This window comes from Cornus florida, unplaced genomic scaffold (genome assembly GCF_030987335.1).
Source record: "Cornus florida cultivar Cherokee Brave unplaced genomic scaffold, ASM3098733v1 CherokeeBrave_3.0.0_Hap2_Chr05, whole genome shotgun sequence".
NCBI classification, from domain to species: Eukaryota; Viridiplantae; Streptophyta; class Magnoliopsida; order Cornales; family Cornaceae; genus Cornus; species Cornus florida.
In genome coordinates this window covers 89,273,225-89,345,313 of record NW_026775575.1, presented here as the reverse complement: position 1 = coordinate 89,345,313, position 72,089 = coordinate 89,273,225, and the positions used below count along the sequence as shown (strand labels likewise).

At 35.8% G+C, this 72,089-nt stretch overlaps 5 protein-coding genes across 6 annotated transcripts; 3 read left to right on the top strand and 2 right to left on the bottom strand.

Annotated features, from left to right (window-relative positions):
* Positions 1 to 40,898: 40,898 nt before the first annotated feature.
* LOC132310339 (olee1-like protein) lies at positions 40,899 to 42,065 on the bottom strand. Its single transcript, XM_059808525.1, has 2 exons — positions 41,897 to 42,065; positions 40,899 to 41,300 (listed from the first exon to the last, which is right to left on the bottom strand). The coding sequence occupies exons 1-2, from the start codon at positions 42,063 to 42,065 to the stop codon at positions 40,915 to 40,917; spliced, it is 555 nt and encodes a 184-aa protein (XP_059664508.1). The 3' UTR covers positions 40,899 to 40,914.
* Positions 42,066 to 45,474: 3,409 nt separating this feature from the next.
* Positions 45,475 to 48,009, top strand: LOC132307492 (polygalacturonase-like). 2 transcript variants are annotated; one of them, XR_009482248.1, is made up of 3 exons: positions 45,475 to 46,021; positions 47,374 to 47,432; positions 47,532 to 48,009. XR_009482248.1 is itself a non-coding variant. In XM_059805277.1 (2 exons), exons 1-2 carry the CDS (start codon positions 47,313 to 47,315, stop codon positions 47,724 to 47,726), a joined length of 315 nt encoding a protein of 104 aa, XP_059661260.1. In that variant the 5' UTR covers positions 46,028 to 47,312; the 3' UTR covers positions 47,727 to 48,009. The 2 variants fall into 2 exon arrangements, 1 of the variants encoding a protein (XP_059661260.1); XM_059805277.1 differs by lacking the exon at positions 45,475 to 46,021 and having other exon boundaries at positions 46,028 to 47,432.
* Positions 48,010 to 51,335: 3,326 nt separating this feature from the next.
* On the top strand, positions 51,336 to 52,320 carry LOC132309668 (exopolygalacturonase clone GBGA483-like). The gene is made up of 3 exons (XM_059807956.1): positions 51,336 to 51,390; positions 51,475 to 51,827; positions 51,949 to 52,320. The coding sequence occupies exons 1-3, from the start codon at positions 51,336 to 51,338 to the stop codon at positions 52,171 to 52,173; spliced, it is 633 nt and encodes a 210-aa protein (XP_059663939.1). The 3' UTR covers positions 52,174 to 52,320.
* A 2,591-nt stretch (positions 52,321 to 54,911) lies between these two features.
* On the bottom strand, positions 54,912 to 56,081 carry LOC132309667 (olee1-like protein). The gene is made up of 2 exons (XM_059807955.1): positions 55,913 to 56,081; positions 54,912 to 55,297 (listed from the first exon to the last, which is right to left on the bottom strand). The coding sequence occupies exons 1-2, from the start codon at positions 56,079 to 56,081 to the stop codon at positions 54,912 to 54,914; spliced, it is 555 nt and encodes a 184-aa protein (XP_059663938.1).
* A 4,270-nt stretch (positions 56,082 to 60,351) lies between these two features.
* LOC132309666 (uncharacterized) lies at positions 60,352 to 60,870 on the top strand. The gene has a single exon (XM_059807954.1). It carries the CDS (start codon positions 60,352 to 60,354, stop codon positions 60,868 to 60,870), a length of 519 nt encoding a protein of 172 aa, XP_059663937.1.
* The last annotated feature ends 11,219 nt before the right edge of the window (positions 60,871 to 72,089 follow it).

Sequence of the window (72,089 nt, the reverse complement as noted above, 5' to 3'; positions counted from 1 at the left end):
CCCGTTCAGGATTTGTTGAACCGCTTTAAGCTAGCCAGAGTGAATTTTAAAATTCCTTTTTGACTCTTGAACCAGTTCATCTTTCCTTGAACCGGTTCAAGATGATCAGTCTTGAATATTCATAACCCTGCAGATGTTGAACCTGTTCCCTTAATTCTCGAATCTGTTTCCTCAGATTTTTGAACCTATTCCCTTAATTATTGAACCAGTTCAACTTGGGCTGAAAGTATTTTCTCCCTAAAAATACTTTAAAAACTTCCTAAGTGTTCTCACACACCCACAAAACATTCCTAAAGCATTGTTCTCATCATCTCGGAGTGTAGTAAACCATGAATACTTGAACTTCTTTAAATCCGCATTTGATCTTCAATCTTGAATTTTTGAACTAAAATATTACAACTTGATCGGAGATGTTTTGATATCAAAATTAGCCAATTACAAAATATATATCTCACAATGTTATGAAGCTTGCCGGAAATGCAATTTGAAGCTTACCAGAAATGTTGTCTTTGTGAAGCTCGCAGAATTTTGACATTGAAGCTTCTGGGTCTCAATGGTTATCACATTGATGGAGCTTTTGGACTTTATATCTTTAGCTCATTGAAGTTTTTCAGTATGGGTTGTTTAAAGCAGAAGCTCTCACCAGTCTGCCATGGATGCCAATGCTCTTTGCTCTTTGCCATTTGGTTCGTTGACACTTTAATCCAATTAGGTCAATTAGTTGAAGCCTTACGCCAGAATGATTTGGTCGGTTGGGATTTGGTCATTGAAGCTCAGAATATTAATGAACCATATATACATATATAGGTGTGTATGCGCAGTTGATCCTCTTTGTTATCTTTTTGCCTTGGTCCCTCTTATTCAGAGTAATTTATATATATGTGTGTTGTTATTATTTTTCTTTATATATGTGTGTTATTTGACTTAATTCTAAATAAAAAAACAGAAATGATTAATGCTTAATTCGAATATTGTCAATAACTCTTCCAAAAACTACTACTTTTGTTCTACTTTTATTTTGCTTTTTCTCTCCCATTGTCTGCATATGATCAAGAACTATATAATGTATATATATCTTAGTTATTAGTGAATGATTTTTTTTGATAATGTCTCTTTATTTTATTAAAATAAAAACCAATATAGAAAATATTATTTATGGGTAATACCTTTGTATCCGAGTTTCTGGAAACAACATGAGAATTCTGCAACTTCTTTTTCTCTTCAGAGGAATAGGCATAACCTTGGCAGATGAAGTGACCGATATATTTTTCTATACAAGTGGGGTGAAACTTGAATTGAAAGTATCATTTTAAAAGATTGCACCAGTTTAAAATATGTAATTCAAATTTTCACAATGTACAAGATTCAGTTCCATTTTCCAGGAAAGAATAGCATGATGGTAAGGTTTTTAGGTGAGGTAGCTGTAGGGATGGATTTAGGAATTCATTAGGGCTGCAAGTTGGGTTGGCCCAACCTAGCCCAGTCCCAACCCAACCTCAACCCGAATCGGGTTAGGTTGGGCCGGCCCGAATTGTACCCAATATGGGTTGTAGTCATAACCCGGATTGAATATTTTCAGATGAGTTGGGTCGGGTTGAAGGGTTGAATTTTTTTTTTTTTTTTTTTATATAATTTTTTTCCAAAAATTTATATATATTATACATATATGTATATTATATATATTTGATTATATTATTATTAAAAATATATATATTTTTAGGGCAAATCATTTCAGCCTCCCCAATCGCCTCCATCTCTATTCTCGTTTTCAACTCTTAAATTGCCCCCCTCTCTCTTTGTGCAACTGCAAACTACAAAATTAACAAGAATCAGAAGTACAAAAAGTTTGACTGGGTATTTTATCATCTCGATCAATCCACAATACTCAACACAGACAAGACAGAATAACCAACAAAGAACCTTCTCCCTCTTTCTATCTCTAACCCTATTCCTCCACCCTTGGATACTTGTAATAGATCCCCTTTTTCTCTAAATCCATAAGAACCAAAAATCACAAAGAAATTTACAACAGAGATAGAAACATTAGCTTGATTTATTGTTTCTCTCTACTTTCTCACTCTAACCCCCTCCTCCGCCGTCTGCAAATCTAAAAAACCATGTTTGATACTAGTAATAGATACCCTTTTCATTTAAATCCATAAGAATAAAAAAAGAATCACATAATTTACTTAGAAAGAGAGAGAAAGAAGAGAGAGGAGAGAGAAAGGAGAAAAAAAAAAAAAAAAATTTCTTTATTTTTTATTTTGGGTTTTGGGTTGGGTTTGGGTTGAGCTTGAGCCCAACCTGAATATGTCTGAGTTTTGACAAAACCCAACCCGAACATGAACCCGATTTGTGAATATAAGCCCCAATTTCAAAAATTTTGGGTTGGACTGGGTTAGCCTGCCCAAGTTGCAGCCCTATAATTCATATGAGGGGTGGGTTGGGGGGGGGGGGGGGGGGGAATTTATATAGTGGGGTTTTTCATAATTTTAGTGGGGGCAATTTCAAAATTTTATGAGTATAAATGCAAAAAAATATAAATTTAAAGGTGTAAAATACAATAATAAAAATTTTCAATGGGGGCACATATGCGTTATTTTAAATTTCTACAAATTATTTAGTCACATTCATTTATATATGCATTTCTATTATGAACCCTTAATTTGTCCATCAAAGGAAAGGAAAATGGTAAACATATTTACTTTCAAGCTTGATTAATAATTTCCTGTAATTATTATATTGGTGTTGGCACATAAAAGTGGTAGGCCAATCTTTGGCCACTTCAATGATGACATGGTCTAATAAAATAGTACAAGTGGACTAAATCATGGTCTGAATAATAAGTTGACATATGTCAAACTTGGAAAGGAAAGAGATTCCAATACGCTGGAGACATTTGGCAGATCAGGAAAGGTAAATATGGAAGGATAATGGCAGCTAGCTATCAAGACGTGGTTTGAATCATCTCCTGAAAACAAAGAGGACGTGGGCTAGAGAAATTTGTAATATTCTAAACTTCTATAAACTGATAGAAGTCCCAACCTTTAAGGAGTGTAAGTCAATACACGGTTCAAGAAGGTAGTTCCTAAAAATTAGGGATGAGAAGATCGTGGATTATATCAAATCTATTTCAAAAGGGAATAAGCTGAAGTGGTTAAAATCACGTAATATATATATATATATATATATATATATATATATATATATATATATATTCAGATAAATAGTTTAAAGAATGTGGGACACATGGCGACAATAGAGGAAACTCATAGATCGTGGGTATGGAAGTTGATATTTGGCAGCCGAGTATGAGACAAGTGTTTTGTAAGGAAGGAGTGGGCAGTTACAAAATATGACATGGGTCCTTCTTGTAGGGCTTTAATGCTTATAAATAGTTTATTTAGGACTATGTTTCAAACTCTCTCAACGACATTAATCAACATTCAATACTTTGTATTTCAATTCAAGCAATTTCAATACAAGTTTATTTTAATTCCTTTACATTCATGCACTTACTTTCAGTATTGCATTTCAATTCACTAGATAGATTTGTAGTCTTAACTAAAAGTCTTTTCATCGAAGACAAATCCGAACCTCACAATCGCTTGATCATTCCAAAAGGATCTTCCTTTTCGTTTGACCCTCTGAATCTTCTGAGATTCTGGCACACCTGCATATTCCAAGTGTCCCAAATTTGTGGAAACATTAATTGGCACGCCCGGCTGAACACCCAGTAGAGATTACAATGCCGCCAAGATTAAAGTCGACTCGTCAAACTACAACTAGTGATGAAGAACCAAAAGAAGAAGTTCAGCCGGCTTAGGTTGGAAGTTCTGATCCTGTTCCTGAAGAATTAGGAGTACGTGCCGAGATGCAATCATTGGTTGCACCATTGGCCGAGGCTGTAGGTAGATTGTTTGCCCGCTTGGATGACATGGATCATAGGTCCATCCAGAGCTCTTAGAATCTTGCATAGAGTATCGCTTAGCTATTAACCGTCATTTATAATCAATCGCTTAGGCTGGAAGTTCAAATGCTCAAGAATCGGTACCTCAGTCGATTCCTCATCCTCCACCAGTAGTGACAATTCAGCCAGTTCTTGTAGTGAGTTTTCCACAAAATCCAATAGTAACTTGACCAGAACTTTCACTATTTCCTCAGCCACAGGTACAACAACCATTTCCACAGCAGTAATTCCAGCCACCTCCAAGGCCACAAGTATATCCTCTAAATTTCCCCAGAAGAGATTATCTTGACCTGGGGGGCAATTATGGAAGATGGAGGAATAACCCACCATTCCCACCAGTGCCACCACTTGTGGTGCCCGGGGGGCAACCAATGGCCAATCAACTAGGTTGGCCAGAGAATAATCAACCACCAGCGGCTAACCAGCCTCCAGGAATTCATCAACTAGCCCAACCAGTTTTTCTAGATAGAGGCCAATTGACGGAGTTGATAGACCTGGAATTTGGTTTAGCTGCCAGAAGAGTAAGCCGACCGACTTATAGGAAGCCATACCCAGAAATAGTTAATGAATTTGAATTCCCTAGAGGGTATAAAGTTCCAGATTTTGTAACTTTTAATGGGGAAGGTAACCAATCTACCGTAGAACATATTAGTAGGTTCACTGTTCAATGTGGCGAAGCAGGAGCAAGTCAGTGGTTGAAATTGAGGCTTTTCCCAAACTCCCTCACGGGATTAGTCTTCTCTTGGTATACGCACTTACCACCAGATTCTGTTCATACTTGGTAGCAGATGGAAGAGCTCTTCCATACGCAGTTCTACCGAACAGAGTCAGAGGCAACTTTGGCTGATATATCTCGGTTAAGCCAGATGGCTAATGAATTTGTGGAAACGTTTATTGCCAGATTCAGAAGGGCCAAATTGAAATGTTATGTATCTCTTCCGAAAAGGGAGTATGTTAGGCTAGCCTTTAATGGCCTAGACTTTGAACTTCGGAAAAGATTTGAAGGAATGAAGTTCAAAGACTTATTGGCTGATAGGGCAGCAGATTTGAGTCTATACTCGAAGAAGAAAAAGATAGAAAGAATTCATTTAAAGGGACTTATTAAAGAGATCCTAACTATGAAGTTTTCTCAACATAATAAGAAGATGATTTGGAAGTTAATGTGATAGATGTCCATATCAAGAAGCCATATGTATATGAAGTCTTGGTCAAATCGAAATCTTCCATAAGTGGTGGACAAGCATCTACCTCTTCGGCCAAAAAGGAATGGCTGATTCTGGAAAAGTTTACACTTTTGATCTGTCGAAAACAGAATAAATATTCGATCACCTGATGGCTGATAAACAAATATCGCTGCCTAAGGGACATATCATTCCTACGGTTGCTGAGTTGAAAGGAAAGGAATTTTGTAAGCACCATAATTCTTGGAATCATGGTACTAATAATTGTTTTGTATTTTGAAACATTTTACAGAAAGCCATAGATGAAGGGACGTTGAAATTCCCAGAAAAGAAACCGGAAGTAATGGGAGTGGACAGTGACCCATTTCCTGCTATTGTTACTAGTTATATGATTAACCTTGCTCCAAGGATTCCAAAGAAGAAGGCTGATAGTGGAGGTGAGAAGTAGATATTGGAAGTTCCACTTAAGTCAGAAGCAGAATCTTCCAGTAGTAAGGTAATAGCAAATTTGGAAAAGAAATTCAGATAAGCTTAGATTGCTCTTATTAATCATGGCCGATGCCCAGAATGTCAAGGCCATGATAATATAAAGCACCACCATGATCATAGAAGGGATTCTCATTCTTTTAGAAGGGATATTCATGATCGGCTGATGGATGTACGGCCGATTCAAGAACGGCGGAAAAAATTTATGGGGATACATTCGGCCAGCATGCTTCTTCTTTTAAAAGAAGACCATAAATTCAGTCTGAGGTTTGGGTACAAAAAGAAGATATTTCACATAAGTTTCGGATGGTGAGACCACTATTACTCTGCCTGAAAGATGGAAAAGGTTGGAACATCCAAAATTTCTAAAAGAAAGGCCTTCAGCCGAGTATGGCCTTACTCGGACTTAGAAGAGGAGGCTACAGCGCAGAAGGGCTGAGGGATGAAAGAAAGAATATATTCACAATGGTGATTTTGAATTGGCCAAGAACAGAGATAAGAAAACAGAACAGAAATCGGAAGACATGGACAAGTCATTGCCTTTAAAGATAAAGCTACACTTGGGGGGCATGAAACTGATACAGATGTAGATCCCAAGCATGCCCCTAAGTATAGAATTCATGTTGGAAGTTTTCTGGATGAAGTGGTTTGCAATATGGCTTTTGTTTTACCAGCAGTCTTTGAGGCTACTCCATGTCAGTCAACAACAGTGGAGGAAAGCCTTAAAAAGGAAGAACCACTTAGGTTAAAAAATAAAGAAGTGGTAGTTGCTGAGTCAACAAGGAAGAATATTGATATGGCCAAGAAGGGATAGGTTACTACGGAAGTAATAAGTGCTGCTGATAAGGTGGAATTTGAGAAACCATCATTGGCCATGACCCAGCAGTTAAGACCACTTTATGTGAAAGTTTGGGTGGAAGAACAACCAGTCTACAGAGTTTTGGTTGACAATGGATCGGTTTTAAATGTTATTCCAGTAACTACGTTAAAGTTACTTGGTAAAAGCACATAAGATATTATCCCCAGTGAGGTAGCCATTAGTGGGTTTAATGGAGGAGCCATTAATACCAAAGGAATTTTGCCATTGGAAATTATTGTAGGGGGAAGAACTTCATTTGCCGCATTATTCTTGATAGAATCAACAGTGGCATATAATCTGCTGTTAGGACGGGATTGGATCCATTCCAACATGTGTATACATTCTTCTATACATCAAATGCTGATCTTCTGGGATGTAAGTGAGGTAAAAATAGTGGAGGCCGATGACAAACCTTTTGTGGCAAAGGTATATTCGGCTGAAGCAATATTATATGATGAAAATTGTGTACCAATTAAGTTTACAGATACAGATAAGATGGGAAGACCAATATTGGCCACCACAAGAAGAAGTTTGGCTGAGGGGGACATACAAGAATTAACGAATGAGGTGTCCAGACCGAGGATTGAGTTCCTAAGGTCAGTTGCTAAAAAAACTCAAGGGTTTAATGATGAACAAGGACCACAGTAAAAGAAAGGAAAAAGAACAGGTTTTTCGAGCTGCTTGTGTTAGATTGATAGCATACTTGGCTGAGAAACGATTGGCTAAGCATGAACAATTATTTTCAGAATGTTCGGCTAATATGGCCGAAGTTAAAGTTTTAACAGATATAGAAGGAAAACTGGATGCAATCCAGTTTAAAGATTTGGAACCAGCTCCATGTAGGATGGATGATAGTAAGGTAGAAGTTCAGGATCTATTATTGGAGGTCAATTTGGGCATGGAAGAAAACTATCAATCGATTTATGTTAGTGGTTTGTTGGAATCTAGTTATCAGGTAAAGATGATTGACCTGCTGAAAGTATATAAAGATTGCTTTGCTTGGAATTATAAAGAAATGCTAGGGTTATCAAGGGAGTTAGTAGAATATGAATTGCCGATTAAAGAAGGTTATTGGCCGTATAAACAGCCTCCACGAAAAATGTGACAGGAAGTAGTGCATAAAGTGAAAGAGGAGATAAAAAGACTGTTGAAGGCCAGCTTCATAAGAACGGCTAGATATGTTAAATGGTTTTCAAATGTGGTGCCAGTTATAAAAAAGAATGGGAAAATAAGGGTCTGCGTGGATTTCAGAAATTTAAATACTGCCACACCGAAAGATGAGTATCCAATACCAATGGCGGATCAGTTGATAGATGCTGCCTCTAAACATTAAATTATGTCTTTCATGGATGGACATTCGGGCTATAACCATATATATATTGCTGAAGGAAATATTCCAAAGACTGCATTTAGATGTTAGGGTCTATTGGAACGTTTGAATGGATTATCATGCCCTTTGGTTTAAAAAATGCAGGAGCAACTTATCAAAGGGCAATGAATGCTATCTTCCATGATATGATTGGCCGTTTTATTGAAGTCTACATTGATGATGTAATAGTAAAGTCATTGGCCAACGAGCAACACTTAACCCATTTTAAGACAGCTTTTGAAAGAATGCGAACTCACAAACTCAAGATGAATTTGATTAAATGTGCATTTGGGGTGGCTGCTGGAAATTTTCTAGGATTTATGGTTCACCGTAGGGGGATTAAAGTAGATCAAAATAAAACCAAAGCCATTATGGATGCTATGAAACCTACTAGCAAGAAGCAGCTGCAGAGGTTCATCGGCCAAGTTTAGTACCTTAGAAGATTTATCAGGAATTGTGCAGGAAAGATCCATGCTTTTTCACCACTGTTGAAATTGAAGCTGGAAGAAGAGTTTAAATGGGAAGAAATGCATCAATATGCCTTTGACAAAATTAAGGAATATTTGGCTAATCCACTAGTGGTAATGCCACAACGGAAGAAATGGCCGCTGAAACTTTATCTATCAGCGGTAGAAGAATCTATTGGCAGTATACTGGCTCAAGATAATGAAATAGAGAAAGAACAGGCTATCTTTTATTTAAGCAGAACATTGACATCGGTCGAGTGTAGATATACATCGATTGAAAAACTTTGTTTAGCCTTGTATTTTTCTGCTATGAAGCTGAGAGTATATATGTTGCTATTTGTGGTGTATGTCAATTGTCAAACTGACTTGATCAAGTATATGCTATCACGGCCAATGATCACCGGCCGAATTGGCAAGTGGGCATTGGCTTTGATGGAATTTAACTTTGTTTATATTCCACAAAAATCAGTAAAGGGTAGAGTGTTGGCTGATTTTTTGGCCGACCACCCATCAACTGAAATTGACCCATATGTGTGTGATGAGTTAGAGGCATCAGCAATATTTAAAATACCATGGGTTTTGATGTTTGATGGTTCTAGCACAAGTGAAGGAGCAGGAGCTGGAATTGTAATCATATGCTCGAATGGAAGAAGGGTATCTTTCTCATTTTTCTTAGATTTTAAATGCTCTAATAATCAAGCGGAATCTGAAGCATTGATTATAGGTCTAGAAATTTTGCTTGAAATGGTTGTGAGAAGTGTACATATCATTGGCGATTCAAATTTGGTGTTGAGCCAATTATCGGAAAAATTTAGGTGTTTAAGTTGGCAGTTGATACCATTCAACTCTTTGGCTACTTAGTTAACTTCGCAATTTGATGAAGTTAAACTTGAGTTTTGGCTAAGAGAGTATAATAAGGATGCTAATAACTTAGCTTAATTAGCTTCTGGAATTAGGGTTCCAGAAGGGATGGAAGAAAAGTTAGTAAAGATTACTAGAAGAAGTCTTCCAACGGCCAAGTTAAGGACATAATATGGAAGAAGATGATTGGAGGATTTTAATTGTGGCTTTTCTAAAAAACCCACAAAGGAAAACAAGTAGGAAAATTAGAAGAAAGGCTTTTCAGTATATTTTGCTTGACCAGGAACTCTATAAGAAAAGTATGGACTTAAGTGCTTTAGTAGAAATGAAGCTATCTCTGTTATGGCTAATAGTCATGGAGGAACTTGTGGTGCACATTAGGCTGGAATAAAGATGAGATGGTTACTAAGAAGATATGGATATCGTTTGCCAGGTATGTTAAGAGATTGTATGGATTATGCAAAGGGTTGCATCACATGCGAGAAACATTGGCCGATCCAATGGGTTCTAGCTAAAGAAATGCAATTTTGGGTCAGGCCATCGCCATTCAGAGGGTGGGCTATGGACCTAATTGGAATGATTAACCCGCCATCTTCTGAAGGTCATCATTGGATTATTGTGGCCACTGATTATTTCACTAAGTGGGTAGAGTCAGTGGCTTATAAATCCGTTGATCAAGCAACGGTTATTGATTTTATAAAGAAGCATATTTTCCACCGTTTTGGAATTCCAGAATCAATCACTGCTGATAATGCAATAGTATTTTGAGGAAATGAGGTATTACCATTTGGGGCAGAAAAATGAGTACAAATGCTAATTTCCACACCTTATTATGCACAAGGTAATGGCTAAGCAGAATCTTCCAATAAGATCCTTATAGGGATTATTGAGAAGATAATTGATGAGAAGCTTAAAATATGGCATGAAACACTTTCTGAGGCCTTATGGGCCTATAGGAATTCTAAAAGAACAAGAACTGGGATCACTTCTTACAAATTAACATATGGGCATGATGCTATTCTACCAATGGAAATGGATGTAAAATCGGCCAGACTTGCTTTTCAGAATGACTAAATACTGGCCGATTATAATAAAACTATGTTAGCAGAATTGGAAGATCTGGATGAGGTACGTTTACATGCTTTAGATCATATAATTGCTCATAAAAAAAAAAAAGGTTATGAAGGTTTATAATAAAAGAGTAAAGCCTAAAACCTTCGCGGAAGATGACTTGGTATGGAAGGTTAAACTTCCAGTAGAGAAGAATGATCCAAAGTATAGAAAATGGACTCCAAATTGGAAGGGACCATTTTTAGTTCATAGGGTGTTATCAAAAGGTGCGTATCAGTTGTAATACCCTTATATTTTAAAGGTATTATTTATTTGGATTAATGATTTTTATTTTTATTTAAAATGATTTGTTTGATTTATTTGTGATTAATCGCTTTTATTTTTATTTTTAAATGATTTTTTTTAGTTAATTGAGTTTTATGATTTAGTTGTCTTGTTTGTATTAATTTATATTCCGTAATTATGTATGATGATTGATTGTTTGTGTGCATAATTATTGATTTAATTGTTAGCGTGTTGATTTTATTAGTATGGTGTAAATTCTTGTTTGTTTATATGTTTCATGTAATTAATTATTTTAATTTAAGTGTTTATTTAATTATTTAATTTAATTTATTTTAATTGGATTGGGCTTAAGAGGAGTGAGACCAATAGATGAGGTCCTGGGCTTGAAGGAAGCCTTATTGGGTTAACTAATAAAGGCCCATGGTTATTTAATTATTTAAATGATCATTTTCGTATTAATTATATATATTTACTAAATTTCTTCTTTGGTTTAGACTTTTGAGAATAATATTCATTTTTTGGAAAGACTGGTTTCCTGTTTTTACGATAACCTTTGTAATTCTTCCTTTGGGTCTGGGGTTTTGTTTGGAGGGAGCAATGGGTGGAAGACCATATTGTTCACAAAAGGTTCCTATTTCATATGTAGCTTTTTTCCTATCATCTTGTAACTGGTTACTAATCTTCATGTCAATACACATTCTTAATCCTTCCTTTTGGATTAAGCTGATGATATTGCCATAAGTAAGGTTATCATAATCAATACTACATGTGGCTTTACTTAGAGTATCTCTAATCTTATGGGCAAAGAGATTGGGTAACCATTAATGATTTTTTCTTTCCAGAATGGTTTTTTACTATTATCTCTAAGCATGACTCTGGATAAGAATACATCTTTATACCACCTAAAATCACTCATGGTTGGACAAGTGAGATTGGTAAGTTGGTCACGTATTCGGGAAGTGATACTACTTGGAGTACCTATGAAATGGTCAACTATGGTATATACTAATGTATTAACTCCATCAGGGATACCACGTCCTATTGCTTCATCAAAGATAAGAAGACCATTATCATCTCTTTGAACAACATTTTTAATGTTATTGCGAGATTCTTCAGTAAGATGTTTTTCCCACCAGGACTTTAACATTCCTGAGAATCCTGAAGTGAACAAATCAACAATTTCTGGTTGACTTAGATTATGGGTAGTGACATAATTGTTGGCGACCATAGAAATATGACTTAATTTATTCAAAATCTCTTGTTCAGATAAGCCATCTATATTCCATTCATAGAGTTTATCTGAAGAGACAGAGAACTGATTTTGAATATTCTTTTCCTCAAATTGGAGGTTTGGAGGAGTGGGTCTCGGATACCAGTTTTTGGTAAGACTGGTAGGGTTGACTCTTTTGTTGGTAAGATGATTGAGTTCAAAATTGGAGAAAGTAGTTTCAATTTTCTGAATATCAGAAGGGTAACTGGTATTATTAGAAGAAGAACTATCAAAACTGTCAGGATAATTGATAACAGTGAGAACTTTCTCATCTTTTTCTTCTTTGACTTTAGCTTTACCTTTTTCAATGACAGAAGGGTCTGGCAAGGCTGGTGGAAGACCTTTTCTATTTGTGGGCATGAAAATAATGGGTGTTTCCATGGGATGAGTAATAGGACGCTTGACTGCAGGTTTTAGAGATTGAGTTAGAGAGAGCTCAATCTTGTCTAACTGGGTACCAAGGGTGTGTAGGTACTGATTAGTAAAATTATTTTATTCAATTATTTTTCTAGTTTTAGCATCGGCTGTGCTACTGACTTTCAGGGGAGAAGTAATAATTTTAGTTCCCATGTGATCAAGAATCACGTTTTCTAAAGGAGGATGGGAAGAGGAAACTGTGGTTGTATCAGAAGTTTTCCAATTGACTTTGGTGAGGACATTGACTTGATTATAACTATTTTCCAGATAATCAAAAAATTTGATTTCTAGTTAATGCTCTGTCATAAATCTTTGCCAATGACGGAGGACTCGTTGTTGCTCTTTTTTAGTATGATTTTTGCGAAAGGATTTTCACTTTTCTTTGTTACTGGGGGAAGAGTATTCATCATGTAATTTTGAAAGATTATACCTAAAAGGTTTACTAATGGTAGTTAACTGAGGGTTTATTGTGTTAAATTCTCCAATGAGATCAGAAAGAGTAGGAGAGGTAGGCTCAGATTTATGTTTAAGAGGAACATAACATGGGTGAGTAATTTGTTCTTCAATTTGAATTCCTTCTAACTTGGTGTCCGTTGGTTGCGGACGAAATCTCAAATTTTTTCTTTCTAGAGAAGGAATTTCACTTTCTCTGTCCAGTAGATGTGCATCAGATCTATTAGAAGAAGTAGAGGGACGAGATCGAGTCAGAAGGCTTTGTTCATCAAAGCTTATTCTAACTGTTCCGTCAATAAATTCCTGAACTCTATCAAGGTTACTAACATCATTTTGTATTTTAACTGGATGGTTTTCATTTTCAAGAAACCATTCATTGGGTAAAGAAATGTCTTTCCAGGCTATAGTTTTCTTAAGTTGAATATTAGCATCTGGAGTGCTACTTTCAATGAGTAGTATATGACCTTTGATATCTTTCTTAAGGGCGTTAACATTAAGATTAGTTTTTTTAGTTTTGTAATAGATTCTATAAATCAGACCTAAAGGTTGTGATCCTGGAAGCATTTTATAACCTGAAGTTTTAACATTAAGAGTTAAGGCTTTTAGAAGGTGAGGATCAGCAAGACTAAGGGTGAGATTAGGATAGCAGTTAAAATGAACTGGACCATTACAAAGACTGGTTTTAACTATTCCTAGAAGACTATCATTATAATCAAGAATTCTAGCATCACGAAGGGCTAAGAGGACTGAGGTATAAGACAAGTATTGGTGAATGGGTTGATAGCTACTTGAACAAGACCTATGTGAATGAAGTTATAACCACGATCTTGGTGACTTTTGATTGTCTGAGCTGTGAATAACTGATATTTTTCATGTTCCTTAGACAGTGAATAAATTTGTTCTACGGTTTTGACTGCGTAATCACTAAGGAAGGTTAACTTAAAGAAACTGGTTTTGTAGATTTCTTTAGTTAGAATCCCTAGGGATGTTCCAATCACTAAAATCTAGAGTAACATCTTTAACTCTGTAATCTTCTTCATTAACTATGTTTGGAACTGGAGGAAGACTAGTACTGGCTCTGGATTTGGAGCTTACAGAGGAGGAAGATCTAAATAACCTATTCATGGTTACTCAACTCGTGCTATTCTTGATGGGTTGACTAGTTAAAAAAAACTGTACTCATGGTTCTCTCGAAGGGGATCTATTATCCTATCCACGCGCTCATCCGCTCATGCCGCACTGCTTAGGCCTCTCTCAGGTCTTACTGTTTGGATCTAGGACTTACTGTTTGGATCTGGACTCACAGGAAAGGGAATAGAACAACAAAGTGAGAAATAGTGAATAGAATGTTAGAACTGAATCAACAGATCAATATAGGGAAGAGAAAAGAAATAGTGAATAGATTACTCAAATAACCACCAATAGCTCTGATACCAAAGGGGGAAGCGCACATTAACTTAAAACAATATTAAAATAGATAAGGCGGTGTATAACCGACCAAGTATATATATAGTATATATATATATATATATATATATATATATATATAAAAATATTAAGACAAATAAAATAACTGAATATTAAACTTGAATTAATAACAGAAATTACAACTAAAAATAACTTACAAATTAGTGTAACTAATATATGTTTGAAGTATAAAGCATACTGATGTTGTATTACACTCAGAAAATAAAACTAAAACTGAACTGAATATTACAACTGAATCTGAAATTGAAGCCTGAAATCTCTCGAATGAACCCTGATAAGCAAAGGGACTGAGCACTGCTTTTATAACCGAGCTCCTTCACTGTTAGAGGATGCTTCAGCACGAATTCTGGCTTTTGGAAAGTGACTTTTGCTTTTGACTGTAGATGAATAGTAACTTTTACTGTGGATGAATCGTGTCTTGTTGGTGAACTGTAAAAATAGTGATTCTGCCGACATTTACTGTTTGACTGGTTACGTAGCTTTCTTGACTTTTATCTTGAAAATGAAAACCAAAGGGGAAGCGCACATTAACTTAAAATAGTATTAAAATAGATAAGGCGGTGTATAACTAACCAAGCATATATATAGTATATATATATAAATATTAAGACAAATAAAATAACTGAATATTAAACTTGAATTAATAACAAAAATTACAACTAAAAATAACTTACAAATTAATGTAACTGATATATGTCTGAAGTATACAACATACTGATGTTGTATTACACTCAGAAAATAAAACTAGAACTGAACTGAATATTACAACTGAATCTGAAATTGAAGCCTGAAATCTCTCGAATGAAGCCTAATAAGCAAAGGGACTGAGCACTGCTTTTATAACCGGGCTCCTTCACTGTTAGAGGATACTTCAGCACGAATTCTGGATTATGGAAAGTGACTTTTGCTTTTGACTGTAGATGAATAGTAACTTTTACTGTTGATGAATAGTATCTTGTTGGGGAACTGCAGAAACCGTGATTCTGCCGACAGTTACTGTTTGACTAGTTACGTAGCTTTCTTGACTTTTACTATAGCAAATAGTAACTTTGACCAAATAGTAACTTTAACTTTTTCTGATGAATCCTTAGAAAGGATCTTCATAAGGATTTTGACTGTCTTGAAAGACAGAGTCATCACATAAGTTTTCTTGGTAACTTGGAGTAACAGTAGAGGAAACCTCTTCATCTTCTTCCTCATCTCTGGATAGCACTTGAATGCGATCTATTAATGAAGCTGCCATCTTCTTGAGTTCTTCAAGTTCGGACTTGGATGTATTTTTTCGTGACTTTGTGGAAACAGCAGAACTAGTAGGGGAAGGCTGTTTCTGTTGGATAACTGTCTTTGCAGGAGGAGTGACTTGTGTTTGTGAAGTAACTTGGACTGAGGATTGCTTGGGGTAATCACCTTCAACATACCCAATAATCCTGTCAAATTTGAAAATGTCCCACCATTCGACATAGTGGCGACGGATGACTATGTTGTCCTGGATATCATATTGCCATTTGAATATCCATGGAACTTTGTATTTGCTACAAAATAACAGAAGAACTGGAAATTGGGAACCATGTTTGCTGACTTTGTGAACAGTGGAAAATTATTTGACTTCTTCTGCAAGGGTGATAGGGAGGATTTATGGAATAGCTCAATGGAGAGACCACCATTTCAGGAACTAGGAAGGGATTCGACTTTTAATTTGACTATCAAAATTAAAAAACCATGAATGAGTAAATGACTCATTTTGGTATAGGAGCACAGATGACCAGGCTATCATGTAATCATAGTAGGTGAATTGAATAGTGTGATTAGGTAATGGCTGGGGTAGGGAAGGATGACTACCCCATTCTTCCATGAAAATTATCCGACAGATGTACAGGGAATGATAAATAACTTTGGAAGAATCATATTTATCATAAGTAGTTTTGACTGTGATGGAGTTAGTATTGTATAGGATATCTCTTTAAAACCGGAGAGTTTTAAGAGGATGACTTGGAGCATAGTGGAGGTTGCTTGGGAAATAGGAGCGAGCTAACTTAAGGGGGTCTTTAATGTGACTTAGATGTTGCTCAATGTAAAATAAGGGACTAGCAGATTTTTCAATATAAGGACTTGGAGGTTTCTTTGTAGTTGTGACTTGAACTTGGGATTGGGTTTGATATTTTACTTGGACTTGAAAGGGGTCTGGTGGAGGATTGACCAGGGCGGACTTAAAGGTTGATGGAGAAGCAAGAGGTTGGAATCTGTTGGTGACTGCTAGTGCAGAAGATTGTGCTTGTGATTGGGATCTGGTGACTGGGCTTTGCTAGAGCAAATATCAAATGGTTTAACTAGCTGGGGCCTCTGGGGAGGCTGTTGATCTGCCATTAGATTTTTGCAAGAATTCCCTCGTAAGAAAATTTGGAATAGAATTGTTACTTCCCTTAATATATTCTATATCAAAATCAAATATACTTAAAATAGCTTGCCATCGGGCCAAAATCTGTTTAGAAGCAATGTTTTCAACATTTTTTTCTAGAACATATTTTGCACTTTGACAATCAACCCGCACTAAAAACTTTTGATTTAAAATATCATCTTGAAATTTACTTATACATAAAATAATAGATAAAATTTCTTTTTTAATAGTACTATAATTACTTTGTGCTTTTGTCCAAACACCAGAATGGAAGCGAACTAATTGTTCAGGTGTATTTGGACTGACTCGTTGCTTGAGGATGCCACCATAACCAATGTCAGAGGCATCAGTTTCAATTATTTTAAAGGAATCAGTAGTTAGAATGCCAAGACAAGGCAACGACTTGACATATCGTTTAATTGATTTAACTATATCAGTATGGACAGAGGTCCATAGAGGAGGGTTACTTTGAAGACGATCAAAGAGGGGCTTACATTGCTTGCGGAGATCTTTGTAAAAATCGGCAATGTAATTTAGAGACCCTAAGAATCGCTGGAGTTGTGACTTTTCTAAAATCTGGTCTGGGAATTTATCTGCAAATTGAAGAGACCTATCAAAAGGACGAATCTGGCCTTGATAGATATGGTAACCTAGAAACCTGATATTGGTTTGAAATAACTTGATTTTTGTAGCAAAAACAATGAGACCGTTCTTTTGAATTGTTACCAGAAACGATTTCAAAGGTTTCCAGTGTTCATCGATTGACTTGGAATAGATAAGAACATCATCAATATAAACAATGGAAAAATGACTATAAGGATTGGAAATATCATTCATGATATTTTGGAATTCACTAGGAGCATTTTTCAATCCAAAGGGCATTACTTTCCATTCATAATGACCAAATGGAATAGTGAAGGCAGTTTTGTACCTATCTTTCTTTCGAAGGCGAATCTGCAAAAATCCGGACTTCATATCAAATTTGGAGAAAATAACTGCTTGACTGAGGCAACTAATAAGATCTTTTTTATTGGGAATAGGATACCTAATCCATTCTAAGACCTTATTTAGAGGCTTGTAATTGATAACTAGACGAGGAACACCTCTTTCTATTTTAGAATTTTTCTGGACATAGAAAGCTGGGCATGACCAAGGAGACTTACTCTTTATAATGATCTTTTTATGTAAAAGATCAGAGATTTCCTTTTTGTAGAATTCCATGACTTCAGGGCTCATGTGGATAGGCCTTGCTTTAGTGGGAATATGTCTTCTCTTAAAGCCTTTAATGTAAGGTAACTTCACCCAAAAAGCAGTTGGAAGATCAGAACAAACAGTATTTTTAATTTGTTGTTCAAAATCTTGAATATTTGTTTGGAGCACTGGATCAGCTAACTGATCATCAATGCGTTTGTAGTTAACTTCTTCTTTTAAAAATGCTAATAGCTGGGTTTTACTTTGGAGTAGGTTTATGGACTTGGACACAGAGGAATCAATTACGGATTTTAATTCTTTTTTGGACGGAGGACTAAGGAACTTAAAATGAACTTCATGTCCAAAAGGTCGAGTAACTAATCCTTCATTATTAGTAGTAAATGGATAGAGGAGGTAGATGAATGGAACTCCTAAAATTAGTTTATCAGTCATATTTTTGACCACGACAAATGATGTCTTAAAACATACATTATTTTGGCAAATATGAGCTTTAGACAACTTGTATTTTATGTTCATTTTACTTCCATTAGCTGAGCTTAGCCTTTCAGATGTTTTCTCATAGTATTTAGTTGGTATGAGACTTTCCTAAATGCAATTAAGATCAGCTCATGTGTCAATCAAAGCGACTACTTCAAGTTTGAAATCTTCGTTGATGATAAGGGTAACTTTAGCATTCCATTTTTTAAATGAAATGTGACTTAAAGTTTGGAGTTTTTTAAAAGCTTCTGAACATCCTGAATTTTTAGAGGCTTCTGAATGATCAGAGGCTTCTTTATCAGATGATTCTTTTCCTGTGAGGGAAATGGCAGGATTCACGTTTAACTCCTGAAGATTATTCTTCATAACTTGGTGTTCTGACTTGAGATTTTTAATCTCAGTTTTAATTATGTTAATTTCTGCTTGAAGGTCTCGAATAGTGATTTCATTAGGCTTATTATTAAACCTTTCTAAAGTTTTATATAGACTAAAATTGGGTTTACTGACTGTTGGGGGTTTAGGTTCTGAGTTGCCTAATAATACCTTAAGTTTTTTAAGACATAAGGTTTTTAACTCAGGGTCATCTACTTTACTGATTAAATCAATAAGTAGGTGCTCTTGTTCATCATTTTTTGTGAGAACATTAAGCGACTTATTCAGATTACAACAACTATCTTTACATCATAAAGTAATGTTAGGAGAACTAAGGGAATTATCAGATGATTGAGAGGAAGAACTAACTTCTGGGTCACAACTACTATCATCAGTATCTTTTAACTGGAGAATTTGGTAAATGGATTCTTTAACTTTGTTGGAGATTTGTAATTGACTGATCTTTTTCTTTGCATAGCAATCTTTTGCAAAGTGACCTAGTTGACCACATTTGTAACACTTGACATTACTAACACTTGGGATGGGTGCGATCCCAGACCAGACTGTTCCTACTTGGGTGCCAGCCCTATGACTTTGTGGAAATAACAGAACTCGTAGGGGATGGTTGTGGAAATAACAGAACTAGTAGGGGAAGGCTGTTTCTGTTGGATAACTGTCTTTGTAGGAGGAGTGACTTATGTTTGTGAAGTAACTTGGACTGAGGATTGCTTGGGGTAATCACCTTCAACATACCCAATAATCCTGCTAAATTTGAAAATGGTCCACCATTTGACATAGTGGCGACGGATGACTATGTTGTCCTGGATATCATATTGCCATTTGAATATCCATGGAACTTTGTATTTGCTGCAAAATAACAGAAGAACTGGAAATTGGGAACCATGCTTGCTGACTTTGTGAACAGTGGAAAAGTATTTGACTTCTTCTGCAAGGGTGATAGGGAGGATTTCTGGAATAGCTCCATGGAGAGACCACCATCTCAGGAACCAGGTAGGGAATTGACTTTTAAATTGACTATCAAAATTAAAAAAACCATGAATGAGTAAATGACTCATTTTGGTATAGGAGCACAGATGACCAGGCTGTCATGTAATCATAGTAGGTGAATTGAATAGTGTGATTGCGTTTGATATTTTACTTGGACTTGAAAGGGGTCCAGTGGAGGATTGACCATGGCGGATTTAAAGGTTAATGGAGAAGCAAGAGTTTGGAATCTGTTGGTGATTGCTAGTGCAGAAGATTGTGCTTGTGACTGGGATCTGGTGACTGGGGCTTTGCCGGAGCAAATATCAAACGGTTTAACTAGCTGGGGCCTCGGGGGAGGCAGTTGATTTACCATTAGATTTTTGCAAGAATTCCCTTGTAAGAAAATCTGGAATAGAATTGTTACTTCCCTTAATATATTTTATATCAAAATCAAATATACTTAAAATGGCTTGCCACCGAGCAAAAATCTATTTAGAAGCAATGTTTTCAACATCTTTTTCTAGAACATATTTTGCACTTTGACAATCAACCCGGACTAAAAACTTTTGATTTAAAATATCATCTTGAAATTTACTTATACATAAAAGTATAGATAAAATTTCTTTTTTAATAGTACTATAATTACTTTGTGCTTTCGTCCAAACACCGGAATGGAAGCGAACTAATTGATCAGGTGCATTTGGACTGACTCGTTGCTTGAGGATGCCACCATAACCAATGTCAGAGGCATCAATTTCAATTGTTTTGAAAGAATCAGTAGTTGGAATGCCAAGATAAGGCAACGACTTGACATATCGTTTAATTGATTTAACTATATCAGTATGGACAGAGGTCCATAGAGGAGGGTTACTTTGAAGACGATCAAAGAGGGGTTTACATTGCTTGCGTTGATCTTTGTAAAAATTAGCAATGTAATTTAGAGACCCTAAGAATCGCTGGAGTTGTGACTTTTCTAGAATCTGGTCTGGGAATTTATCTGCAAATTGAAGAGACCCATCAATAGGACGAATCTGGCCTTGATAGATATGGTAACCTAGAAACCTGATATTGGTTTGAAATAACTTGATTTTTGTAGCAGAAACAACGAGACCGTTCTTTTGAATTGTTGCCAGAAACGATTTCAAAGGTTTCCAGTTCTCATCGATTGACTTGGAATAGATAAGAACATCATCAATATAAACAATGGAAAAATGACTATAAGGATTGGAAATATCATTCCTAATATTTTGGAATTCACTAGGAGCATTTTTCAATCCAAAGGGCATTACTTTCCATTTATACTGACCAAATGGAATAGTGAAGGCAGTTTTGTACCTATCTTTCTTTCGAAGGCGAATCTGCCAAAATTTGGACTTCATATCAAATTTGGAGAAAATAACTGTTTGACTGAGGCGACTAAAAAGATCTGTTTTATTGGGAATAGGATACCTAATCCTTTCGAAGACCTTATTTAGAGGCTTGTAATTGATAACTAGATGAGGAACACCTCTTTCTATTTCAGAGTTTTTTTGCACATAGAAAGCTGGGCATGACCAAGGAGACTTGCTTTTTCTAATGATCTTTTTATGTAAAAGATCAGAGATATTCTTTTGGCAAAATTCCATGACTTCAGGGCTCATTTAGATAGGCCTTGCTTTAGTATGTGTCTTCTCTTAAAGCCTTTAATGTAAGGAAACTTCACAGAATGTCTTTTTCTGTGCCAAAAAGCAGTTGGAAGATCAGAACAAACTGTATTTTTAATTTGTTGTTCGAAATCTTGAATATTTGTTTGGAGCACTGGATCAGTTAACTGATCATCAATGCATTTGTAGTTAACTTCTTCTTTTAAAAATGCTAACTGCTGGGTTTTACTTTGGTGTAGGTTTATGGACTTGGACACAGAGGAATCAATTACGGATTTTAATTCTTTTTTGGATGGAGGACTAAGGAAACTGAACTTCATGTCCAAAAGGTCGAGTAACTAATCCTTCATTATTAGTAGCAAAGGGATATAGGAGGTAGATGAATGGAACTCCTAAAATTAGTTTATCAGTCATATTTTTGAGCAAGACAAATGATGTCTTAAAATATACATTATGTTGGCAAATATGAGCTTTAGACAACTTGTATTTTTTGTCCATTTTACTTCCATTAGCTGAGCTTAGCCTTTCAGAGGTTTTCTCATAGTATTTAGTTGGTATGAGACCTTCCTGAATGCATTTAAGATTAGCTCATGTATCAATCAAAACGACTATTTCAAGTTTGAAATCTTTGTTGATGATAAGGGTAACTTTAGCATATAATTTTTTAAATGAAATGTGACTTTAAGTTTGGAGTTTTTTAGATGATTCTGAACATCCTAAATTTTTAGAGGCTTCTGAATGATCAGAGGCTTCTTCATCAGATGATTCTTTTCCTGTGAGGGAAAAGGCAGGATTCACGTTTAACTCCTGAAGATTATTCTTCATAACTTGGTGTTCTGACTTGAGATTTTTAATCTCAGTTTTAATTATGTTAATTTATGCTTGAAGGTCTCGAATAGTGATTTATTTAGGCTTATTATTAAACATTTCTAAAGTTTTATATAGACTAAATTTGGGTTTACTGACTGTTGGGGGTTCAGGTTCTGAGTTGCCTAATAATACCTTAAGTTTTTTAAGATATAAGGTTTTTAACTCAGGGTCATCTACTTTACTGATTTAATCAATAAGTAGGTGCTTTTGTTCATCATTTTTTGTGAGAACATTAAGCGACTTATTCAAATTGCAACAACTATCTTTACATCATAAAGTAATGTTGGGAGAACTAAGGGAATTATCGGATGATTGAGAGGAAGAACTAACTTCTGGGTCGCTACTACTATCATCAGTATCTTTTAACTGGAGAATTTGGTAAATGGATTCATTAACTTCGTTAGAGATTTGTAATTGACTGATCTTTTTCTTTGCATAGCAATCTTTTGCAAAGTGACCTAGTTGACCACATTTGTAACACTTGACTTTACTAACATCTGGGATGGGTGCGATCCCAGACCAGACTGTTCCTACTTGGGTGCCAGCCCCGTAACTTTGTGGAAATAGCAGAACTAGTAGGGGAAGGCTGTTTCTATTGGATAACTGTTTTTGCAGGAAGAGTGACTTGTGTTTGTGAAGTAACTTGGACTGAGGATTGCTTGTGGTAATCACCTTCAACATACCCAATAATCCTGTCAAATTTGAAAATGTCCCACCATTTAATATAGTGGTGACGGATGACTATGTTGTCCAAGATATCATATTGCCATTTGAATATCCATGGAACTTTGTATTTGTTGCAAAATAACAGAAGAACTGGAAATTGGGAACCATGGTTGCTGACTTTGTGAACAGTGGAAAAGTATTTGACTTCTTCTGCAAGGGTGATAGGGAGGATTTTTGGAATAGCCCCATGGAGAGACCACCATCTTAGGAACCAGGTAGGGAATTGACTTTTAAATTGACTATCAAAATTAAAAAACCATGAATGAATAAATGACTCATTTTGGTATAGGAGCACAGATGACCAGGCTGTCATGTAATTATAGTAGGTGAATTGAATAGTGTGATTGGGTTTGATATTTTACTTGGACTTGAAAGGGGTCTGGTGGAGGATTGACCAGGGCAGACTTAAAGGTTGATGGAGAAGCAAGAGGTTGGAATCTGTTGGCTACTGCTAGTGCAGAAGATTGTGCTTATGACTGGAATCTGGTGATTAGGGCTTTGCCGGAGCAAATATCAAGTGGTTTAACTAGCTGGGGCCTCGGGGTAGGCTGTTGATCTGCCATTAGATTTCTGCAAGAATTCCCTTATAAGAAAATTTGGAATAGAATTGTTACTTCCCTTAATATATTCTATATCAAAATCAAATATACTTAAAATAGCTTGCCATCGGGCAAAAATTTGTTTAGAAGTAATGTTTTCAACATCTTTTTCTAGAATATATTTTGCACTTTGACAATCAACCCGGACTAAAAACTTTAGATTTAAAATATCATCTTGAAATTTACTTATACATAAAACAATAGATAAAATTTCTTTTTTAATAGTACTATAATTAGTTTGTGCTTTTGTCCAAACACCGGAATGGAAGCAAACTAATTGTTCAGGTACATTTGGACTGACTCGTTGCTTGAGGATGCCACCATAACCAATGTCAGAGGCATCAGTTTCAATTATTTTGAAAGAATCAGTAGTTGGAATGCCAAGACATGGCAACGACTTGACATATCGTTTAATTGATTTAACTATATCAGTATGGACAGAGGTCCATAGAGGAGGGTTACTTTGAAGACGATCAAAGAGGGGCTTACATTGCTTGTGGAAATCTTTTTAAAAATCAGCAATGTAATTTAGAGACCCTAAGAATCGCTGGAGTTGTGACTTTTCTAAAATCTGGTCTGGGAATTTATCTGCAAATTGAAGAGACCTATCAATAGGACGAATCTGGCCTTGATAGATATGGTAACCTAGAAACCTGATATTGGTTTGAAATAACTTGATTTTTGTAGCAAAAACAATGAGACCGTTCTTTTGAATTGTTGCCAGAAACGATTTCAAAGGTTTCCAGTGTTCATCGATTGACTTGGAATAGATAAGAACGTCATCAATATAAACAATGGAAAAATGACTATAAGGATTGGAAATATCATTCATGATATTTTGAAATTCACTAGGAGCATTTTTCAATCCAAAGGGCATTACTTTCCATTCATAATGACCAAATGGAATAGTGAAGGCAGTTTTGTACCTATCTTTCTTTCGAAGGCGAATCTGCCAAAATCTAGACTTCATATCAAATTTGGAGAAAATAACTGCTTGACTGAGGTGACTAATAAGACCATTTTTATTGGGAATAGGATACCTAATCCATTCTAAGACCTTATTTAGAGGCTTGTAATTGATAACTAGATGAGGAACACCTCTTTCTATTTCAGAGTTTTTTTGGACATAGAAAGCTGGGCATGACCAAGGAGACTTGCTCTTTCTAATGATCTTTTTATGTAAAAGATCAGAGATTTCCTTTTTGCAAAATTCCATGACTTCAAGGCTCATTTGGATAGGCCTTGCTTTAGTGGGAATGTGTCTTCTCATAAAGCCTTTAATGTAAGGTAACTTCACAGAATGACTTTTTCTATGCCGAAAAGCAGTTGGAAGATCAGAACAAACTATATTTTTAATTTGTTGTTCGAAATCTTGAATTTTTGTTTGGAGTACTGGATCAGCTAACTGATCATCAATGCGTTTGTAGTTAACTTCTTCTTTTAAAAATGCTAATTGTTGGGTTTTACTTTGGAGTAGGTTTATAGACTTGGACACTGAGGAATGAATTACGGATATTTATTCTTTTTTGGTCAGAGGACTAAGGCACTTAAACTGAACTTCATGTCTAAAAGGTCGAGTAACTAATCCTTCATTATTAGTAGTAAAGGGATAGAGGAGATAGATGAATGGAACTCCTAAAATTAGTTTATCAGTCATAGTTTTGACCAAGACAAATGATGTCTTAAAACATACGTTATTTTGGCAAATATGAGCTTTAGACAACTAGTATTTTATGTCCATTTTACTTCCATTAGCTGAGCTTAGCCTTTCAGAGGTTTTCTCATAGTATTTAGTTGGTATGAGACCTTCCTGAATGCAATTAAGATCAGCTCATGTATCAATCAAAGCGACTACTTCAAGTTTGAAATCTTTGTTGATGATAGGGGTAACTTTAGCATACCATTTTTTTAATGAAATGTGACTTAAAGTTTGGAGTTTTTTAGAAAATTTTGAACATCCTGAATTTTTAGAGGCTTCTGAATGATCAGAGGCTTCTTCTTCAGATGATTCTTTTCCTGTGAGGGAAAAGGCAGGATTCACGTTTAACTCCTGAAGATTATTCTTCATAACTTGGTGTTCTGACTTGAGATTTTTAATCTCAGTTTTAATTATGTTAATTTCTGCTTGAAGGTCTTGAATAGTGATTTATTTAGGCTTATTATTAAACCTTTCTAAAGTTTTATATAGACTAAAATTGGGTTTACTGACTGTTGGGGGTTCAGGTTCTGAGTTGCCCAATAATACCTTAAGTTTTTTAAGATATAAGGTTTTTAACTCAGGGTCATCTGCTTTACTGATTAAATCAATAAGTAGGTGCTCTTGTTCATCATTTTTTGTGAGAACATTAAGCGACTTATTCGGATTGCAACAACTATCTTTACATCCTAAAGTAATGTTGGGAGAACTAAGGGAATTATCTGATGATTGAGTGGAAGAACTAACTTCTGTGTCACTACTACTATCATCAGTATCTTTTAACTGGAGAATTTGGTAAATGGATTCTTTAACTTCGTTTGAGATTTGTGTTTGACTGATCTTTTTCTTTGTATAACAATCTTTTGCAAAGTGACCTAGTCGACCACATTTGTAACACTTGACTTTACTAACATCTGGGATAGGGGCGATCCCAGACCAGACTGTTCCTACTTGGGTGCCAGCCCCGTGACTTTGTGGAAATAGCAGAACTAGTAGGGGAATGCTGTTTCTGTTGGATAACTGTTTTTACAGAAGGAGTGACTTGTGTTTGTGAAGTAACTTGGACTGAGGATTTCTTAGGGTAATCACCTTCAACATGCCCAATAATCCTGTCAAATTTGAAAATGTCCCACCATTTGACATAGTGTCGACGGATGACTATGTTGCCCTGGATATCATATTGCCATTTGAATATCCATGGAACTTTGTATTTGCTGCAAAATAACAGAAGAACTGGAAATTGGGAACCATGTTTGCTGACTTTGTGAACAGTGGAAAAATATTTGACTTCTTCTGCAAGGGTGAGAGGGAGGAATTCTGGAATAGCTCCATGGAGAGACCACCATCTCAGGAACTAGGTAGGGAATTGACTTTTAAATTGACTATCAAAATTAAAAAACCATGAATGAGTAAATGACTCATTTTGGTATAGGAGCACAGATGACCAGGCTTTCATGTAATCATAGTAGGTGAATTGAATAGTGTGATTTGGTTTGATATTTTACTTGGACTTGAAAGGGGTCTGGTGGAGGATTGACCAGGGCAGACTTAATGTTGATGGAGAAACAAGCGGTTGGAATCTATTGGTGACTGCTAGTACAGATGATTGTGCTTGTGACTGGGATCTAGTGACTAGGGCTTTGCCGGAGCAAATATCAAATGATTTAACTAGTTGGGGCTTCGGGGGAGGCAGTTGATCTGCCATTAGATTTCTACAAGAATTCCCTTCTAAGAATATCTGGAATAGAATTGTTACTTCCCTTAATATATTCTATATGAAAATCAAATATACTTAAAATAGCTTGCCATCGGGCAAAAATCTGTTTAGAAACAACGTTTTCAACATCTTTTTCTAGAACATATTTTGCACTTTAACAATTAACCCAGACTAAAAACTTTAGATTTAAAATATCATCTTGAAATTTACTTATACATAAAACAATAGATAAAATTTCTTTGTTAATAGTACTATAATTACTTTGTGCTTTTGTCCAAACACCGGAATGGAAGTGAACGAATTGTTCAGGTGCATTTGGACTGACTCGTTGCTTGAGGATGCCACCATAACCAATGTCAGAGGCATCAGTTTCAATTATTTTGAAAGAATCAGTAGTTGGAATTCCAAGACAAGGCAACGACTTGACATATCGTTTAATTGATTTAACTATCAGTATGGACAGAGGTCCATGGAGGAGGGTTACTTTGAAGACAATCAAAGAGGGGCTTACATTGCTTGCGGAGATCTTTGTAAAAATCAGCAATGTAATTTAGAGACCTTAAGAATCGCTGGAGTTGTGACTTTCTAAAATCTGGTCTGGGAATTTATCTGCAAATTGAAGAGACCTATCAATAGGACGAATCTGGCCTTGATAGATATGGTAATCTAAAAACCTGATATTGGATTGAAATAACTTAATTTTTCTAGCAGAAACAATGAGACCGTTCTTTTGAATTGTTGCCAGAAACGATTTCAAAGGTTTCCAGTGTTCATCGATTGACTTGGAATAGATAAGAACATCATCAATATAAACAATGGAAAAATGACTATAAGGATTGAAAATATCATTCATGATATTTTGGAATTCACTAGGAGTATTTTTTAATCCAAAGGGCATTACTTTCCATTCATAATGACCAAATGGAATAGTGAAGGCAGTTTTGTACCTATCTTTCTTTCAAAGGCGAATCTGCCAAAATCCGGACTTCATATCAAATTTGGAGAAAATAACTGCTTGACTAAGGTGACTAATAAGATCTTTTTTATTGGGAATAGGATACCTAATCCATTCTAAGACCTTATTTAGGGGCTTGTAATTGATAACTAGACGAAGAACACCTCTTTTTATTTCAGAGTTTTTCTGGACATAGAAAGCTGGGCATGACCAAGGAGACTTGCTTTTTCTAATGATCTTTTTATGTAAAAGATTAGAGATTTCCTTTTTGTAGAATTCCATGACTTTAGGGCTTATTTGGGTAGGCCTTGCTTAGTGGGAATGTGTCTTCTTTTAAAGCCTTTATTGTAAGGTAACTTCACAGAATGCCTTTTTCTGTACCAAAAAGCAGTTGGAAGATCAGAACAAACTGTATTTTTAATTTGTTGTTCGAAATCTTGAATTTTTGTTTGGAGTACTGGATCAGCTAACTGATCATCAATGCATTTGTAGTTAACTTCTTCTTTTAAAAATGTTAACTGCTGGGTTTTACTTTGGAGTAGGTTTATGGACTTGGACACAGAGGAATCAATTACGGATTTTAATTCTTTTTTGGATGGAGGACTAAGGAACTTAAACTGAACTTCATATCCAAAAGTTCGAGTAACTAATCCTTCATTATTAGTAGTAAAGGGATAGTGGAGGTAGATGAATGGAACTCCTAAAATTAGTATATCAGTCATATTTTTGAGGGATAGAGGAGATAGATGAATGGAACTCCTAAAATTAGTTTATCAGTCATATTTTTGACCAAGACAAATGATGTCTTAAAACATACGTTATTTTGGCAAATATGAGCTTTAGACAACTAGTATTTTATGTCCATTTTACTTTCATTAGCTGAGCTTAGCCTTTCAGAGGTTTTCTCATAGTATTTAGTTGGTATGAGACCTTCCTGAATGCAATTAAGATCAGCTCATGTATCAATCAGAGCGACTACTTCAAGTTTGAAATCTTTGTTGATGATAGGGGTAACTTTAGCATACCATTTTTTTAATGAAATGTGACTTAAAGTTTGGAGTTTTTTAGAAAATTTTGAACATCCTGAATTTTTAGAGGCTTCTAAATGATCAGAGGCTTCTTCATCAGATGATTCTTTTCCTGTGAGGGAAAAGGCAGGATTCACGTTTAACTCCTGAAGATTATTCTTCATAACTTGGTGTTCTGACTTGAGATTTTTAATCTCAATTTTAATTATGTTAATTTCTGCTTGAAGGTCTTGAATAGTGATTTCTTTGGGCTTATTATTAAACCTTTCTAAAGTTTTATATAGACTAAAATTGGGTTTACTGACTGTTAGGGGTTCAGGTTCTGAGTTGCCTAATAATACCTTAAGTTTTTTACGATATAAGGTTTTTCACTCAGGGTCATCTACTTTACTGATTAAATCAATAAGTAGGTGCTCTTGTTCATCATTTTTTGTGAGAACATTAAGCGACTTATTCGGATTGCAACAACTATCTATACATCCTAAAGTAATATTGGGAGAACTAAGGGAATTATCTGATGATTGAGAGGAAGAACTAACTTCTGGGTCACTACTACTATCATCTGTATCTTTTAACTGGAGAATTTGGTAAATGGATTCTTTAATTTCGTTGGAGATTTGTAATTGACTGATCTTTTTTTTTTTTTGTATAGCAATCTTTTGTAAAGTGACCTAGTCGACCACATTTGTAACATTTGACTTTACTAACATCTATGGTAGCGGGGGTATTCTTTTTCTTAAAAGTCTTTTTACTAAATTTCTTTTTTGGTTTAGACTTTTGAGAATAATATTCATTTTTTGGAAAGACTGGTTTCATGTTTTTACGATAACCTTTGTAATTCTTCCTTTGAGGTCTGGGGTTTTGTCTGGAGGGAGCAATGGGTGGAAGACCATATTGTTCACAAAAGGTTCCCTTTTCATATTTAGCTCTTTTCCTATCATCTTGTAACTGGTTACTAATCTTCATGTCAATACACATTCTTAATCCTTCCTTTTGGATTAAGCTAATGATATTGCCATAAGTAAGGTTATCATAATCAATATTACCTGTGGCTTTACTTAGAGTATCTCTGATCTTATGGGCAAAGAGATTGGGTAAACCATTAATGAATTTTTCTTTCCAGAATGGTTTGTTACTATCATTTCTAAGCATGACTCTGGATAAGAATACATCTTTATACCACCTAAAATCACTCATGGTTGGACAAGTGAGATTGGTAAGTTGGTCATGTATTAGGGAAGTGATGTTACTTGGAGTGCCTATGAAATGGTCAACTATGGTATATACTAATGTATTAACTCCATTAGGGATACCACGTCCTATAGCTTTATCAAAGATATGTTATTGCGAAATTCTTCAGTGAGATGTTTTTCCCACCAGGACTTTAACATTCCTGAAAATCCTAAAGTGAGCAAATTAACAATTTCTGGTTGACTTAGATTATGGGTAGTGACATAATTGTTGGCGGCCATAGAAATATGACTTAATTTATTCAAAATCTCTTGTTTAGATAAGCCATCTATACTCCATTCATAGAGTTTATCTGAAGAGACAGAGAACTGATTTTGAATATTCTTTTCCTCAAATTGGAGGTCTGGAGGAATGGGTCTCGGATACCAGTTTTTGGTAAGACTGGTAGGGTTGACTCTTTTGTTGGTAAGATGATTGAGTTCAAAATTGGAAAAAGCAGATTCAATTTTCTGAATATCAAAAGGGTAACTGGTATTATTAGAAGAAGAACTATCAGAACTGTCAGGATAATTGATGACAGTGAGAACTTTCTCATCTTTTTCTTCTTTGACTTTAGCTTTACCTTTTTCAAGGGACTTGAGAATGGATTCAATTTGATTGATGACAGATGGTTCTGGCAAGGCTGGTGGAAAACCTTTTCTGTTCGTGGGCATAGAAATAATGGGTGTTTCCATGGGATGAGTAATAGGAGGCTTGACTGCAGGTTTTAGAGATTGAGTTAGAGAGAGCTCAAGTAAAATTATTTTATTCAATTATTTTTCTAGTATTAGCATCGGCTGTGGTACTGGCTTTCAGGGGAGAAGATGTAATTTCAATTCCCATGTGATCAAGAATCACGTTTTCTAAGGAGGATGGGAAGAAGAAACTGTGTTTATATCAGAAGTTTTCCAATTGACTTTGGTGAGGACATTGACTTGATTATAACAGTTTTCCAGATAATCAAAAAATTTGGTTTCTAGTTGATGCTCTGTCATAAATCTTTGCCAATAACGGAGGACTCGTTGTTGCTCTTTTTCAGTATGATTTTTGCGAAAGGATTTTCGCTTTTCTTTGTTACTGGGGTAAGAGTATTCATCATGTAATTTTGAAAGATTATACTTAAAAGGTTTACTAATGGTAGTTAACTGAGGGTTTATTGTGTTAAATTCTCCAATGAGATTAGAAGGAGTTGGAGAGTTAGGCTCAGATTTATGTTTAGGAGGAACATAACATGGGTGAGTAACTTGTTCTTCGGTTTGAATTCCTTTTGACTTGGTGTCTGTTGGTTGCAGACGGAATCTCAAATTTTTTCTTTCTAGAGAAGGAATTTCACTTTCTCTGTCCAATAGATGTGCATCAGATCTATTGGAAGAAGTAGAAGGACGAGATCGAGTCAGAAGGCGTTGTTCATCAAAGCTTATTCTGACTGTTCCGTCAATAAATTCCTGAACTCTATCAAGGTTACTAACATTATTTTGTATTTTAACTAGATGGTTTTCATTTTCAAGAAACCATTCATTGGGTAAAGAAATGTCTTTCCAGGCTATAGTTTTCTTAAGTTGAATATTAGCATCTGGAGTGCTACTTTCAATGAGTAGTGTATGACCTTTGATATCTTTCTTAAGGGCGTTAACATTAAGATTAGTTTTTCTAGTTTTGTAATAGATTCTATAAATCAGACCCAAAGGTTGTGATCCTGGAAGCATTTTATAACCTGAAGTTTTAACATTAAGAGTTAAGGCTTTTAGAAGGTGAGGGTCAATAAGACTAAGGGTGAGATTAGGATAGCAGTTAAAATGAACTAGACCATTACAAAGACTGGTTTCAACTATTCCTAGAAGACTATCATTATAATCATGAAATCTAGCATCACGAAGGGCTAAGAGGACTGAGTTATTAAGACCAGTATTGGTGAATGGGTTGACAGCTACTTGAACAAGACCTATGTGAATGAAGTTATAACCACGATCTTTGTGACTTTTAATTGCTTGAGCTATGAATAACTGATATTTTTCATGTTCCTTAGACAGTGAATAAATTTGTTCTACGGTTTTGATTGCGTAATTACTAAGGAAGGTTGATTTAAAGAAACTGTTTTGTAGATTTCTCTGGTTGGAATCCTAAGGATGTTCCAATTACTAAAATCTAGAGTAACATCTTCAACTCTGTAATCTTCTTCATTAACTATGTTTGGAACTGGAGGAAGACTAGTACTGGCTCTGGATCTAGAGCTCACAGAGGAGGAAGATCTAAATAACCTATTCATGGTTACTCAACTCTTGCTATCCTTGATGGGCTGACTGGTTAAAACAAACTATTTTCATGGTTCTCTCTAAGGGGATCTATTATCCTATCTACGCTCTCATCCGCTCATGCCACACCGCTCAGGCCTCTCTCAGGTCTTACTGTTTGGATCTGGACTCACAGGAAAGGGAATAGAACAACAAAGTAAGAAACAGTGAATAGAATGTTAGAACTGAATCAACAGATCAGTATAGGGAAGAGAAAAGAAAAAGTGAATAGATTACAAACAATAACCACCAAATGGCTTTGATACCAAAGGGGAAGCGCACATTAACTTAAAACAGTAATAAAATAGATAGGGCGGTGTATCTTAAAACAGTATTAATTATATATAAATATAATTAATTAATAATTATTATGGAAAGATATATATATATATATATATATATATATATATATATATATATATTTATGGATATATATAGGTCTATATGATTTAATTAATTAATGATCAATTATGGAAGGTATATATATATATATATATATTATTTAAAGATTATTATTATTATTATTATTTTTAATTAGTAGTCATTCTAGGAATGGGATTAGGGTAATGTATATAAATATACACATAAGGTTTTATTATTAAAAGTTTATATGTTAGAAAAATAAGAGAGGTAGAGATAGAAGAGGCAAAGACTGATAAAGAGGAGGCCGGATCAGAGAAAGAGGATGTTGGATTTGGAAGAGACGATCAATGCTTGAAGCGTCAGTTTCGTTTCGAAACCTTCACGCGAGTTCTTCTCTGACTTCCTTGAGTATCAAGGCTTTAGATTAAATTTATTAATTTAAATCATGGTTAGAACGGATTAATAAAAATAAAACATTAACTTCAATTTATTTGATTAAATTATGTTTAGATCGGATTATTTAAAAGTATGAATTATTATATATTTTTAGTTTTGAATTATTAGATTTTAATTGTATATATAGATGTTGTATACATATATTTTAAAATTAATTTATAGGTTGATCTATGATTCAAGATGGTAAATTATGGTTTCTGAAATTTCTGGTATTTTTTTGGAATTTTCTGGTATTTTTATATATTTTTCTAGAACTTATTAGATTTATTTTCCTATTATTTATTTGGAAAATTGTATATATATGTATATATATATATATATATATATATATATATACTGTTTATATCATCTGTGTTTCGGAGCACTAAAGAGGGGGCTGTATTCCAGTGCGGCATGGCTTATGGTACAAGGGTGAGTGCGCTGATATAGACCATAGGATTAGTTTAATATAGTTGGATTGATTCGGTGTGGTGGACATCCATGGGATTTAATGCACCATTAATATAGGTCCTTGGTGTGGTCTGGTCAATAGAGAAGAGATCCGGTGCATCGCGGTGCATGGAGTTCTGTGCGTGTGCGCATCGGGACCGTTGACTTGGTCTAGTCAACAGAATTATCATTCGGTGTGGTCGCGCTCATAGTAGTGATTGAGCTCAACGTATTATTTTTGACTGCTTTGTTACTCAATTTAAACGGTCATAACTCAATCATCTTAAATCGAAATTGGGTCATTCTTGAGCTCAAATTCAAAGATTTTTCGTCCTCTTTCCAATGGTACCAATTTCATTATCAGGTTCCCATCCTACTAGGAGATATTTATGTTTTAGTAAGACGGTTTAGGAAAATTATTTACCGAGATGGAGTATCTATGAGAAACTAATTCAAACGGTATTTAGTAGCATTTAAATTGTGTAAATATAATTAAATTAATATATTGATATGAAAGGAAGTATATATATATATATATATATATATATATATATATATAATTATTTATATATGTGTATATATGGTTTAATTGTTTAGGATAAGTATGGAATGATGTGTGTGTGTGTGTATATATATATATATATATATTGATATATATGATTTAAAAAATCAAAGATTATTATGGATGGTATTATACATATTTATGTATTATATAATATATGTGTATGTATATATATATATATATATCATTTAAGATGATTAATATTAATTATTCTTATTTGGTATATCTGGATAGGTTGGTCATTAAAGAAATGTAATGTTTATGAAATGCATGAGATGTCTATGTGTGATTTAGTTCATCGTTAAGTTTAAGGTTGGTATATGATTGAATTGTAGGTATAGATGAGTTACCAAAGACTTAAATATATGGCTTAAATATTTGTATAAATAAAAGATATACATAGGAAGTATGGATGAGTTGCTAATTAAAAGTATAAATATATATACTTAAGGAGACATGGTTGACTTGCCAATATATAAATAAATATATTTATAATCGCATGGTTGATTTGCCAAATGTATAAATATATATGCTTGTGGAGGTATGGTTGAATTGCCAATATATAAATAAATATATTTATAATGGCATGGTTGAGTTGCCAAAGCATAATTAAATTGCTATGTATTAAATGATTAAAATTTCATCTATTGTTATTGAATGTGTAAGTTGGATTAAGATTAGATATTCTTATATTTGAATAATCTAGTATTTAAAGGTTAGTATATTATTTTATATTAATAAAATAATATTGGTGCAGACATGAATGATTTGTCAAAGTTTGGATATTGGATATGTGATTTAAATAATTATTAGGGATTGGATTAAATATATTATTCCTTTAATTATATTTTTATTATTTAAATAGTTTAATAATTTTTTTAGGATTGAATTAAGGTTAAAGGATTTTCTCTTTAAAAGTAATTGTGGATTGGCCTTAGAATGATTATTAATTTAATCATTGTTTAATGGTTTTGAAAGTTAATGAACCTATTAATGGATGTGAAGTTTATACTGTATATAATTACTTATTCAAATGCGTATCATCATTTATTAAACTTAAGACTTTATTAGGTTTGGTTTTGATCAGAGATGATCTGCTTATTGGCTTTCAGAGGCCTGGTAAAGAGAGCTTGCTTGTAGGGTTTAATCCGCAATTTATTTTTCAGGTTATTAGAAGTTCAAGTCTCAAGGTTGAGGATTCGCAACTAGAGGACTTATCCATTCTTTCGGTTTATTTAAAATTAGGATAATTATTATTTCATTTGATGTTAGAATTTAATAATAAACTTCTGGATAGTGGATTTTAGTTAAGGGGTCTTTGAGTTACAGGATTACCGAGTTATAAATTTTGGAGAATTATTAATGGAACTTTTATCTAATAGATTTCCTTTAGCGAGTTATTTATTCTTTTTATTTCCTTTTGTACTCTATACTTGTTTGAAATACTTTAATTGTTTCGATATTTTCCTGATTTTGTGCGCGGACTTGATCAACCCGTGTTCCGAAATTAGGGGGTATTACATCAGTTGAAAGATTTAGATGGAGAAATGCATTTAGAACCCATCAATGGTCGATATCTGAAACGTTATTGGCCAACCATGTACGAAATTTTTGAAGAAAAGGAAAACCAAGGTCAGTCCACTTCCTGAGGCTTATCTGGTGGAATAAAGCCATCTTTTAAAAATGGTTCAAAATAAGTTAGCTGTTTTAGATTGATTGAAGTCAGAGTAAAGATGTTGCATAAAAGGTAGATTATCATTCCAAAGGCCAATTATTTATAACAGATTTTATAAGTCCATTACATAATCAACAGTTTGGCCTAGAAAAAGCAAAAGGATATATTGTTCAGAAATTAGACCTACAAAATTATTTTTGAAATCAATCCAGACAAGGTTGGACTGATTCAGAGAAGCCATACCCTGCAATTTGGATTCTTCCAACTTTGGAAGAACACTTTGAACTTTGGTAAACTACACCTTATAACCTTCAGTCTCTTTCTTCATTCTGTCCAGCTTGGAGTTGAGAGCTTGTTGATCAAGTTGAGCTTGAGCTAAGGCTTGCCTTAACTCCAGTTCCTTTGTTTGGAGCCTGTCTATTTTTGGCTTGAGAGATTTAAAAGCAACAACACAGCCTTTAAGTTTATCAGTGAGGAAATTTCTTTTCTTGTTCTTCTCTTCCACCTGTGAAATGATAGATAGGGACTCCTGGATAGATTTGGATAGGTTTGGAAGATGAGCTTTAAAGGAAGAAATGGCTGATTGAATTTTCACCGGGAAACCTTGGTGTTGGCTAAGCTTAATTAGAGCCATTGAAAGTTCATTTTCAACGAAAGGAAGATTAGTAGAATCATGTTGGAGAAGGGTAAGTAAGGTTTCTTTATCTTCTACAAAAGTATTGGAGGGACTGGGAACAAGGGCCAAAACACTACTGGAAGAAGTCATGTTTTCCTTAACCAGAGATTCAATGGTTTGAAAGTAATCACTGAAAGCCGAGAATGATCCCATGGAAGTGACAGCCATGGAAGATTGAGTTTGGGCAACAGTATCCTGCACAAGGAGGAGGAGGTTAAGGAAATATAGGAAAATAAATAAAAGAAATAAAAGATTACCTTCTTCTGAGGAGAGGGAGATTCAGCTACTTCCTCCGTGCCAGAAACTCCTATTTGGGTGGATTTCCCTGCTGGAGGATTAGGAGGATCTTTTGGAAGAATGACAATGAGAAATGTCTGTTTTTTCAATGGTGATCTTGGAGGGCTTGGTAGATTGGGATCAAGAAGGCTATGTGAAGAAGAATCCTAAGAGGAAAAATACTGTTAATACACAGTAAAATAGAAAAAGAAGAAGAAATACGAAGTATGAAGAAATACCTCAGTAGAAGATTTTCTTTCGAAATGGGTAGTTTCTCCACTACCATATTTTCCTGCATCTTCATCTTCCTCAGAATCATTCTCTTCTCTTTCTTCTTCTTCTCCTTCTTCTGTTTCCATTTTTTCTTCTGTTTCCTTCTTCTTTTTCCTCTTCTTCTTCTTTGGTTTCATCTTTTTCATTTGTTCCTATTTCTTCAATTTCATCTTTTTCTTCTTTCGAATTAACACTTGGAGTTTTTTCACTCTTATCAATTGTTTCTTTAGGAATAGGAAGTTGCCTGCGAACTAAAGGACGTCCAGATCTTATGGTACTTTTTGGAAGGGTTGGTTTAGCAGGAGTCTGGATATAAGAAAGAATGTGAGAAATTGATTTTATAAATGTATAACTTAGGAAGAAGGAAAGAAGTTATAAGGTATATACCTTTTTGGCCGAGGAAATCATTCCTTTGGGAGGCGCTGTCTCGACTGTTTGACTATGACTTTGGGATAACACTTCCTTTGGAAGATTGGAAGGATCTTGTTCATCATCAGAGTCAACGGGAAAAGCTGACAAAAGAATAAAAGGTAAGTAAATGAATTTGAATGATTGAGGTTATATAATGAGTTATTACCTTTTTTTGGAACTTGTGCTCCTTTTGGTTTTCTTAAATGGAGCAGCAAGGGTTGCTCTAGTTTTAGCGATCTGTTTCATTTTCTTGCCACCCTTCTTGGAACTTTTGAGAAGGTCGGTATCTTAGAAGATAGAATTTACAAATTTGAAAGAACCAAGTTGAGTGGTAATGAGGGAAAAATAATCTGTTTCCCTAGTCTTCACAATATAGGAATTCCACCATTTATTGAAGGCAGGATCAGAAGTGGGATCTTCAACGAAAGGCTTAAATTGAAAGATCTTCTTCAAAGCTTTGAATCTATTACTTACGGTTTTGACAAAATCTTCATCATTGAATTTTACAAGAAGATGGAAGGTGCTGTTGAAAGAAGGACACGGCGGCTGAGGAATCATCTGCCGTAAGCCAAACTGCCGGGCAAACTGAGCAGGGTTGTAGAACTCTACTCTAACTCCGCTATTTTTGGAAGAATATGGAGCGGTATTCTAATGAATATCTCTGGCCACCAAGAAGCTGGCCCATATGGACTTTTGCTCTTCTGATAGTTTCTTGGTAGAAATCGGGATAGGAGAGAGCCCAGATGGAGTGTGAGTACTGAACGAAAATGGAAGAAATTGTTGAGGAGTTCTGGTTTGGCAGCCTTGGTAGAAAAAAGTAAAGAAATCCTTGAAGGATTGAGGTTTAGGCATGGTCGTAGCATAACTGAAAGAAATTAAAGCATCATTGGCCGAAGGTCTAACTTTCGGCCCTAGCTCTGGGAAGTAAATTTGAAGCCAGAGTTGAAAGATCCAAAATGGACCACCCATTTTGGAAAAATCAGTTGTGATCAAATCATAAAGATCCCTATAAAGATGGGCAAAAACTAGGGGGCCAATGCTAAAGGAGAACCTTTTGACAAAACGATGGCCACTTCCACTAGATCTTTGGTAACTTGCAAAGCTGGAACGCATAGCACAAATCAATTAAGCCATACAAGTAGAAAGGCAATATGTTCTGCATCTTCAGCTTGAGGGGTATGCTTTATATAGGCCTAAAGAAAAGGGCCGTAAGTTGCTTCATAATTTTTTGTACCAGATTCTTTGGTTGGAAAGTTGAAAGTAGTGTCAGGATCATAAAGAAGACAATTTACTTCAATACCAATGGGTTTTAAGCCAGTTAAGTGACATATATCTTTCAAGGTGGGAGCCATCATGCCACAATTTAGATGTAAAGAATTTATGGTAGAACTCCAAAAGAATAAGGTAGCAAAGAAGAGAGACTTATCTTGAATTGGGGGTACTTTGCTAAGCTGGATTGCGTCGTAAATCCCAAGTTGTTTCCAGCTTTTTCCCTTCAATGGAGTCATCCTATCGACCCAAGCGCTCCAACCTTCGAACGGCGTAACCCAATTTTTTAAGTTAAAAATGGGTAAGTCCCAGTTTGATGATTTTTGAAATTTCTTTGAAAAAGGAAAGGAATCTTCTGCTTGAGGGTAAAAGGAAGTAATTGAAGAGGGAATTTTGGAAGGAAAAGCTGGACCCACGGATTTAACATCGCCAGGTAGGATGATGAAATATTATAGGAAAACCTGATCAGTTGGAAGGCTGGAGATAGCTTTCGTTGCTTGATGTCCATAGGTTGTTGGCAGATCAGATGGTAGAGGTAGGTCGAAGGAAGATTTGCCTTTGGGAGTCATCTGAGGGATTGAAGGAATAGCTTCAAGAGAAGAAGAAGGATTTGATACTGAGGGAAGGAGAGACTTTGTTTTGAAGGAGGAAGATGGCATAATAAAAGACCGGCTAGAAAAAGAAGATCAAGAGGAAATATGCATTTAATGCTGGTGGTTGTAAAGGTGGCAAGCCATTACGTAAGAAATGATGAGGGTCAAATCGGGAACAGTAATCGGTGGAGAGAGAATTTTGGTTGGATGATGGGATAAGGCCTTTATGGATATCTAGGTAATTTCAAATTTTAAATCTTTTCAGGCTTGATCTTGGAAGACAGAAAGCTTTAAAATTGGGGGGCATAATGTTGGCACATAAAAGTGGCAGGCCAATACTTGGCCACTTCAATGATGATGTGGTGTAATAAAATAGCACAAGTGGACTAAATCATGGTTTGAATAATAAGTTGACATATGTCAAACTTGGAAATGAAAGAGATTCCAATACGCTGGAGACATTTGGCAGATCAGGAAAGGTAAATATGGAAGGATAATGACAGCTGGCTATCAAGACGTGGTTTAAATCATCTCCTGAAAATAAGGAAGACGTGGGCTAGGGAAATTTGTAATATTCTAAAGTTTTATAAACTAATAGAAGTCCCTACCTTTAAGGAGTGTTAGTTAATACACAGTTCAAGAAGGTAGTTCCTAAAAATTAGGGATAAGAAGATCGTGGATTATACCGAATCTATTTCAAAAGGGAATAAGCTGAAGCGGTTAAAATCAAGTAATATATATATATAGTTTAAAGAATGTGGGACATATGGCGACAACAGAGGAAACTCATAGATCGTGGGTATGGAAGTTGAAATTTGGCAGCTGAGTATGAGACAAGTGTTTTGTAAGGAAGGAGTGGGTAGTTACTAAATAGGACATGGGTCCTTCTTGTAGGGCTTTAATGCCTATAAATAGTTTACTTAGGACTATGTTTCAAACTCTCTCAACGACATCAATCAACATTCAATACTTTGTATTTCAATTCAAGCAATTTGAACACAAGTTTATTTTAATTCTTTTACATTCATGCACTTACTTTCAGTATTGCATTTCAATTCACTAGATAGCATTGTAGTGTTCACTAGAAGTCCTTCCATTGAAGGCAAATCCGAAACCTCACAATCGCTTGATCATTCTAAAAGGATCTTCCTTTTTGTTTGACCTCTCTGAATCTTCCGAGATTCTGGCACGCCTGCACATCCCAAGTGTCCCAATTTTGTGAAAACAATTGGATATGTATTTATCCACATATATACTACGGACCTTATTATATATGGAAATTAAGGCACTTGATTAATTTACACATTCATAGCAATACATGAAAATATAAGTAGTTCATCAAGTGCTCTCCAATTAATTGTGACCCACCAAAAGAAAATTAAGGCCAAAACATTCATTTAATGGATTTATCAACTCAAGTACTTTGTTGTCATTATAATTGCACATATAGCAATTAAATTACCATGAACGTTGATACATGCAAGAGAAGTTATTAAGTTATGCAAATGCCAAATGCATTATACATGCATGGAATTAATGTGGCTAGCTTATTTAATTTAATTGGCAGGTGCTGCAGGTTCTTCTGGAGCAGATCCATCATCTTCGGCATAATCCTCATCAGGATCATCAGGGTAGATACCCAACTCCTCGAGCACTTGGGTGCACTCGGCATCGGGGTCCTTCTTCATGAAGCCGATGTAGTTGGCGTAGCGAATATCGGAGTTTGATTCAATATCGGTGAGGGTGACCGGGGCTATTTCATCCATGGCTTCACCGCATGTGTCAGGTTGGGGACTTGACACCACTGCCACCTCACAAACCTCGTCACCGTGATCTCCTTCTGCCTTTAGAGTGTAGTTCCCATCTTTGCCAGATTTTCCGTTAACGGAGTATGTCACATTTCCGGTCTCCACATTTCTGCATTCCAGGACCACTTCTGCACCTGCGCAATTAAGGAAAAAATACATTGATACTCGTGATATATTGATGACATGATTATTTATGGGAAAAAAATATTAATGACATGATATTACAATCTATTAATTAAAAATAATAATAAAAATAAATATATTTTCAACATTGCCATTTTAACTTAAGTCTTCCGTCAAACACTTTGCATCTGCAAGTGTGAACTCTTTCGCCTAAATATCATTTTCCCTACACTCTTATCACTTGTGCAAAAAGTCTTTCCATTAACATTCTATGTAATATTGCACTAGTTTTTATATCTTCATTGCATACACTCATTGAATAACGATAGTGTTACATTACATACACATATACATATATTACTATATGGGTTTCATGTTCATAATTTGATTAAAAGTGGAAGGGTTATGTGTTTGGAAGTTAAACAACAAAAAGGCCAACAAAAGCTTATATACAATCAAGTAATTAAAAATGATTTTAACAAAATTTAGATTCAACAAAAAAAAGACAGTGAATAATAGGAAAGAATAGAAAATGAATTTACATGACGGACCCCATTCATATGGGACATAGACAAATAATCATGATGAATTTGATGATTTTAATTACCTTCGAGGAATTGACTCAACTTGGTAATGAACTGTACACGGCATGGGTCGCAGAAAACCTTGCCTTCGACGGTGAACTTGCTGTCTTTGTTTTTGTCGTTGCCGTGGACCAATCCAGACAGGGCCAAGAGGCAGAGGGCAGAGGCAACGAGTTCTACAGCCTTAGCCATTTTCACTTCTCTTGGTATGTATTGGAATTGGAGGTTATCAAAATGACTTAAATATAAGGAAGAGGTGAGAGGGAATAAGAGAAAGAGAGGTTGAGCGGTTATTTCTGCATGGCTGAGTTTTAGCATGACAGAGTTTGAGCTGTTATTTGATGGCTGAGTTTTATGTCTTCGCTGGTAAATGCTTTAAACAACCTTCTTACCTGGCAGATTCCTTCATAACATTTGCCTCTTCCCCAACATCTTCAGTTCTTTGACAAACCAAGATGAGAACAAATAATTATAAAGGAGATTATATAAAAAAATAATATGCCTCAGAAATGTATGAAATAAATGTTGACAGCTTTATGTTGCCTTTGTTTTTTCATCTTGTGCAGCCCTTAGTTGTCTTAGAAATTACTATTCTGTTTCATCTTCTTCAGATTTAAGCATGGGCTGCGTTTTTTTAGGAGTAGTATATTTTTTTGGATGAACGGCATTAAACCCCCTTTTCTATTTGGGTTTTGCACTAAACATCCCTTTTCTATTTTTTTGTCAAAAAAAACCCCTCAACTATTCAAGGGGGGTGATTTAACAGACGAAAGTTAACTGGGTAAGATATGAAATAGAAATTGATTAAAGTGCCCACTAGGCCTGATTGGACATATACTTTGTCTTTGATTTTTTATTTTCTATTTTTTATTAAATCACCTTAAACATGTAAACTCTTTTTCCACGCCTCATGATCGAGATGAAATACCTACACCTCAATCTCGCTTCAAACCTCACGCTTCACTCTCACTTCAAAACTCACGATGGAGATTAATACTTTCATTCATGGTACAAAACACTATTAGAATGTGAACTTCTTAAAGCTTTATTCAAAGTCCAGATCTTTTGAGGTTTTTAAGGTGGTGGTAGTCCTGTGGTCCCTGTGGTGATTTCTTTTGAGAAGAAGACAAGACAAGAAAACAACAATTACTTTTCAAAGAAATTTGGTATGTTTGGAATTAGAGTTTGTTTGTTTCTTATTGAGATTCTCTCTAATTGTTTATGATTAACTAGGAAAAAAAATTGCTTATGATTTAAAAATTAGGATTTTCGTAGTTTAATAACGGTTGAATCCATTATTAAGTTGTAATCTTAAAGATTTTTCAGGTTCAGATTCATTCTTCACCTTTCGCACTTTAATTACAACTTCGATTTTTCAACCAACCAAAGGGCACTCCCCTTCGCAATTAGATAAACCCTAAATAATTCTTCTTGACACGACGACCTAATTTCAATCAAAGCAGCAGTGACGGAGACTACACAGATTTCACCACGCTGCCGCACAAACTAGTTTCCATTGGTCGGCGACCATTGCATGCAAGTGGTTGATTTTCCAAGTAGGTTAATGTGTGTGTATATCTGAAGTTTTTCTGTTTGTTATAAAAATTGTGTTTTGGTTGTGTGTATTTTGGGAGTATGTGTTTTTGCTGGTGGTTTTGCTCGTGCGCGCTTTGAACATGTACTTTTGCTGGTAAAGTAGTTGCTGACGTGTCAAAAATGTTGCTGATATAGACAAAACATTATTTTGGCAAGACTGTTGGTGGTGTCTTCATGGTGTGACTCTAGTACCATGGAGGAACAAATCTCGGCAAGACTACTGGTGGTCTCTTCATTGCTACTAGCTATGATTATGATGCTCCAATTAATAAATATGGTATGCGTTAAACAATTACAACCTTGATTATTTAGTTTTGGACCAATTAAGACAATTGCTAAAATTATGAGCTGTACTGAAATTTGACTTAACGATATTGTTTCCAATTTCCTATCAGTATGTTTTGCTCTATTAAGTGGAATTTTTTTATTTACAATGCCCCACGATATTTTATAGATTTATTGCATGGCCTTGTATAGATTGATTTTGAGTGCAAAGTCAGATGCTTTACTTGTTTCATGCTTGACAGGGTGTTAGTGCAGTTTCTCAAAGTTTGCTTCCAAGTTTATTGAAGTTTCTAAAAGTTTAATATTAGGGAAGTAATATGAGTTGCATCTCTCTTTTCGTTGGTTCCCTTTTTTTTTCTCCGCCTCTCTTTAATTTGTTTTAAAAGTGGGTGAAAGTTCTAAGTTGATACAGAATTTTATTTTGTTTCAAGAGTTGGTGAAAGTTCTAAGTTGATAGCAGAATTTTATACCCTCAACAATGCCTAAAGTAAGTTTCTGAATGTGAGCATCTGAAGATTTTGGAGTTACAATATTGATATATATGATATTTAAATGGGTGATCTAAATTTTTTATCATATTTGTACACGTGATGGATGATCTTAGTGATCTTTTCTCCTTGGAGATAATTTTTCATCAGTATAAATAAATGGATGAAAGAAATCAAATAAAAAAAAGAATCCTGTTGGAACTTAACACTCACCAGATGCATAAGCTAAAACAAAAGTAATAGTGAATGCTTTCATTCTTTTTCAAATAGACGCATTGACAATTTTTTGGGGAAAAAAAAAAGGTCATAAGAATGATGTAAAATTAAAAGGAGTGGACAAATGTAACTTCTTACACATTTACATGTACAAACCATGTGGAGGATAGATACATGGGTATATATAAAATAAGTACTAGGACAATTTTGTCTAAAAAATAAAAACTCAGTATCGGTTCCAATTCAACTAACATCCTTCTATTAAGTCACCTCTCGGATAGTTAAGGGAGATTTTTTGGTAAAAAAAATAGAAAATGAATGTTTAGTGCAAAATGCAAATAGGAAAGGGAAGTTTAATGTTTTACACTCTGTAAAAAATAAAAAATAATAATAATAAATAATCAAAGACAAAGTATATGTCCAAACAAACCTAATAGGCACTTTAGTCAATTTTTATTTCAATTCTTACCCAGTTTACTTTTGTCTGTCAAATCACCCTCGAATAGTTGAGGGGGGTTTTTTGACAAAAAAAATAGAAAAAGGGTGTTTAGTGCAAAACCCAAATAGAAAAGGGGGGTTTAGTGTTGTTTACCCTATTTTTTTTTTTCATTGAACTCGTTATGAAATAAACCCAAAATAGAGGTATTGTTAAAAGAAAATGACCTAAATTTTAATGGGTGGACATGTATTGAGACGCAAAAGAAGATCGCCTCAAAGATTAAATTGATTTTTATTTTTATTTTTTGTTAGATGGAAACAACAACTACAGGTGATGAACCAATCAAAACAAATGGAGAAAAAAAAAATTGTTGTCTAACAGGGAATTGAGAGGCAAAAGAATCAGATTTGTTGTCATAATTATTTATTTAATTATGATTGGATTTACCCAATTGAGATATCTAATGGGTTGGACTTGATTTGTTGTTTCATGATATATATATATATATATATATATATATATATATATATTGTGTGCTAAGGAAGCAAGGAGATGCATTGCCAGCGAAATGAGAAAGGAAAGTTGATTTTTATTTATTTTTATTGATTCTTTGCGGGTCCCACGTGCTGACTTTTTGGGCATAACATTTTTTTTTTTTACTTTGGCTTTGTACACATGGCTCTGTGTTGTGTATACAGATGAATGAAAGATAAGTGATAAGGGGTTAAGGGTGAGCTGTTTGCACTGTGTCGGTAGAATGGCCTTTTAAGTGTAGTGTATGAGCTTTGAGTTTTTTTTGGTGAGCAAACAGAAGAGAAAGAATTTGAGAGATACATAGAAATATTAGAGTAAAGATTGAGACAGAGAGAATTAGAGAATACAGGGAGTGAGCCGAGATTTTTGAGGACACACAGGCACAGAGCCGAGACGCAGTGAAAGGGCTGAGAGTTGATGCGCTAATATTCCAGTGATTTATTTCTTTTACAGTGGATTTAGACTTTGCCACTGAAGGCAAAGTCGACAAGCGCGTCGAGATCTATGTTTTGATCGGAGCAAAGTCCCATTTGGCCACCATTGAATTTCGAAATTTTAGGCATATTTTGGGACTTTTCTTCAATTAAGAGGTGGGGGTTTCTAATTCACATTTTTTTAGATTTTTGTGAATTTTTCTTCATGAATTGTTGTATAGTATGCTCAATTCGTATGGATTCTTGTAAAAATAATTTATTTGTTGTATATGTGATATTTAATTATGTATTCGTTGTCATTTTATGAGAAAACATGCCTTAAATGATTATATTCCATGCCTTATGTATTTGAGTTGCTGGAGATATAGTAAGAAGCATGATATGTGTATTATATAATTTTTCTCCCAATTGTGTTTATGATTAAGAATTCAAATGTATAAAGAATTATGTTGTTTAAGAGGCATGGTGCATTTATGCATTTTCATTGGACATGGAATGGGGGAAAGATTGTTTAAAAAAGGCAATTAAGTAGTTTTTGGAAAAAGTTTTTTAAAAAGTGTTTGTGAAAATCGGATGCCTAGGAGGCGCCTAGTGGTCTGTGGTGTTCATGTGATATAGAGGGAAATGGAAAGAGACTCTAGTGTGATTGAACTACCTTGGCCCAGACAATGCCATGGAGGTGCCATGTGGTCGGAGAAAGCTAGCCAACCCTTTCCTTGTGACGCCATAGATCGAGATGCTATGGGTTGGGTTGCATTAACGGTTTGAAATGGTGAAAATGAATTGTTTTGGAAAATGGGGAGCGACATTGACATGACAATGCATTTCATTTGCATATTTAGTGTATTTGTGTTACAATAACAATTATTTATAAGCTTGTAGTTGTGGTTATTGATGTGCATTCCCTATGACATGATCCTGTCCACTTTTTGCCTATTCTTTGCGTGGATTTATGGGGTCATAAAAGGTGTGTCTTAGACACCTCTTACTGAGCTTATGCTCACCCCATTATTTTAACATTTTTCAGGTATAGGGAAAGAAGGGGCAAGCGAAAACCCATCGCAAATTAAGATTGGACTAGAACTCTTATTTTGTTGTCTTTTGTATAGAAACATAATCATGTACCTTTTGTAAAAAAAAAAATTAAGTGTAACTTGTATAGTGTTGTAATTGTAGAATTTGTGTAAATAAATATATTTCATAAATTGCAATTTAATATGATTAAAGTGATTCCTTGTTTGGAGGAGATGGAGGAACGAGACATTTTGTATGTATGTGTTGATTTTGGAGATGTTGTATATTATTGCATTGTGTGTTGGAACATGATATGTATTTCTAGTCATTGCATTTTATATGTATTTCAGCAGGTCGTAGTAGGACTTTTTCTGTAAAAGTCATACCGAAATTTTAATATTTATTTTTTATTATTATTTTTTGGGTCGTTACAATGGGTTTGAGATTAAGTCTTAAGACAATTTCTCAGCTGCTAATTCTAGCACGTGTTGCAGAAGGAGCCGTTTTTTATGTAACAAAATTTGGTGCCAGGCCCAATGCAGATATGAGACAGGTGAGTGCTACACACACACACACACACATATGATGTTCAAGTCCTATGAACTTAAATAATTTTGTTTACAATCACTCATTACTCATTCTTGGTTTTTAGGCTCTATTGACTGCTTGGAGAATGGCATGTGAAACGAGAAATGCAAGCACAATTATAATTCCAGCAGCCACATTTTCGTTAAGTCAGGTGAATCTTCAAGGTCCTTGTGGTGCCCCTATTGGGATTGAGCTCAAAGTCATCCTGAAGGCCCCTCCTCTCAATCAAATCAAAGCTGATGCCTGGGTTGTTTTCTAAAAAGTTGACCGCTTAAGCCTATCAGGTGGTGGAACTTTTGATGGCATCGGTTCTGAAGCTTGGAAAACTTGTGTCCCAAAGAAAAAATGCCCTCCACGTCCTTCTGTAAGCAGATTCATATAAATATGTATATATGTATTTATATATATATATATATATTTGCTTATGAAATTTCAAACATTAATTAATTTTGTTCCATATATATATGTAATTTTCCTTAATGAGTTGTATGTCGTCTTTGTGACTGGATGATATATAACATGCAGGGTGTAAGGTTCAGCTATGTAAACAATTCTATGATCAATGACATAACTTCCAAGGACCCCAAAATGTTTCATATTACTGTTTTCGGAGGCAATAATGTGACTTTTCAAAGACTTATCGTTGCACCACAAGATAGCAGAAACACTGATGGACTACAAGAAAAGTGTGTTTTTATGACCAGTATTTACTAGGTTTATTTATTTTGCATAAAAACTGCATTTGACGAGGTTCATAAGGGGTTCTTTGTAGTTGTCACACGCTTTCACTAGGTTGGAAATAGAGTCCTTGCAAAACAATGCTTTCACTAGGTGTTAAAGGTGCTCGTTAATATATGCATATATTAACGAGGCATTTGTCAACTTTAACGGGGTATTAGTGCCTCGTTAATAAAGGTCAACTTTAACGGGATGTAAGCACCTCGTTAATGAAGGTCAACTTTAACGGGATGTAAGCACCTCGTTAACGAAGGTTAACTTTATCGGGATATAAGCGCCTCGTTAATGAAGGAGGCTAGAAATTCACCTTCCCACATAGTGAATTCACAGGATAAAAAATAGGCTAAAATTTCCCTTCCCTCCACTTTTTTCCTTCCCTCCGCTGATTTATAACATTTTACTATTTGGGCCCTAAACTACTTCCCTCCCTTTTTTTTCCCTCCGCTGATTTATAACATTTTACTATTTGGGACCTAAACTACGTCATTTTTTTTTTGGGGGGGCCAATTAACACGTACTGTAAAACATGCACTTTCCCATTTCATTTAGCCCTAACGCTCTCTCTCATTTTCAGCTGCTCTCTCTCCTTCCATCACCGGTCTCGCCCGATCTTTGAATCCGTTTGGTTTTCCATCACAGCTCTCTCTTCTTCCATCACCGGTCATCACAGCTCTCTCTCCTTCCATCAGTTTTGTTGTATTCAGCTTTCTTATTCGGAATATGGATATGTAGGCAATTGTTGGCGACGACAGTTTTCCCGTGGCAGGTAATAACTCTAATTATCTCTCTCTGGCCCTTTCACTATTTCAATATACTATTTATCTTATCTAATTGCAAGCCTTAATCTCTGTCTAATCCATCAAACGTCCCAAGCCCTAACCTCTCTCTTTCCCTTTCTCTGATTCAAGAAAACTCTAACCGGCCTCTTTCTTTCCGTTTCTCCCTCTTGCCTTTTCTGTGATTGAATTTTAAAATACTCTTGTTGCTGATCTTTATGGATTTTAAATGCATGATTGCTCTTTAGAAAGCGTTTGAGGTTTAGCTTTTGAGATTCAAGTACTATAAAATCATGAGTTTATGTGCATATGGTATAGTTAATGATGCAATTTGGGTGTATTTAGCTTACCAATTATAATATATATATATATATATATATATATATATAGGTTTGTGTATATATATCATCAAATGAAACTAAAAAGAAATGGTTTATTCTATCTTCTTTTACATGTCATAGATTATTTAGGGGTTTTCCCTTCAAAAGTTATTCTTCATTATTAGATATTAGAGGATTTAAGTAAATTAAGAATATATCTACTAAGAAAGAACTACACAATTTATGGATTAATTTCACTTCTTAAAGATAAATCTTATGTGATCTTATTAGTGGTCTTGTGAACATAATATCATAGTAATATATGCATTTGGAAGCTGTATAAATTATATATATAGTGGATCAGTACTGCACATGCATGCTCTCTCGATCTCTACATAGTGTGTGTTTGTGTGTGTATGTGTATATATATATCATCTACATCTCAGGGTAAAACATTCTTCATTTTTAGGGTTATTTCATGGCAGAGTGAGTAATTAATGTCAAGCTAATTATTTGTTTAATTAGATATATAATCTGCACTAAGCTTTAGTAGTCTAGCTTTGTTGTTGTACAACTTCTAATAATTTAAATTAATGCATGTTTTACTTCTTAACCAAATACTATATCATGCATTATGAATATTTTGGTTGTTATCAATGAGCATAAGTTTCCGCTTGTGCACAAGTACTCTGTACTCTATCATGCATTATGACTATTTAATTATGTTGTTTTTAGCATTTTATAATTGATTTTTTTAGTTATGTATACACTTTTACTGAGGGCCAAAAAATAAAAACAAAAAATTAAATAATCAGGTAACATCAAATTTACTTGAGAAAAAATAAAGAAATTAAAAATTCTCCAGTTTACCATCCATAGGATGTAAAATCCATCATTAGTCATACCTGAGGTCTGAAGTTTTGATTGTTATCAATGAGCATAAGTTTTCACTCATGCTTAAGTGTACTGTCTCGCTTGGACCATATGTTGGATGGGTGAGGGGAAGGTGTATGGTACAATAGTTATCTGGTAATATGGAGAAATAAAGAGTTTTAAACACTTGGCACATACAGAAGTAATCTGTAAGCCATCCAATACAAGTGATGGTTAACAATGGCAACAATGAGGCAACGATACAGTTCTCACTTTGCTAACTATGTCCTGCTTCTTTTAGACTTTTAGTGCCTGACCAAAATGAGTGATTAAAAATTTTGTCTCATTGGTATTTAAGTAGGTTTTCTGGATTTCCTTTAAAGCCTACAAGTCATGAAAATTAGTACTCGTCTGTTTTTTTTTTTTTTTTTTTTTTTTTTTTTTTTCATTTCAAGTACTTAAAACTTAGCATACTGATATTAAGATGCAGCTACCTGCTTGGATTTTGTACCATAGACAATGAGATAGAGAACGTGTCTGAAAAACTGAAAGTCAAGTTGTGCCAATGATTGAAGAACAATGTGAAGATTTACTTATTGATGTGTTTTTGACAAACATTGGAATTTCTTTTGCAATTTGGCACATTAAACCATGATGAATTGTCTTTTGATATATTCAATGGTGTATGAATTGTGAAATCTTTTTATATGTTTAATGGTATATGAATTGTAAAATTGTCTTTTGATATGTTCAATGATGTATTTGGTTGTTAGCATCAGGTGAAAAGTGTTAGCTTTATGAAGTACTGTGTAGTTAAAATTGTGACCGATATAGAGGTTATATGTGGATGATTGGGTAGTATTAATTGAATGTGCTTTTATTAAATATAAATAAATAAATATGTTATTTACACATTATTTACATGGATAGAATCTCCCTGTAGAAAAGTTTTTTACGAGTAGCAACATATCTCATAAATATGTATTAATGAGTGATTAGTGACACTGTAAATTAATTATTAACGAGAGGTTAGTGACACCTTAAATTAATTATTAACGAGAGGCTAGTTACATCGTAAAATAATTATTAACGAGCGGCTAGTATATCGTAAAATAATTATGAACGAGTACAGTTACTCTTCGTGAATTAGTTATTTACGAGATGCCTGGTGTCTGGTACTTTACTGTTTTACGAGCACTGCTAGTCCCCGTAAAAAGTTAAGAGCATTTACAAGGGCATAATAGACGAGGGTGTCATGTGCGCCGTCAATATGTTTTCACGAGGTGCTTGTAATGTGGAGTACTCCACATTGCACGTACAAACAACATAAAAGTCCTTGATTCAAAAATAGGAACCGGGGATGACTGCATATCATTTGGCGATGGTGCCCAACAAATTCACATTGAAAAGGTGAAATGTGGACCTGGTCATGGCGTCAGCATTGGAAGTCTCGGCAAGTACCCAAATGAACAACCTGTTTATGGAATTACAGTTAAGGACTGCACCCTCACTAGGACAATGTATGGATGGAGTGGATCCCCTCCTAGCACCGCCTCTGATATTCATTTTAACGGTATTACCATGGACAATGTTGCAAACCCCATCATCATCGATCAAGAATACTGCGATGCAAGATTTAAATGCCCAGCTAAGGTACATAGACTAAAAATCAATCAATTTTTTAATTAATTTTTTATATTGTTTTCTTTTTCAACAGACAAAGAAACTTAACAATTTCATTGATTTGCTAATCATTTTCGATGTTTAATTTCAGCCTCAATTTAAAGTTAAGATCAGCAAAGTGAGCTTCAAAAACATTAAAGGCAGCTCCTCAACCCCAGCTGCTGTCAAGCTTGTTTGTAGCAAGGATGTGCCATGCGAAAATGTGGAGTTTGGTGACATTGAGCTGACACATAATGGAGGCCCTGCCAAGTCCGAAATTACAAATGTTAAGCCAATTGCTTCTGGCAGAGTAAATCCTGCACTGGGAAGAGCTTAATCTTCTTGGTTCTAATCAACTCCAAAGGAAGGATGAACAAAAGTTGTTTAGTGAGTCGCTAATTTATTTTCTCCTATTCATGCTATATGCATGATATTAACGTTGACAAAAGCAGTGTATTGTTTATTGATAAATAAACGCTTATTGGATTTATCTGATGGGCCTCACAACTGAAAATTATAATATTATTCAATTTATATTGTTATGTCAGTTTTATTTTTCAGATGTACGTTTGTATTGAGGTTATTATCCTTGAGACTTCAATCATTGCGACTTTTGCTAGTTTTGTTTGAAGAGAGTATGATTCATCAGCCACATTAAAATTCCTTAAAAGAAAATGATGCAAACATATATACAAATTTATATATAACCACATATATACACAGTCAGGCATAAACCATTTAGTTGATTAAGAAAAAGTACTGTGTTATTGAATGCCTCTAAATACTGATTATGCATTTTGATCAAATATCAAAACCAAAGAAAAGATAATCATGTCAATTCCTTTTTAAGTAAGTTTCATTCCATGAGATTTGTTGAAGTAGCCGGTGATACACCTCCAAGTTTTGCAACATCCAATTAACATGACCTTGGTTAAATATTACAAAGAAGATGGGGAGATAGATGGTGATGATGTACTAAGTAGGATTGGAGTCAAGTGGACAAAATATAGGCTAGGCTGTGGTGTCCTTTATAACAAACGAATACCAAATAATAAACAAATAAATAAATAAATAATTTGTATGGAGTAGAGTGTTGAAAAATAAATAAAAAACATCTAAGGGAAACATTAGATATTAGCGACTATAAATAATAAAATTAGAGAAAATACACTTAGGTGGTAAAGTCTTATCAACCCAATGATGCACCTTCTAAAAGTATAAGAGTTGCTTGCTTAAGAAGGTAACTAACAAAGGGTGGTGAAAAAGAGAAGATTCTTTTTTTTTTTTTTATTGATTCTCTTTAAAATTTTTGTATTCCCTTTATTCAATCAATCCTTTATTTTTACCCTTCTCATTTTTTTTTTTTTTTTTCCTTCACTTGTTTTTATTATTGTAGTTAAACAACTGTAATGAATTGTAAATATATATATATATATATATATATATATATATATAATAAGCATCATTTTTAAAAATAACTCAATTTTTTTTTTCATGAAACACTGTACAACAAGTTAGTTACCAAATATATTTTTGTTTCAAAATAAATCACACCACAAAAATATATTTTTATATCTCTATTTCATATTAAGTCGAAAATGCAAGATAGAGTTTGTTGCCAAGAAAATCCTTAATGTCCAAATTTATGCTTTCGAATGTTACTTCAGTTGTTTTTTGAATTAGAAGTATTATATACAATATGAATTTAGAATACAACACCATTATTGCACTTATATTTCTCGGCTTGTCGTCTTTGTGCACCGTTAGCTAACAAAAATTATTTTGTGATGTTTAATATGGTGAATTCCTTGCTCTGTCCCTACATAATCTTGAGGAGCAAACCTCTCCAGTTAGTTCCCCTTCAATTTCTTATAGTGCGCTTTATTTATGTTGTTTTATTAATTTTTGTCATTTTCATGTATTCTTCAGGAATTCAATCAATAATTGCACTGGTAGACTGGTAGTCTGTTTTTGTTTTTACATTTTATTTAGCATTCCATGTGGCCTTATTGTTCATTTGTTAAACGTATAATAAAATATAATGCATGACACAACCATATACATCCATTCATTAACAATTATATATGCATTATATAAACCATTAATTATTTGATTTTCAAATATTTATGGAACGTCAAACATTGTTTAATGAAATTCATTTCTCTTTACAGAAAGGGGTGAATGCATTTCTAATTATTTGACCTTTCACTTCCCAGAGAGAATGACTTTTATTAAGGGCATAGATCAATACCTATTGCTAGAATCTAGAGGGCGAAGAAGGCCAACTTTTGCCCCTGCAAGTCCTTTCGTGGTCTATTCCTTCTCTAATTTTCATTCAATAGAGAAGAATACTCTACAAACAGAAATTTTGTATGAATTTTTCTATCAAAATAATGTGGATCTTTCATTTCAAAACAAAAAGTGGCAGACTGGCCAATTAATCAGCTAAACATGCAGTGAAACTGATTTAATGAGAACCAAAGGTTAGTTCCTATTATTATATTTCAATATCGGAGAATTAAAAATATATAGAAGAAGCACTTATGTGGGAAATATTAAACAAAAGGCTAGCTTCACGAGGATAGATAATGGCGAAGCTCATTATTTTAAATTTCCAAAAGTTATTTAGTCGCATTTATTTATATATGCATTTCTATTATGAACCCTTAATTTGTCCATAAAAGGAAAGGAAAATGGTAAACATATTTACTTTCAAGCTTGATTAATAATTTCCTGTAATTATTATATTGGATATGTATTTATCCACATATATACTACAGACCTTATTATATATGGAAATTAAGGCACTTGATTAATTTACACATTCCTAGCAATACATGAAAATATAAGTAGTTCATCAAGTGCTCTCCAATTAATTGTGACCCACCAAAAGAAAATTAAGGCCAAAACATTCATTTAATGGATTTATCAACTCAAGTACTTTGTTGTCATTATAATTGCACATATAGCAATTAAATTACCATGAACGTTGATACATGCAAGAGAAGTTATTAAGTTGTGCAAATGCCAAATGCATTATACATGCATGGAATTAATGTGGCTAGCTTATTTAATTTAATTGGCAGGTGCTGCAGGTTCTTCGGGAGCAGATACATCATCTTCGGCATAATCCTCATCAGGATCATCAGGGTAGATACCCAACTCCTCGAGCACTTGGGTGCACTCGGCATCGGGGTCCTTCTTCATGAAGCCGATGTAGTTGGCGTAGCGAATATCGGAGTTTGATTCAATATCGGTGAGGGTGACCGGGGCTATTTCATCCATGGCTTCACCGCATGTATCAGGTTGGGGACTTGACACCACTGCCACCTCACAAACCTCGTCACCGTGATCTCCTTCTGCCTTTAGAGTGTAGTTCCCATCTTTGCCAGATTTTCCGTTAACGGAGTATGTCACATTTCCGGTCTCCACATTTCTGCATTCCAGGACCACTTCTGCACCTGCACAATTAAGGAAAAAATACATTGATACTCGTGATATATTGATGACATGATTATTTATGGAAAAAAAATATTGATGACATGATATTACAATCTATAAATTAAAATAATAATAAAAATAAATACATTTTGAACATTGCCATTTTAACTTAAGTCTTCCTTCAAACACTTTGCATCTGCAAGATGTCCCACTATGGATGCAAAGTGTGAACTCTTCCGCCTAAATATCATTTTCCCTACACTCTTATCACTTGTGCAAAAAGTCTTTCCATTAACATTGTATGTAATATTGCACTAGTTTTTATATCTTCATTGCATGCACTCATTGAATAACGATAGTGTTACATTACATACACACATATATATATTACTATATGGGTTTCATGTTCATAATTTGATTAAAAGTGGAAGTGTTATTTGTTTGGAAGTTAAACAACAAAAAGGCCAACAAAAGCTTATATACAATCAAGTAATTAAAAAGGTTTCAACAAAATTTAGATTCAACAAAAAAGGACAGTGTATAATAAAAAAGAATAGAAAATGAATTTACATGGCCGACCCCATTCATATGGGACATAGACAAATAACCATGATGAATTTGATGATTTTAATTACCTTCGAGGAATTGACTCAACTTGGTAATGAACTGTACACGGCATGGGTCGCAGAAAACCTTGCCTTCGATGGTGAACCTGCTGTCTTTGTTTTTGTCGTTGCCGTGGACCAATCCAGACAGGGCCAAGAGGCAGAGGGCAGAGGCAACGAGTTCTACAGCCTTAGCCATTTTCACTTCTCTTGGTATGTATTGGAATTGGAGGTTATCAAAATGACTTAAATACAAGGAAGAGGTGAGAGGGAATAAGAGAAAGAGAGGTTGAGCGGTTATTTCTGTATGGCTGAGTTTTAGCATGACAGAGTTTGAGCTGTTATTTGATGGCTGAGTTTTATGTCTTCGCTGGCAAATGCTTTAAACAACCTTCTTACCTGGCAGATTCCTTCATAACATTTGCCTCTTCCCTAACATCTTCAGTTCTTTGACAAACCAAGATGAGAACAAATAATTATAAAGGAGATTATATAAAAAAATAATATGCCTCAGAAATGTATGAAATAAATGTTGACAGCTTTATGTTGCCTCTGTTTTTTCATCTTGTGCAGCCCTTAGTTGTCTTAGAAATTACTATTCTGTTTCATCTTCTTCAGATTTAAGCATGGGCTGCGTTTTTTTACAAGTAGTATATTTCTTTTTTCATTGAACTCGTTATGAAATAAACCCAAAATAGAGGTATTGCTAAAAGAAAATGACCTAAATTTTAATGGGTGGACATGCATTGAGACGCAAAAGAAGATCGCCTCAAAGATTAAATTGATTTTTATTTTTATTTTTTGTTAGATGGAAACAACAACTACAGGTGATGAACCAATCAAAACAAATGGAGAAAAAAAAAATTTGTTGTCTAACAGGGAATGTCAAGTTCAATTTATATACAGTAAAAAGTAGAATACAGAATAAATTTCATGTCCAAATAATTAGAAGAACTTTCGTATCACATTCTGAAATCAGCTAATATATTTCTTATTGAATCAAAAACCTACTGCCTAATTTCCGCTCCGGTTGTTTATCCGGAAAATATTTTTTGCAATTTTTGGTGTTCGGTTGCACTTACAACTTGGTGAAATATTTTAGTGTAAAATATTTTATGCCATGTAAGTTAAAATGACTTACTAGGGGTGTTAACTCGGCGGGTTCGGGACGGGGCACCCTTTTTCCAAATCCGTCCCACAAACAAAAATCTTTTTCCAAACACGGGGCATGGGTTAGGGTCAGGGCGCCCCGATATACATATTTTTTTAAAAAAAAATAATACAATTCTGAATTAATTCAAGATAAATTTTGTAACTTTTTTGTAGTATAGTCAAATATTTAATGATCATAATAAAAAAAATGTTGTTAAAATTTATAATTATCAAAATAAAGAAAAAAGAAAATTTATAGCTAATACGGTAATATTTATTTATATAACAATTATTAATTGGGTCGGGTTTTGGGCTTTGCATGTTTTAAAAAGCCTGTTAGTATATGTGAGTTTGTACGCAGTGGAATGGTTGTGAAATATAATATGGACAATTAACCTAGAAGGATAATTAATATATTTAACTTGTTCCTTTATCCAATTTTTATTTATGTTAATTTTATCAAAATAAAACTAAATTCAAACCACAAAACAAAAATAAAGTGCAAGTAAAGTAAATAAGATTTGAGAGATGACACTAGGATTTTTAGCGAGGAAACTGTGACGTTTCCAATTTTCAGCATTTTTCATTTTTTCGGTAATTCATGGGTACAAGGGCATTTTCGCTTTTTCACGTTTTGCGTACGAGATTTTAGTTGAGTCCACTTGCATTTCATACATTTTATTTTATGTCGATTAAGTAGTATTTGTATGTGATGCATTCATGTGTGTGGTGTGGAAATTAAAGCAAAAAGAAAAAGAGAAAAGAAAAGATAAATGGGTGGGCCCCACCACTATTGTTTAAGTGGTCTAGAGACCACATTTCTATTCCTATTTTCTCTCTCCCCGCTGGTTTTCTATCTCTCCTTCATTTCTTCTTCATTTTTCTTTTCTTTTGATTTCCAAACTTCAAATCTTGATCCCATCTTCAATACTTGGAAATTTGGGGTGCCGTTTGAGGCAAAACGGAGAGCACGACGAGCTCTACGCGTGGGTAGCAACAATTTCAGTTTTGGTACTCCCTTGTGCATTCGAATTTGGAGACTTGAGGTAGAGGTTCTTAATTCATGTTATCTTGCTCCTTGGTGAATTATATCTCTTAAAATGTTGCAAGCATGTTTAATTTGAAAGTTAACTATTTTAAAAATCTTCTAAGTGTTATTAGAAACTACATGATTATGTATATGAGTTGTTTGGTGTGAAAAGCATGCTAGATGTTGTTTGGTTATGTGTAATGTATTGATAAATTACTTGAGATGATGAAAATGGAATATGCTTAATCGTGTAATGTAATTTCTCTAAATTCTATGACACTGAAAGCATGGGACACATACATGTGCGTTATCATTGGGTTCTCATGAAGGAAATTGTTTTTGAAATGAAAATGGGAATTTTGGGGAAATTGTTTTTGATGAATTCGTTTTGTGAAAACTCAGTCGCCGCGGGGGTACCAAAGGGCCGGAAGGTTAATATGGCCTAGAGGGAACTAGGGAGATTGCCCTAGCATGGTTGAGCTAGCTGGGCCCAAAATGACGCCACGGGGGTACTAAGGGTCAGGGACACTAGCCAATCCTTCTCTCGTGTCGCTGCGGGGTCACCAAAGGGCGGATTATATTAACCGTTTGAAAGTGATGGTTTTGAAATGAAAATGGAGAACGACATTGGCATGCATTGCATTTTATTGCATTGTATTGGTTATATTGAAATTTGTTATTATGTTGTGTATTATTCCGACATTATATGATTCCCTTCTCCCATTGCTCTATTCTTTGTATGGATTCATGGGGACACAAGAGGCGTATCTTAAGTACCATCTACTGAGCAATTTGCTCACCCCATTATACTTAACATTTTTTAGGTCATGGAAAGGAATTGGCGGATGATGATCCACCGCAAGCTTGAAAGTTGTTAGAAGACCATTTGCTGTTTTATACTTAGGCCATTCTTTTGTATGTTTATTGTTTTGGAAATGTAACAAATGTTATTATTCAGGGCCTTGTAACTCAAGTATGAGATTTAGTATTTGTTTTGATGTAAATGAAACTAATGTATGCATTATAATTAACGTCATGTAATTGTAATAAATGATCTTGTAAGATGATCGAGTGGTAGTACTCGTGTTCATGACCTTGAAATGTTTCATTTTGATGGTTTAGCTCACGTTAGAATCATTTTAAAGCTTTCCATAACCATTTCAGTTCATTTCAAAGTATAGCAGGTTAGCTTCAGGATGCAGGGCTCGAAGAAGCCATTTCGGTCGACCAAAATAATGCATCGGTCGACCGAACCCCTTTGTAGACTCTCGGGATCTCCATTTCGGTCGACCGAAATAGGGTTCGATCAACCGAAACCTTCACATGCTCTCGGTATCTCAGCTTCGGTCAACCGAAGCAGTGTGTCGGTCGACCGGTTCTTGAAGGCCTACTTTGGCCGACCGAAGCTCCACTTCGGTCGACCGAAGTGTGCCTATTGGGTCTTCTTTGTTCCTTCTTCCTTTGTAATCCATTTTTTATTCCGGAAAATTACTTAAAACCTTGGGAAAGCTTAAACTTTGATCCTAATGAGCATGTTTTGACAGTTGAAATGTTAGGTTTGACGTAGATGACCTCAGGTTCGAGTAAGGACCCGGTTAACGGTTCGGATCCCCGGGTTCAGGTCGTTACAGGAATGGTATCAGAGCCTTGGTTCGAAAACCTTTAGGACGACGGGTAGAGGCCTACATAGGATTACATGGGGTGTTGATTGCGTTGCTTATTTGACTACTTGCTATGCGTTGTATTACTTGAACAAGCATGCTTAATTGTCTAAGTGCTTACGTGCTTACATGCTATGTTAAAGTGTTTCTTGTCTAGTTTTGCATGTTAAGTGTTGGTACGACATCATTTCATGTTGAGTCACCCACAGTGGACCTTAGTGTCATGTTTTTGAACCATTTTTTCATTTTATAGCATGATGTCACGGCGTGAGGAACAAAGGGAACTTGGCCTTAGGTCAACTAAGGGCGATGTTGGCGAGAGCTCAAACTCCAATCCGGAGGAGCTAAATGATGAGGACACCCTTCTTAGAGACTTGATTCCCCTGAGAAATGTTCCCACAAGGAGGGATAATGTTGACGCACCTGTAGAAGTGGGTGAAGGTTCTGTAGCACTGGAGTTGAATTGTTTGTTGCAAAATGCCGTGAGAGCAACCATTGCTGTTCAGTCGCAGTCGGCACCACAACCTACAGTTCAAGTTGAGGAGACACTAGCGCAAAAGCGTCTGAAGATCATTAAGGGGTTTTCTTAGTTGATGCCAGTTATGTTTGAAAGAGGTGCGGATCTAATGGTAGCAGACGACTACATGGATCAAGTTGAGACTCAGTTGACCTTAATGGATGTGACAGAGGATCACTTAAAGATTATCCTAGCTACTGACAAGTTTTCTAAAGACGCTAAGCTCTGGTGGAAGACGGTTACGAATCGGCAAAAGGTGGAAGAAATGAGTTTGGATAAGTTCAAGGAGCTATTTTATGAAAAGTATTTTTCGATTTCTAAAAGATGGGAGTTAAAAGACCAATTCCTTGGCCTTATCCAAGGCAATATGACAGTGGCAGAGTATGAGAACAAATTCACTTCATTTTCTCGCTTTGCTCCGGAAATGGTGACAGATGAAGTTGACAAGACTCAGAAGTTTGTTTCCGGTCTTCATGACAGAATGAGGCCGTTGATAATGGCACAGTTCATCAAGGTTTATTCTGAAGCAGTAGAGAGGGCTTTGATGCTTGAGGCTGATATCAAAGATAAGGATGTAAGAAAAGAACAGTGGAAGCAAAAGAAAGGTGCAGGGCCACCTTCAGAATGATCTTCTTGGAAGAAGAACAAGGGTGGTTCGTTTCAGTTTCAGGGACAGCAGTCCACACGATCTACTCCTACCAGTCCTTTACCAACTGGGTCTGACAGAAATGGAATTGTTTGTTTTCAGTGTCAGCAGCCCGGACATTATAAGTCCAGCTATCCCATGAGATCGTCTTCAGTTTCTTCAGCTCTAAAGGCTTGCTATGGGTATGGCCAGCAGGGTCACTTGATTCGAGACTGTCCGAGTCAGGGAGCAGGCACCAGTAGTGGCAAAGGGTCACGACAGAGGCCGTCACAGTCGGCTACAGTTCAGTCAGGTTTTAGACCACCACCACCACCACAACAACCTGCTATATCTTCTCAGGGTTCACGATCTGTTAGGAGGGATGCTCCTACTGTACCAGTGCAGCAGTCCAGCATTCAGGGTGGCAGTTCTCAGGCACAAGCACCGCAAGGCCGTATCTTCGTACTCACACCGGCTGATACATCTTCTGGACCGTCAGTTCTTCGAGGTATCTTTCCAGTGTTTAGTTCTTGGGCTCGTATTCTTTTTGGCTTGCATTCTTTTGGGCTCTAGTGCATCTCATTCCTTCATGTCATCATCTTTTACATTTACATCGGGGTTAGAGGTCAGTTTCATGGATCAGGCGTTGTATGTTGATACGGCAGTTGGGGTTTCAGTGTCTTTGAGCCGAGTTGTTCGGGATTGTTCCATTGTGATAGTCTGACGGACTTTTGTGTTTGACCTTATCCTCTTGGAAATGACTAGCTTTGATGTCATTCTCGGAATAGATTGGTTGGCTTTCTTTCATGCCACGATTGATTGTTTCAGAGGGAGAGTTATAGTTTGCACTCCAGAAGGAGATTGTTTCTTTTTCGTGGGAGATCAGAGTGATTCCCAGCCTTCATCATTGTATGGAATTCGTGAACGAAGTCGTGGAGATTATTTCTTGGCTAGCCTTCTGGCCAAAGAAGATGATGCTATGGGAGAAGACTATCCGGAGGTAGTTCGTGACTTTCTCGATATGTTTCCAGAGGATTTGACAGAATTGCCTCCACACCGAGAAGTAGAGTTTACTATTGACTTGATGCTCGGTACCGCGCCGATTTCTATGGCACCGTATCGTATAGCACCAGTTAAATTAGAAGAGTCGAAGAAACAGCTTGAAGATTTGAGGATGAAAGGTTTCATCCGACCGAGTGTGTCACCGTGGGGCGCACCGGTCTTGTTTGCCAAGAAGAAAGATGGTTCTTTGAGGTTGTGCATTGATTACCGGAAGTTGATTCATGCCACCATCAAGAACAAATATCCTTTGCCAAGGATAGATGATTTGTTTAACCAGTTGAGGGGAGTCAGTTGTTTCTCAAAAATTGATTTGAGGTCTGGCTATTATCAGTTGCGGGTTAGGAATGAGGATATCCTAAAGACAGCGTTCCGTATACGATATGGACACTATGAGTTCCTTGTTATGCCTTTTGGCTTGACTAATGCGCCAGCGGCATTCATGGACTTGATGAACCGCGTCTTTCACGATTACTTGGACCAGTTTGTGATAGTTGTAACGACCCTAAACTGAAACCATTTACACAAAAATTTCGGCATGACCTCCCTTAAAAATGGTCCTTTAACAACCTGTCCCAACACACAAAACAAATAATATACTCCAGCATCCCATTCATCCGTTCATTACATCTCAAGATAGTTCCTCTAATGGTGGAACATCCACACACTAATTAATCCAAATTATCATGATTACAGTCCCAAAATACATTATTTGAAATTCATCGTCATGATCCAAAGTACATTTCCTTAGTTAACAAAATAGGTACCCTTTGCTAAAACTCAAAGTTTTACAAAAATAGAGAGTATACAAAAGTGTAGTCTAGTACAAAAGTAACAAAATGTTCCTCTAGCAACATTCATGGTTGAGGTGGGTTGTCGTCCACCGGTTCTTTTCCAAGGCCTGAAAAAAAGATATATATGATAGGGTGAGCGTAAAGCTCAGTAGGTGACACTTAAGACACAATTCTTGTGTCCTAGTGAATTCAAACAAAGCATAGGCCAATAGGAAATGGGGGTCATGCAACGTAGGGAATCAATACAACATACTAGTCAACTCCAAACACAATCAATGCAATGCAATGAAGTGCAATACATGCTAATGCCACTCCCCATTTTCTTTCTCAAAACCATCACTTTCCAAATGTTAACGTAACCCCCTTTGGTAACTCCGCCGCGACGAGAGAAGGATTGGCTACCGTCCCTAGGCCTTTTGTGACTCCGCAGCGCCGTCGAGGGGCCCGAATAGCTCAACCACGCTAGGGTACTCTCCCTAGTTCCCTCTAGGCTACATTAACCTCCGGCCCGTTGGTAACTCCGCAGCGACCGGGTTTGTTAAAACCATTTCACAAAAACTATCATCTCCCAAATCCCCCATTTTCATTTCAAGACCAATTCTTCCCTTTTCATGCATCCCAATGACATGTGCATGAATGTATAAATGATTAAAATATTATGATAAAGGGAAAATTTGGTACAATCTAAATAAACATGCTCTCATACATCATTTATAGCATTTTAACACAAAGTAGACATAAAAATTCAACATTTTAACATTTAGAAACTTTCCAATACATCATCACTACACATTTAGGCATTTATCATGTTCAACATCCTCAATTAAATTATCAACACATTTAACACAACAAGGTCATCATCTAAACATGTTATTCACATGATACAAGTTATAATCAAAGTAATGAAATTCTCTAGACATAATTTATACATTATGGAAGCAAGTATTTTCTCAAATTAAGCATATTATCACACAATAGGGTCATAATTCACAATAGAACAAGAAAGGAGTGGATTAAGATGCCCCTACCTCAAAATTGCACCAAAACCCTAGAAAATGGGTCTCAAATTCGAACTACAAGGAGAGCTCAAAGCTGGAAATTGTTGGTACTAGTACGTAAAGCTTGTCGCACTCGTCATTTTGCCTCAAACGGCACCTTATTCCGACAAACAATGAGTGAGATACCTTGATTCAAAGGTTGGTCTCTAAAAGAAATGGAGAATGAAGAAAATTAGAGAGCAGAGAGAGTTCAGCGGGGAGAGAGAAAGAAAATGAGAGAAAAAAAAAGAGTCTAGGCTATTATTTTGAGTTAGTGGTGGGCTCCACTTGAAATTATTTTCTTTTCACTTTATCTTTATTCCATTGTCTACACCACACACATAAAATTACACCATAATTTAAATGTTACACTCCCATGAAAATTAAGATGCACAGACTACACTTGGACCCAACCACAATCCCGTCGATAAGTGAAAAGACGAAAATACCCTTGTGGTAACAAATTTTCAAAAAATTCAAACATCCTAAAATTTGGAAACTTCATAATCTACCCTCCTTAAAGAGATTTCGTCCTCGAAATCTACCCTCCTTAAAGAAGAAAGCACAACAGCCACACACTCTCCCAGGACACCTTACAAAACTCCGAGACTATGAATCCACCGACATTATTGCCTTTGATACCGGATGTCAATAGACAATCACGCTCTGCCGCCCAAAAACCCAATGATCACCACCCTATGAGAGCACTCATCACTCACAACATTAATCACCAAACCTACTGAATTCTATACTTGACTTAAAACCAATATTGGTCCTTTCTATACTGCTACACAAGGCTCGAAAGAAAAATGGTCACAAGACCCCCGATAATGACAACATTCTATCTCCGTTCACTCTTTTTAAAGGATAAACCAGGCCCCAATGAGGATCAGACTTAACCTCAGATCAACACATCTCTGCCAAACCAACACCTGTCATCAATCATACGACTATACAACTACATCATCATACAATGACCACCAACCACACTAATCAATAATTATCATACTGATCAACCTTAGGATAACTAAATGATGAATCTCGCAATAATCATATAATCATGAGTCACCAAAACAATAAAATGCATCACCTTGCATTTTGAACACAGATCCTCAAAACAAGATTCTCAAAAATCAATGATTGTACCACTAACCTGCTATCAAACACCCAATACCATTTAACACCTCTCAGCACTCTAGATAAATCGTGAAAGTCCACATTGTTACCATACTCTCACTATCACCAACAAGTCGGAGTAATCATTGACCTTTGACCCGACATCGTGTCAAAGAAGGATTAATTCAGGAGTAATGGTTGGCCAGGCCATTCTCATTATCGATCCGACCTCAACACATATATCATTCCTGTCCTCAGGTCTAAACCTCAAACACAACCCTATACAATCCACAAAACAACCACGAAACCCACTCTCTAATCAATCTGTCACTCTACATAACCTCGACAACAATATAATCACATATTAGCTCTAAAAACTCTAATCATGCCTCAATTATAACAAGCCAAAGTAACACATCGCCAATATCCCAATCATCAATCAACCTAAAAGTCTTTCAGTCACCTCATATCGTCCACAACACGTAATCAACTTCATAACCTTATTCGATTCGATTCTGAACTTGTCAAAACACCCAATACAATCATTTCGTGCTGAAATCCTCAAGACAAAGTCAACCATTCACATTATTCCTAAATGAAATCCCTTAATCATTCACTAGCTGTATAACACCCAAGCAATACTAATATTTATCTTCAAGACACTACTAGAATCAATCCCTTCTGAAAACATTCAAATACATGAGTCATGCCACATCATTTAATTATCCTCAATTGTAATTCATGACACGTTCTCTAGTCATCGCCAATAGTACCAATCATCAGAAACATAATCCTCATTCGGCAATTTGTGCCTCACATCCTACCAATTAAACCATTCTCAAAACAAAGATTGCAAAACTAAAGGCTATACCTCCCTCCGGGGAAGTAAATCGACCCCTTCAATCAAAACCTCAATCGATGACCTTCAATGAAGCAACACCCGCTCACAAATCCGTCCACCCACAAACGCACACGACCTCTAGACAGAGATAAAACTCGTAACAACTAACGTCCTAGTCAAGACTAAAACAAAGAGACTACCACTCGCACCTAAATGCACCTGATATCCTGTCACACTCTATTCATCAATCGTCCAACCATGGACATCCAATCTCACTTAAGATGAAACGAACTCCTTATATACAAGGAGAAGGACCAACTAAGAAGCATATACAGAACTACGACCGCAACTCTAGGCGACCTTGCCACAAACAAACCGTCATACACAGTCAACATAGAAACCTTACATATGCTACCCCGCAACACCTATACATGCCAAAACCAACCAGATAAGAGCACCAACGCTCACGTCACAAAAACACAAGGAACAAGACTCGTAACGTCAGTCACATCAACCCATGACTCGTTAAAGAAAAAAAGTGCTTATCTAGCAACACCACTCTCACTAGCTCAAAAGACTAAACTGTCCCCAATCACCTCAACTGACACATAACCCTAATCACCTATCTAACAACACACTATAACTAACTCACAATCCTTAATCCGTCCCCAGATCTTACCTGAAACCATCATGCTCATCAGCACTAAACATCATACCATGACATCCTAACATCTCCACTGTCACTTATTCCAACACCCGTTCAAACCTATCAATCCACCAGACCACTAAGCCACCACTAAACGACTTTTCCTCAAACATCCTCAAGACAATACCATCATAACTAAAGAACAACCATTGCTCTTGATACTCCCCATAACGATCGCTATATATATCACTAAAAAGAATCTCCATACGGCAGTGTCATGCCACTAGATCCTCAAACAAGAATGAGCATAAAAATCCAAAATGCTGGACACCCAACTGTCTCCTTAAAACCGTCAACAATGCAATTAATCACCACTTTCTCCCTGAATGTTATAGTCACCCCCAAAACTGATTTACTCTTCAATACAAGAATCTAAAGTATTAATACCTCCATGATCATTCTTCCCAAAATAACTTCATAATTCCGATCCTTTATAAATAACAAACCTCCACTACCATATGCTCCTTCAAAAGTGACATTAACCCGTCATGAAAACACACTTCACTTATGCTACCCGACACCATAGTCAGTACTCCGCAATCAAGAAAATTAAAAATCTTACGCGGCAATGCTACATGAACAACTCCTAAAAGGGACAACAAACACTAAGCCAAATGGTCAAGCACACAAGCTATACTCTACGTCAACTACAAAATAGTGGTCTCTCATTGGGATTAGACTAGACACTCAAGTCATACCTACAACTGACCTATCCACTCAAACAAAAGGGTACGCAACTCATACACCCCCAACACCACCATTTTCTAACCAACCACCGTGAATACCAACCAACACAATGGAATGTCCACATCGATTTCACCTAATTTGTGTGCCCGTAGCTCGCTCAGTGTGGTAGCCTTCTGGTGCCACCTGCACACGCTCACACACACCCGCCCACAAAGCCACAAAACAAATAAATCAAATAGAACAAGCCACCGAACCTAAGAGGTCACTCCACATCCTAGCTCAACATAATCTGTGACCAACGCTCTATGGTCACCAAACCACTTCACATTAAACTTTTGTCTTCCCCACTGGAAATCAAAATATAAGGTACAACCTACTCATCCCATCGCCAACTCGAGATCAACCTCAACTTTACTCCCAAAACGAAAATCTAAGAGATAAACTCTCAACCTTAAATATCAATGAACTCCAGATTAAAATCTCAATACCAACCTTGCTTAACTTGCACGACACTAGAACCTCACAAGTCATACTCTGCAAACCACCTCACGTCCTACAATCAAACTCTTCCATCGTTACTAGTTCCTAGGGAAAAGATTTCCAAGGGAACAACGCATCTAAATCAAGCCGGACTTAAAAGATCGCTCTCTTCACATCACTCCTGCCCACAACACTGATACCTTTCCTAGCCATCGGTGACAACTCGTGAAACTACTTCAACATGAAAGTGCGCCTGCTAAACAATGACACACTAAGAATATAACACCTATTCATGGATCAATTAAGTTAATGCTACCCAAATATAACACATAAGCATGTAACAATTAAGCATGTTCTCAGAACTGTAAACATGTAAGCATGTAATTTACGTAAACAAAGAAACATTTAAGCAAGTAAACAAGTAGGCATGCCTCTTAAAACAGTGAACACATAAATACAAGTACACATTTATTACACGTCAACTTTCTACTCTGTCTAGGTAAGCCACTACCCGTCGTCCTATGGTTTTCGAACCATGGCTCTGATACCATTTCTGTAACAACCCTAAACTGAAACCATTTACACAAAAATTTCGGCATGACCTTCCCTAAAAATGGTCCTTCAACAACCTGTCCCAACACACAAAACAAATAATATACTTCAGCATCCCATTCATCCGTTCATTACATCTCAAGATAGTTCCTCTCATGGTGGAACATCCACACACTAATTAATCCAAATTATCATGATTACAGTCCCAAAATACATTATTTGAAATTCATCGTCATGATCCAAATTACATTTCCTTAGTTAACAAAATAGGTACCCTTTGCTAAAACTCAAAGTTTTACAAAAATAGAGAGTATACAAAAGTGTAGTCTAGTACAAAAGTAACAAAATGTTCCTCTAGCAACATTCATGGTTGAGGTCGGTTGTCGTCCATCGGTTCTTTTCCAAGGCCTGAAAAAAAGATATATATGATAGGGTGAGTGTAAAGCTCAGTAGGTGACACTTAAGACACAATTCTTGTGTCCTAGTGAATTTAAACAAAGCATAGGCCAATACGAAATGGGGGTCATGCAACGTAGGGAATCAATACAACATACTAGTCAACTCCAAACACAATCAATGCAATACAATGAAGTGCAATACATGCTAATGCCACTCCCCATTTTCTTTCTCAAAACCATCACTTTCCAAATGTTAATGTAACCCCCTTTGGTAACTCCGCCGCGACGAGAGAAGGATTGGCTACCATCCCTAGGCCTTTGGTGACTCCGCAGCGCCATCGAGGGGCCCGAATAGCTCAACCACGCTAGGGTACTCTCCCTAGTTCCCTCTAGGCTACATTAACCTCCGGCCTGTTGGTAACTCCGCAGCGACCGGGTTTGTCAAAACCATTTCACAAAAACTATCATCTCCCAAATCCCCCATTTTCATTTCAAGACCAATTCTTCCCTTTTCATGCATCCCAATGACATGTGCATGAATGTATAAATGATTAAAATATTATGATAAAGGGAAAATTTGGCACAATCTAAATAAACATGCTCTCATACATCATTTATAGCATTTTAACACAAAGTAGACATAAAAATTCAACATTTTAACATTTAGAAACTTTCCAATACATCATCACTACAAATTTAGGCATTTATCATGTTCAACATCCTCAATTAAATTATCAACACATTTAACACAACAAGGTCATCATCTAAACATGTTATTCACATGATACAAGTTATAATCAAAGTAATGAAATTCTCTAGACATAATTTATACATTATGGAAGCAAGTATTTTCTCAAATTAAGCATATTATCACACAATAGGGTCATAATTCACAATAGAACAAGAAAGGAGTGGATTAAGATGCCCCTATCTCAAAATTGCACCAAAACCCTAGAAAATGGGTCTCAAATTTGAACTACAAGGAGAGCTCAAAGCTGGAAATTGTTGGTACTAGTACGTAGAGCTTGTCGCACTCGTCGTTTTGCCTCAAACGGCACCTTATTCCGACAAACAATGAGTGAGATACCTTGATTCAAAGGTTGGTCTCTAAAAGAAATGGAGAATGAAGAAAATTAGAGAGCAGAGAGAGTTCAGTGGGGAGAGAGAAAGAAAATGAGAGAGAAAAAAAGAGTCTAGGCTATTATTTTGAGTTAGTGGTGGGCTCCACTTGAAATTATTTTCTTTTCACTTTATCTTTATTCCATTGTCTACACCACACACATAAAATTACACCATAATTTAAATGTTACACTCCCATGAAAATTAAGATGCACAGACTACACTTAGACCCAACCACAATCCCGTCGATAAGTGAAAAGACAAAAATACCCTTGTGGTAACAAAATTTCAAAAAATTCAAACATCCTAAAATTTGGAAACTTCACAGTAGTTTTCGTGGATGACATTCTCGTGTACTCACGGACTCGGGAGGAGCACAAGGTTTATCTGAGTACTATTCTACAGATTTTATGAGAACACCGATTGTATGCCAAATACAAGAAGTGTGAGTTTTGGCTACAAGAAGTGAAGTTTTTGGGACACGTTGTTTCGGAAGGTGAAGTGTCAGTTAATCTATCAAAGATTAAAGCTGTTTTGAATTGGGAGCAACCCAAGAATGTTTTCGAGATCCGGAGTTTCCTTGGTCTAATGGGTTACTATCGGAGATTTGTAAAAGATTTCTCCCGTTTGGCAGCTTCTATGACCTGATTGACCCGAAAGGGAATCAAGTTTGTGTGGAATGAAGCCCGTGAGTCATCTTTTCAAGAGCTGAAGACAAAATTGACTACAACTCTAGTGTTGGTGGTACCTGAGTGTGGCTTGGGTTATGTGATCTATTGTGATGCTTCACGTGATGGTTTGGGATGTGTGTTGATGCAGGATGGTAGAGTAGTGGCTTTTGAGTCACGACAGTTAAAGACTCATGAGTACAATTACCCTACTCATGATCTGGAATTGGCAGTAGTCATGTTTGCCCTGAAGTGTTGGAGACACTATTTGTATGGTGAGAGATTCGAGGTATTCTCGGATCACAAGAGTCTCAAGTACCTTTTATCCCAAAAGGACTTGAATAACAGCCAGAGACAATGGGTTGAATTATTGGAATATTACAATTTTGATTTGCAATATCATCCGGGCAAGGCAAATATGGTAGCAGATGCCTTAAGCCGGAAATCTCGTGGATCTTTGGCCGGATTAGCTATTCTGAAATGGAAGATGCTTAATGATCTGGCGGAGATGGGATTGTATTGTGTTGATGATAACATTTGCAGTAAACCGGTATTCTTATTTAGTCTTGTGGCTCAGCCTACTCTTTTGTAAAAGTGATTGAGTCATAGAGACAGGACTCGGATTTAGATACCATTCACGCTTTAATCTCCAGTGGTGAGACAGTGAAAGATTGGACCTTACATGCAGATAGGGGTCTACGGTTCAGGGGTTTGTTGGTGGTTCCCACAGTTTGTCGTAAGGACGTCTTTCGAGAGTTTCACACTTCCCGCTTTGCAGTTCATCCAGGTGGTACTAAGATGTATCACAATTTGAGGCGTCAGTATTGGTGGAATGGGATAAAGAAGGATGTTGCACAGTTTGTGGCAAAGTGCCTTACCTATCAACAGGTGAAGGCCGAGCATCATAGACCAGCTGGGTTGTTGCAACCATTGCCTGTGGCACAATGGAAATGGGAGCAGATTGCTATGGATTTTGTGACAGGTCTTCCAAGGTCACGGAGAGGCAACGAGGCCGTATGGGTCATCATTGATAGACTGACCAAGACGGCTCACTTTTTGCCTATTAAGGCAATAGATGATACAGAGGCCCTTGGTAATCTTTACGTGAAGGAGATTATAAAGTTACATAGAGTTCCAGTAACCATTGTCTCAGATAGGGATGCTAAGTTCACTTCGAAGTTCTAGGAAGGACTTCAAGCAGCGTTTGGTTCAGCGTTGCATCTTAGTATGGCATTCCATCCACAGACAGACGGCCAGTCAGAGCGTACTATCTAGATCTTGGAGGATATGCTTCCGGCATATGTGCTTGACTTGGGTGGTAGTCGGGAAGATCATCTACCGCTTATTGAGTTTGCCTACAATAATAGTTACCAAGCAAGCATCGAGATGGCTCCATTTGAGGCATTGTATGGAAGACCCTGTAGATCTTTAGTTTGTTGGACTGAGGTAGGCGAGACAGCTGCCTTAGGACCCGACATTGTACTCGAGACTTCTAAGAAGATTAAATTGATCAGACTTAGATTGCTCACAGCTCAGAGCCGACAAAGAGCTATGCAGATAAGCGAAGACGACTGCTATCTTTTGAGGTGGGAGACCATGTTTTCTGCGGGTTTCTCCACGGAAGGGTTTGATGAGGTTCAGGAAGGGTGGCAAGTTGTCGCCGCGATTCATTGGACCGTTTGAGATTTTGGACCGTGTAGGAGAAGTTGCCTATAGAATTGTTTTGCCACCACAGATGGATAAGGTTCACAATGTTTTTCATGTG

Excerpts from the sequence above, each read along its gene's own strand:
- LOC132309666 (XM_059807954.1), top strand. The coding sequence starts at position 60,352 with ATGGTAGCAGACGACTACATGGATCAAGTTGAGACTCAGTTGACCTTA.
- LOC132309667 (XM_059807955.1), bottom strand. The coding sequence starts at position 56,081 with ATGGCTAAGGCTGTAGAACTCGTTGCCTCTGCCCTCTGCCTCTTGGCC. Across the intron at positions 55,298-55,912 it reads GTTGAGTCAATTCCTCGAAG|GTGCAGAAGTGGTCCTGGAA; the intron begins GTAATTAAAATC and ends TTAATTGTGCAG.
- LOC132309668 (XM_059807956.1), top strand. The coding sequence starts at position 51,336 with ATGCCTGGTGTCTGGTACTTTACTGTTTTACGAGCACTGCTAGTCCCC. Across the intron at positions 51,391-51,474 it reads ACTGCTAGTCCCCGTAAAAA|TACTCCACATTGCACGTACA; the intron begins GTTAAGAGCATT and ends TGTAATGTGGAG. Across the intron at positions 51,828-51,948 it reads GATTTAAATGCCCAGCTAAG|CCTCAATTTAAAGTTAAGAT; the intron begins GTACATAGACTA and ends GTTTAATTTCAG.
- LOC132310339 (XM_059808525.1), bottom strand. The coding sequence starts at position 42,065 with ATGGCTAAGGCTGTAGAACTCGTTGCCTCTGCCCTCTGCCTCTTGGCC. Across the intron at positions 41,301-41,896 it reads GTTGAGTCAATTCCTCGAAG|GTGCAGAAGTGGTCCTGGAA; the intron begins GTAATTAAAATC and ends TTAATTGCGCAG.
- LOC132307492 (XM_059805277.1), top strand. The coding sequence starts at position 47,313 with ATGGGTTTGAGATTAAGTCTTAAGACAATTTCTCAGCTGCTAATTCTA. Across the intron at positions 47,433-47,531 it reads CCAATGCAGATATGAGACAG|GCTCTATTGACTGCTTGGAG; the intron begins GTGAGTGCTACA and ends CTTGGTTTTTAG.